Source organism: Malus domestica, chromosome 09 (assembly GCF_042453785.1).
Source record: "Malus domestica chromosome 09, GDT2T_hap1".
NCBI classification, from domain to species: Eukaryota; Viridiplantae; Streptophyta; class Magnoliopsida; order Rosales; family Rosaceae; genus Malus; species Malus domestica.
Window position 1 is genome coordinate 18,606,124 of NC_091669.1, and position 72,089 is coordinate 18,678,212.

Here is a 72,089-nt window from a genome sequence, read left to right on the forward strand (position 1 = left end):
ACACAAAATACTACGATACATACGTGGGATGACTATTATTCGTCTCTCTAAACTTTGCGCAATGACAATTTATTATTGCGTGACGAAACCTAGTTTGTCACTTGAGCTTTGCGAGACAAAGGTTTTCGTCGTGCAAAAATAAATTTTTTTTTAAATTTGGTTTTACATTCTGTTTTTTTTTTTAAATTTTGTAATAAAAATAAATTACATTTTTTTGGTAATAAAATTAAATTGCAATTAAAAAATGTAATGAAGAGAAAAATAATATATTTAAATTAATATAAATGTATGTACTATGTACAAGAAAAATGTTTAAAAAGTAAGGAAGTAAAAAACTAAGAAAATAACGCGGCGTAATCTACGTGGTCGTCTTGCAAAGGCGGCTGTCGACAGGCTCAGACGTCGAAGGGGCAGAGGTGTGGCCATGCTCGGGTTGGAGGGGTTCGAAGGTCCACGAAGGATGAAGATCCAAGAAATGAACGCCAGAGTGACTAAGGGCCTGTGCAATCTATGATATCTCCTATACGAGGCGAGCTCAGTCCTAAGGTCAGCCACCTTTGCTATCAAAGTTGTCACCTAACTATTTGACTGCGATGATGAAGGGGCTCTAGGTTCTCGCCGTCGGGCATTCCCCATACCCTTACAATATGTCCTCGGCCTCTGCCTGAGAGTTTAATCCAAGGTCTCCGTAAGGATCTGAAACCCCGCATCCTCTGGGGGATCAACTGCCTCTTGTCCATCATCATGGCCTGTGTAATATAACATATTAATTATAACATTCATATAATAACCATGAAACTTGAATGCGTAAGATAATAATTAAAATTGAAGAATACTTACATGAAGGGACTCGGCCAACTCATCCCTAGGTCGAACATAAACGTCGCTAAAGACATCAATCTTCGAGAATTTTGAACCCCCTTGAATAGAACAAGAGAAGAAAAATGTTAGTATGAAAAAAAAATTAATATTAATGACATACTAAAAATTGAATATGAAAAAATTTATTATTACCCGCTGTCACGCCTCCATCCTATATGAGAAGGCCCTCGAACCGAAATGGTGGAGAAGAATCTTCTTGTCCCTATTGCTCTTGTTGGCTTTCGACTTCTTCTGTTATACAAAAAATAAACGTATTAGTTCAAATTTAAATGAAATATAAAAAAAATCAATAAACATTAGTAAGAAACGTATAACAATTTTAAACTTAATATAAAAAAATACCACATAGTCAGGCTCCTGAAAATGACTGCAGAGCCATGCCTAATTATCCTCCCAACCCTCAAACTCCTTCATGCAACCCTCCTCAAGAGCGACACGCGGATCATCAAATGTGTCAAAATATTGGTGCATATTGATCTTCCACTGCTTGTACCGTTCAGAGAAGAGCTTGTTGGCGTACGCCAACATATCGTCGTTGATGTCCTCGAAATTGTAGTTCGTCTGAAATGTAACAAATTAATTACATACATTAAGTAATATAAATATATAAAATTTGAAGGAAAAACAATTAAAAGTTAGGATACTTACCGATAACTGTGCGCACACCTTCGTCCTCACCTCATCTAGCATTACCTTCCAAGACTTCCATTGCATAGGGCAATAGGTCCAAACGATGTGACCAATGTCGTGGGCCAATGCGCTATGTCGCTCTGCCGTTAGTGCAACTCGATGCCACTCGTCGAATCCAATAATGATATGTCCGTTGGTCACCCGGGTGATCTTCGCCATCTTTAACTAGCAACAAGGTCCCCAGATGTTTTTCTTGACTGCAAAGAAATATAAAGTTAACATTAACCCAAAACTAATAACAAATCCTACTAAAATTTTGGCATAACCTCCCTTTAATTAAAACATTTCCCAAAAACCTGAAACTAACATAAACAATATATGTATCCAACAGAATGATCACAACTGTTAAATAATAGGTTCAGAATGATGACAACAATAAACAATATATATAATAACTGTTTAATACTTAAATGACATAACTTTACAAACTGAACCTAAAATAACAAAACTAAGTCAACCAAATTCTTATAATATTTCATATTTGGTATTCCTTATAAGGTTTGTACTTTTGACAACATTGTATGCACTATTACAAAATGTAAATACAATCCAACTCCGCGATTTGCATAAGTAAACAACAATTACTTTTAGTTCAAGGAAGCATATGCATTTGAAAAGCACAATGATACGTCCGCTTTACACATTTTCTTTCTACTTACCTAAATAACTAAAGATCGAACTTAGAGCAACTGGGGCTCAAATTTTTGAACAAAATTGAACAAATTTTTTTAGAGACACGTTGTTCTCTACAAAGAAATAATGACCACCCTCCTAGCATCATTAAGCAATCCAATATCATGTTCAACAATCTATATGGAGAAAACACAAAGGCTCTATAGGAAAAAAAACAGTTATCAATGTGCGGGGCATTATTAAACTTTACCTTGTTGTGACCCCAAGGCATCAGTAGTAGATGCCGATGGTGTGTCGGGCGTGTGAGGGTGGCAGTGACCATGCCTGGCGCTAATAGGTAGCACCACTGATGAGGCTGATGACGCTGGCGCCTGGGACACCCCGGGACCAACTGACAAGTGGTCCATTTGTGCAGGAGTAGTGGCAACTGACGGATGAGTCGGGGGAGGCGAACGGGGTGCAGTCGTCACCGCCTTACGACTTCTAATAAGGTTTGACATCTACACAATTAGAAAGAAAGAAAAAATTCAGTAAGTATACATAAATCACATCACATGCCAAATTATGTGGCATATCACTCACACCAACCCCACGCATAACTAAATCAAGCATTTGAACCATATATATACTGTTAAACATAAAACAGACAATTAAATCATAAAAGCATCTAGACCTATATGCATTTCATTAAAGGAGGAACAAAAAACCAATCCACTTACCTATATGCATTTCATTCAAGGAGAAACCAAAAAGCAACCCACTTACCTATATGCATTTCATTAAAGGAGAAACAAAAAACCAATCCACTTACCTATATGTATTTCCCCATTCAATTAAATTGACTCAATGTATAATCACATTCTTATCCTATTTATCGTAGGAACGAAGCAAATGTCAAAGGATACTTTTGTTGGGCTCTATTCGATGACTTTGAATGGGGTATAGGGTTGTCTCAGCAAGTTAGACTCTATTACGTTGATTTTGATGACAACTACAAGCGCCACCCCAATCAATCAGCTAAGTGGTTCCATGATTTCAACCACGACAGTGCTTCAATTAGTAGATCGACTTAGGTACATAATTTCTCATTCCAGTTTTATGTAGCATGTACTTCATATTTTTCTATAATCGAGACTCTCGCATGTGTGACTTTAAACAATTTATGTATGCTATTAAGAACTTTCTGTTTAATTTGTGTTATCCATCTGTTATTTCGTGGTAAGACTACTTGTGTAGGACAATTTCAGTTAGGTTACACTTCATAAAATATATGAGCAACCATACCACATGACCAAATCTAAAAATGAATAAACAATACAAACCCTTGCATACGACAAAGTAAACATTACACAATAGAAAGAAAGATCATGATACAAACATCCAATACATTTCTAAACTCTGTCGCTTCCAACAGACCAAAAATATATAAAATTATGACCAAAGATTTCTGACAGGATACACATAATAGATGCTCACATAATGAATCCATAATATAAACCAAGCCCATGAAGCCTTCTGTAAACAGTCTTTCAAAAAATGGTCCAGTAGTCCATGTAAAGGCCATTGCTTAAATATAACTGTAAAACCTTTATATGGAAATGCATGAATATACGCATATATGTGTACCACTTTTCATCAGGAACCCTCATTGCAAGAACAGACTTTCACCTCGTTAAAGTATAAATCCCACCACCGAAGTTAACTTTTTCTCTCAGTAGAAAATAACCTCAGACCCTCACAACTCCAACCAACACTAGTGCTCAGCAAATCTCATACACTAAAGTTACAATTCATAGAAAAAGGTTTTGAGTGATCAAAACAAACTAACATGTTCATGTGTTATCGCTCTCACAGTGGCTTCACGAAAACTTGAAGTTAGTGAACAAATTATGCTCGTCCCACAAATGTATTACACTCAAATCCTATAGCACAAGCAGTTGGTCTTTTAAAGCCATAGATTCCCTAAATTGTTGGAAAAGTCACTTCTTTATTCTTAAAAAGCTACCTTTTACTTTTTATTCAGCCAAACACCCTAAAAGTGTGATTGTATCGGTTAAATTCGATATTTTTTTCCCATCCATAAAAGAACAAAGTACAATTCAAGCCATTCAATCACTAACCAATGTGAACCCAAGCCTCTTTCATCACACATTTCCTAGTCCTAAACAGTCCCAATTAACCAAACATCCACAATCACAACCAAGGCACCAAATAATAGATTGGGAATAAGACAAAAAGGATTTTAAAATCAGCAAATTCCAACCATTCAGTCCCAACCCACGAACCAAAAGCGTATTAAAACCCTAGTTCTAGAACCCTAGTTCTAGAACTCTAATTCAAAGCAATCATCAAATCAAAGCAATTATTCAAAACATTAGAACCCTAATTGTAGAACCCTAATTTCTAATTTGACTAGAGTTAAGTAAATTGAAATTTACCTAAGAGGGAAAGCATTGTCGGAGAGGAAGAGAGAGGGTTGTCGGTGGAGGAAGAGAGAGGGTTGTTGGGGGAGGAAGAGAAATAGGGGTGCGGGAGGAGGAAGAGAGAGGGTTGCCGGACGAGGAAGAGACAGTGCGAGGGAGAGCTGAGGGAGATGGTCGTCGGAGTGAGAGTTTACAGAGAGGAGAGGTGCAGGGAAAGTAGGAAAGTGTTTGCGATTTCAGTTTAATCCCGAGGTTATTGTGCGACGAACAGAAGATATTCGTCGCGTAATAAATTCAAATTTCACGAAATTATTTTTATGCGCGCCCAATTTTCAGTTCATTGCATGATGAATAGTAATTAATTGTCGCGCAAATGTCATTCGTGCGACGAATAATATTTTGTTCGTCGCGCAATGAGCTGAAAATTTAATTTACCTGGCTAAATTTTTTAAAATTTATATTTATTCAAATAAAACCAATTTATTTATGACATAAGATAATCAAATTACAAAAAAAATCATTTACTATGTTTTACATGGCAAGTCGCAAAGAAATTGCATTATTCATCATCTGAACGATAATAAATTTCGCTATCGTCGCTATCATCACTTTCGATCTCTCAATCCTCTTCCCACATAACTACATCATTGTCATCATTCGGGCCCACTACAACATTGTATCGCAGAAGATCACTGAGGTCAATTGTAATTGATTGAATCAGTATTTCAATTGAAGACAATCCTTGTATCTGAAACGGTTCTTGGATAAGATTTGTATCTTGAAGTGTTTCCACATCATTTTCCATTGAAGATTATAAACATTAGTCAGCGACGTTGTCGACATGTAGTCAGTTGGGTCTTGTTCTATTATAGCATACACGTTCCTCCGATCCATCTTCTGAACAACTTTCCAACCTCTCCCGGCTTTAGGGTCATCTAGATACACAATCTGTTTTTCCATGTTTGCCAAAATGTAAGGGTTGTCATCATACCAAGTTCTGTTAATGTTCACAGATAGTAAGCCATGGTCGATTTTAACACTTCCCTGCCTATTTAGGTTTGTATCAAACCATCGACACTTAAACATGATCACTTGGTATCGGTCTTTGTAAAGCAATTGCATGACAATTGTTAGTTTGCCATAGAAATCATTGTCTGTACTTTCGCCTCTACTTAGGCCATGGACATCGCTATTTTGCGTACACAACTTGTCATCTCGTGCAGTCCCCAAAAACTTGACACTGTTAACATGGCAACTCGAGAATAATTCAGCGCGAATCGGGATGAACGCCAAGTTATATAACTCTTCACTGTAAGTGGGGGAATTCGATGCTTTCAATTTATTCACCTAATATTATACAAAAACACACACATGTTAGTTTGAGAAAATTAAATACTACAATATATATATATATATATATATATATATATCAAATACAAAACACTTATAACTTACATATTCGAGAAACCAATGTGGAAACAATTCTCGGTGTTTTTTGGCATACAAATGTGATGGATGTTCTCGTTTCATCATCTCTTTATGCTCATCTAAGTATGCCATTATCTCATCACAATTGTTCAGTACGAACCAATGTGCTACCTCCATGTCATTTCTGGAAAACGACTCTCTTCATACAGGATCTCCAAGGGGTTATGCGTTTTGGGCAAAAATTGAAAGTTTCTCCTTTCTCACACCCCTATCATTATTGCGCTAAGGATGATTGAAAGCCATCTCCACATATTTTAAATGCATTCCACAGAAAGTAAGCGACTCATATTTAACCCAAGCCTCTATAATTGATCGTTTGGGCTTCGCCCTGTTGAGTACACTTTTTTTCAGCTCCCCGAAAAGCCTGCTAAAATAAAATGATACGATACAAATTAGTAAGCATGGGCTAATGATGCATAAACAAATGATGATGATTATATACCTTTTTATTAGATACATCCAGTGATAGTTGACAGGACCAGCAAGCAATGCCTCTTCGGGTAAGTAAACCATCACGTAGAGCATACTTGTGAAGAAAGCTGGAGGGAATATCATCTCAAACTTGCATAGGACATGGACAATGTCATGGCACAATTGATTAATGTCAGTCTTTTGCCGTCAGTTGGGAAAAAAATCTGGACAACAACGTGATTGGCTTCATTACATCTTTAGGCAATATGTGTCAAATACCCACAGGAAGTAAGCGTTGCATAAACACATGGCAGTCATGGCTCTTTAGTCCAACAAATTTACCCCTATCAACATTCATGCATCGCGCGATATTAGAAGCATACCCACTGGGAAACTTAACAGACGATACAAACTTTAAAAACTTTTTTTTGTCATTCGGTTTCATGGAAAAAAACGCAAGATCCCTTCTGGCTTTATCACTATCTGTATTCATCCATAAACCCCTCTATATACCCATTCTTTCCAAATCAAGACAAGCTTTGATCGTGTCCTTTGTCTTTCCCTCGATATCTAGAATGGTGCACACCAATATGTCAAAGACATTTTTCTCAACATGCATAACGTCGAGGTTGTGTCTTAATTTTAGTTTCGACCAATACGGGAGCTAAAAAAACTTAGGCTTGTGCGTCCAGTTCATATGTTTAGAAGGTCTGGTCCGACTCACTATTTTCTTGAATAGAGCAAAATCCAAACGGTTAAGCTGTTCCAAAATCTGATCAAAGAACCATTCTCTAGGTCTGAGGCAATGCTCTGTGTTCCCATCGAACTCTTTATCTTTTTTCCGCCACTCGTGATCCTATGGCAACTATCTTCGATGGCCAAGATAACAAACTTTTACGGCGTGCCAACCAAATGTTACATCATCCTTACATACAAGGCATGCCATATAACCCTTAATGCTCCACCAATAAACCATTACATATGCGGGAAAATCATTCACAGTCCACATAACTGCTGCCTACAAAGTGAACATCTTCCTAGTCGACTTATCGTACGTGCACAAACCGTTTGTCCATAAATCCTTTAGCTTATCAACCAACGACCTTAAGTAAACATTGATTGACTTGCCAGGATCCTTAGTTATCAAAAGAGTCATCATCATGTATTTTGTTTTCATACATTTCCGAGGCAAATTATATGGTAATATGAAAATAGGTCAAATGTTGTGGTGTTGGTTTAGAACCTAGAATGGATTGAATCCGTCAATGGCAAGTCCCAATCTAACATTCCAAGGATTAGCAACAAACTCAAGGAACGTTAAATCGAACTATTTGCATGCCTCCCCATCTGCAGGATGCCTCATCACATCTTCGTCTACCCGTTTTTCCTTATGTCATCTTATGTTTGTGGCAGTATACGTCAACATATACAATTGCAACAACATAAGTTTCAGAGGCAGATAACGCATGACTTTTTGTGGGATCTTAGTCGTTCTATTCTGAGATGTCATTTTGAACCTCGACTCATTGCATATAGGGGATTTATCCAATGCTTCTCTTAGTAGAATAAAATACAATTGTTTTTGTAAGCGTGAATTTTTTTTCATAACCCAATCTAAGACCATTCAACACCTTTTGCGCATGTCTATGGTCTTTCGACAAACAATTGTCATTCGAAGGCATTCTCTTGAAAACCCCCAAAAAGTAATTGAAACACTGATTCGACATACGATACTTTATTTTTCTGTGCATTAGTTCCACAATGGTCATGAGAACGGAAAAGCTCTCGCACCCCGGGTATAAATCTTGGTTGGCATTTTTTAATAGCTTTTCATATTGTTCGAACTCTGCATTGTCCATTGGTGTAAGCATGTCATCTTCCCCTTCCTAATTGGTGTTTGTTGATGCAAATGGAAAAGCATCGTTTATAATATCCATGACTTGTTCATTAGGATCCACAATAGGTTCAACATTGTCCACTCTTGTGGTGTTTGAAGACGAAGCATTGTCTAATTGTTCCCCATGATGGTTCCAAGTGTTATATATTGTTACACCTCCTACAAGATTTTCAATTTGAAATCGAAACCTTACTAAATGAAATCGAACATTTTTAATTATCTCCCTTAACATGTTGTTACACCTCCTACAATGACACTGGATTCTAGTTGCACCCGGGTTATGTGTATGTGCAAAGTCAATAAAATCCTCGATTTCATCTAAATATTCGTTCGCACATCTATTCAAGTTCTGTATCCACGTTCTGTTCATAATTCCTAAAACCACAATAACAATACAACAATCACAACAACTTCATACAAAATGATAATGTCACCTTATGCCTCCAGTAAAGGCCCTATCCCATTCAATAATGCATAGTCATGTCACGTAATTTACGACTATATCAGATTAGATTTCAACGTGGATGAATTTTAGCAGCATCTCGATACAGTTCTTCAGGTGTACGACGTAGATATAAAATACCTATGTACCACCCGAAGAACCTATAGAGATGACACTGAAATCTCCACAACCAAAACCTAATCCTTCAACCATAAACTGCGTGTTATAATTATGCATTCCCAAACTGTCCAAATAATGGGACAATTCAATAATTAATTGGACCGCAGTCATGCTTTCGCATCCATGCGTGAAATCCAACTGATCCTTAAACGGGAAACTAAGTTTTACTAAAAATAAAAAACCAAGTACCAAGTTAATTTCAATTAAGTCCGTACATCACAACATATATTTGTACGTCACGTACAAATTTAACAACATAATATATATATGATTTCACAACACAATAAATATAACAATGTAACATCCCACATCAACCAACGGAGATAGGGTGATGTGCCTTATATGTACATGCCCACCTCCATTTAGCACAAGGCATTTTGGGAACTCAATGGCTTCGGGTTCCATCGGAACTCCGAAGTTAAGCGAGTTCGGTAGAGAGCGGTCCTAGGATGGGTGACCCACCAGGAAGTTCTCGTATGAGTTCCCAGAAACAAATCCGTAAGGGAATGGTAAGCCCAAAGCGGATAATATAGTGCTACGGCGGATGTGACAACAAACTAAGTTCAACATAATTTAATTAATTTTATATTTAAAAAAAATAAAACGAAGAAAATACATTCTCAATCGTTCTCCACCAATCGCTAACCACTCACAATATCCTTATAGACAACAAAATTAATGGCGTTAGTATGAATTTACATTAATACTTTTACCCTAACGACAAAAAACGCTTACCAGACACACCAGGATAGCTTGATCAACCTAGAGAATAAGATGGAGGGAGTATTAGATGATGAAATTGAGATAAAATGGAAATGACGGATGCTGGATTGAGCAAAATCGAAGGATAAGTGCAGAGGCACAATCTGCAATTTTTTTTTGCAATTGGCCTCTGCACATGGCTAAATCCAGATTAAAAAGTTCACTTTTGGATGAATGATTTTGCATGACGAACAAGGTCTTCACCGCACAAATACCCTTTAAGCAACTAAGATGGTCTTCATTGTGCAAATGACATTTGTGCGACAAAAAAAATAAACATTCATCGCGCAAGTTTACCATTTTTTTATTTTATTTCTTTTACAATTTATTCTTTTCAACAAATTGCACGACGAAAACATGTATCATCGCGCAATGCATATTTTTTAATTTTTTTTTTATGTTTTTCTGTTTTATTGGTATGTATTGTAAATTTTTTATTTTATTATAAATAAAAAAATAAAACCTAATTAAACATTAAATTAATTAACAAAACTAATTTTCTATCCCAAATAGAAATTATAATTAATGTAAATATTAATACTCATCCACATAACATATATTTATTAATTGAATTAAATATAAAGTCCACAAAATATTATTTTAAAATAAATAAATAAATAAATATAAAAAAACAACCCTCATCAACTTCAATTATCCCTCACCCACAACACATCAAACTTCCACTGCCCGAAACTTTGCTTGAAAAGCCCATCCACATAAATCTGTTGCTTCTCATCGGTTTCATCAACATCCCAATGAACCTACTTTGATGCCAATAACAATAAATTAGTAATTTAAAAATATTATGTTTTAACAAAAATAATTGTTCATTATTTACCACAAACTTACCGATAACTCTCCCAGCATGGACTTCTTCAACTCCTCAGGGACCTTTTTCCAAGACTCAAACTCGGCAAAACAATCCCTTTACACCAAATTTCCAATGTCATACCTAAATTCGGCGTATGCCTCAACCATATTTTGCCTTCAAAGTACGGCACTTGCTTCCGTCGATACCTCTCTGATCACACTACAAGTTTCTTTTTGCTAGAACCTTCTCCAAAATTGGCCATTGTCTTTTAAACAAAAATAATTTGAAACTAGGGCTCTGAAACTATGTTTATATAGCACCAAGACACCTTTGTGCGACAAACCCATTCGTCGTGCAAATCTCCATGTTTGTTGCTCAAAACACGTCATAAATGCGCAATAAATGGGAAGGTTTGAACGCAGTCTGACCGTGCCTTGCGTGATAAACATACGATATTCGTAGCACAAAGCTGTCTTAAGCGACGAACATAATGTCACTCAATATATTGCGTGACGAATAAAATAATTGTAATTATAAAGTTTATGTAAACATAGATATCTATGTTTATGTAAACTTTATAATAACAAACAAATATTCAGAAAATATTTAATACCTTAAATATTTATTCTAAAAATATTTAATACCTAAAATATTTATTCTAAAAATAATTAATACATAAAATATTATTCTATAAATAATTAATACCTTAAATATTTATTCTATATATAATTAATGCCTTAATCCGTACAATTATTTTCAGCATAAGTACGATATTCATTGAAGATTGAAAACACATAAACCGAGGATAGGGTGCTTACATTAGGTCTCAATAAAAAAAAACCCAACAAGAATTGAAACCTAATTAAGTCCAAATACATAGCTTATAAAAAAAACCTTAAATTTAAATATTGTCATATAAAACATAAATTTAAAACTACTATTAAGATGGTCCTGGTCCATTCTACAAGACACCGATTGTAACCTCCCTCCAACACATCATCCATCAACTTCATCAACTGTTCGTTCATATAATCATCAAGAGTATACTTACACTGTTACAAATATATGCAAATAATTAATTCCAACATATAACTAAAAATTTCACAAACTTAATTATTGATCCATCAACAATATACTTACTAATAGTTCATCCATCACAGCCTTCTTCACATTCCCAGGCACATCTTCCCCAGAACACCACCCAGCAGTGGGACAATTATTCCCCATGGCTACAGCAATCGCATGTGCAAACTTAAAATGGTCCCTCAAATCATGCGGGTTGGCGTCGCGCACACTCTCATTTTTGTTTTTATCTGCCATCCCAGCACGAAAGGAGAATAGAATTGTGAAGAATAAGGATAGCATAAGCGTATATTTATAGAAAGGTTAGGACATTTGCGCGACAAAGGCTTTGTCACGCAAACATCTGTATTAAATGCGGTATTGATTCCTCTGATTCACCTGCAGTAAATGGTCAAAACAGATAGGAAATTACGTGACGAGCCATTGGTCGTGCAAATGCCCTCTTTTCGTTTTACAAGTTTTTCGTGCCAAATAAATTACCCTGCGTTTCTTGCTGACTTTACGCGACGCCAACAATTATTCGTCACGCTAAGTATTCTTGCGTGACGAAGTTTTTTTTCGTCGCACAAGTAGGTCTTGTGCGACGAAATATTGTTCGTCGCGCAAGCTGTTTTTTCTACTAGTGTCAAAAAGTAACGAAATGATGAAATTTTGGAATGATTCTAATTGGAGCTGATTTCTAATGGAGTGAAGATGTGTACATCAAAAATCTCAGCCCTTAATTATAAACCATTTGATCAAGGAAATTAAATGAAGGCATATGAGTTGTGTTGGAATCATTGGCGTTTTTGGATCGTTTGGATGTTAAAGTCAGTCAATATGACATTTTTGGATAAACTTCCCTTCTACAAATTTGGAGGAGACGTGTGAAATCCCGTTCCTGGATTTCACTGCTATAATCTACGTATTTGTATTATTGAGATTTTATATTATTTTTCGGGAATTTATATTAATTTATTTGAATTTAGGTTTTAATTAAACTAGTTATGAGGGTTGAAGTTTCAAAATTAATTATTTAAATTTTGTAGTCCTTTCGAGGTCATATTTATATTTTCGAAAAGAGCTCGATCTTACAAACACATAGGCAAAAACCGTTCTTTAAATGGAGTTATAACGAATAAATTAGAGATGTTTTAGTTGTTGGGAAATAAATAAATAAATGTTTAGAAGCTACCAAGTGGCAACAAGGGAGAGGGGAGAAAGGAGAGAGTGTGGGAGAGAAAGGGAGATGAGCAACCCAATCAGAAGGGAGAGCAGGCAGAGGAAAGGAGAGAGACCCGAGTTGGGTTATTTTTGACCCGCGAACAATCATTTTTGACTCGGCCATATCTCCTTCATCTGACTTCCGTTTTTGGTGTTCTTGGTGTACATGGAAAGATCTTGACAAATCCTACATCCCTGTATTGTTAGATTTCCATTTTTCTAGGTCGAAGCCACAAAGTACCAAGGGTTTCTGGAGAGTTTTCTCATGTTATGGTGATTCCAACAACAATTACCGTCGATCACCACCACCAATAGACTCCCCTCAACCCCTGGAGCAAGACCCAAGCATTGGATGAGGTGTCGGAGTTCATTTTGGTGATGAATCGAGGAACACCCATTTCTAGGTTTTTCGGCTGGTTCAAGGGAAATTGGAGCTTTTCCCGACCAAATTGGACCAGGCCACAGGTATGAAACTTGCTCCACTCACTGAGATATATTTTTCTGTAAAATTTGGTAATTTTTGGAAATAGTTGAATTTTCTGGCGAGTTGGGGCGGCCGACTGCCACCCGTGGCAGTGCGTGGCTAGTGGGCTGACGATGTCTTTCTAAGTCCAATTAGATGCCCTGAATTTCATAATTGATATCTGTATAAAGTGGTTTGATTGTTTGAACTTAGTTTCATTATGATACATCACTTGATCAAAATTTGAATCGACGATCCGACCGTTGGATTGTCACCAAACTTTCATGCATTATAGAACGTAATATTTGAGGATAGCTGGAACTAACAGATTGGGAATCCAACGTACGGATCTTCCTGAATTGGATTTCTAAGTTAGTAAAATTAATTGTTAACCGCCACCTAATTCTAGCAATTGGCAGAGATCCTACCGTCAAATCACGATGAGATTTGAGTATGTTGTTCTTTGAGCATAATGTGGACCTTAGGAAGTTATGGATCTAGATTATGATGCCTGGATCTTCCGGATTAAATTGCTAGGGTGTGGACCCCACCGTTGATTTTGGTCAACAGGTCATGAACCATTTGAATTACAAAAATTAGTATTACTAGAGACTCAGTGAAGCTTTGTTGACTTGTCTCGATGAGTGACTTTAACATATGTGATATGATGATTACCCGATTCTTTATATTAATATCCTTTGTGATTCTTTTATAATTAGCCATCGATCTATTTTTATTAAATGTGATTTGATTCATGGATTGGTAATATTTTTGGAAAAGTGATTCGAATTGCATATTGAAATGTTTTGTAAATTGAGGGCTAGTAGAGGACTATGACCCTGCTTGGTTAATCCGCATTGGGGGTCGCTAGTGGTCCTGCTTGGTTGTTCCACATTGGGCGACCATACTATATATGGATCGTGCTTGGTTAATATGCGTTGGGCGATCCTTATGGTCATGTATGCTTAGGAGTGATCATGCTTGGTTAATCCACTTTGGGTGATCACTTCCTAACAGTTGTAAGAGTGACTCCGCTTGGTTAATCCACATCGGGGGGTCACTACCTACTTGGTTAATCCGCTTTGGGAGGCCACTTCTTGTTTGGTTACTTATGTAGGCTTCGGCCGAACTGCGTCCATCTAACCCTAGTTTTTAATGTATATATGAACAATAGTTTTTGAGAATCTTGTATTTGAATTAGAAAAACCGCTGGATGTCTGGGTGACTCCTTCAGAGTTTCCAGTGACTTAACCATGATTTCGTAAAAATATGATTTATATTCGAGGTTTATAAACTCTGATTGATGGTCTTTCTTTTATTGAATATCACATACTTGTATTATTGTCACTCAACCGTGCTTCGTAGTTTATCCGAGTTCTGGTTGGCCAGTGCACCATTCCCCTGATGTAGGCATTGATTATACATGTCATAGATTTGGGTAGACTACGAGAAACGCTATATATTTTGGATTCCGTTGATTGTCGAGAATCCTTGCTCTTGTTCATTTCCATAAGGTTAGTCTAGAACCCTAGATTCGAGTGAATGGGAATTACCCACAATAGACCTTGTGAATAAAAATTAGAATTACCATGTTATTATTCATAATCCAAGTAGGGAATTATACAGAGTTCCTTGGTTAAATTCGTGAATTGATATGTTATCGCATTGTTTGATTAACATAATTAAATGCTAAGATCGTGCATCTTTGATTCATGAATTGATTAATTGACGGGATTGTGGAATGACGCTGGATATGAGTGTTGTTATTATGATTATTTTAGTTGATCAGTGCTTCTAGAGAATAATATTGTGCATTGTTAATTCTTTAAGATGTTACACACTATCAATTGGGATTTTATGTGGGAAACATGATGATTTATGTGATGGATGAAGTGGAAATGTTAAACGTCATGTGAGATTGTTATGTTGGATGTCATTGTTATTGTTATGATTAGCCTTGTTGATAAATATGGCTAGAGAATATGATTGTGCTTCGTCGTTTGTTCTTTGAAATATTGCATGATATGCATTGTGGTACATTGTTGGGACATAAATATTCGAGTGTAGTGAAATAATGAACTATGAATGGCTTGATCCCTATTTAGGGTAGATGCAGCCATAAAGTGTACGAAAAATTACTATGTAGTTGGATCGTGAGTTGTGTTTGCACATATCCCGAAGACGGAGTATGTTAGAGATACGGATATTTGGTGACGTCACATGTCGATACTAGACGTATGTCGGGATCGGGGCGTGACAAGACATCCTATGCTTTCCAACAGCACCTTGCATGCTTGATTTTATGCAGATTTGGTCAAGATGCAAATTGGTTTTTGACTACCCAGTTTTCCAAATAAGAATACTCTTTAAATTATATTAGTTTATATTTTAGGTAGGATTTGAATTACTTCTAAAATATATAACCGAGCTGTTTTTTCTACCAGTGTCAAAAAGTAAATGATGAAATTTTGGAGTGATTCTAATTGGAACCGATTTCTAATGGAGTGAAGATGATTACATCAAAATCTCAGCCCTTAATTCTAAACCATTTGATCAAGGCAATTAAATGAAGGCAGATGAGTGTGTTGAAATCATTGACGTTTTTGGATCGTTTTGATGTTAAAGTCAGTCAATATGACATTTTTGGATAAACTTCCCTTCTGCAAATTTGTAGGAGACGTCCTACGCTTTCCAACAGCACCTTGCATGCTTGATTTTATGCAGATTTGGTCAAGATGCAAATTGGTTTTTGACGACCCAGTTTTCCAATTAAGAATAGGACTGTACCCTTTAAATTATATTATTTTATATTTTAGGTAGGATTTGAATTACTTCTAAAATATATAACCGAGCTTTGAAGCTTTAGGGTTCTCACGCAACTTTGGAATTCGGTTTAGTAGCTTTTGGCGATTTGCAATTTGTACTAAGGGTGTTTTCTCTCTTTTTTTTTTCTTAATAATATTTTGATATTCAATTATGATGATGTCTAATTATTTCTATTTTGTTAGGGAGGGTTAGTATAAATATGTAGTTTCTTTTCGATCATTGATTTTAAGCTATCTATGTATCTTAATGCTTTGGTAACATTAGAATGCTTAGACAAGTAATTGGATGCAATTTCTGTTGGAATGTTACCCTGAAATTGGTTGTGGTTGGAAATTGTAAGTTCACTGAAGTTAAATATCACAATCTTAAGGTTTGCATGGTTTTTCAAAAGGTTTTCACAAAACTTAACTTGTCTCACATGTTTATATTTGATCTGAATTTCACAAACAGATTGCATGTTAGATATAAGCTTAAATGTCAAAAGTAGAATATGTATAAGAAAAAACCCTCCAAACCCTTGTGAACTTCATTTGTAAAACTCTCCAAAGCCTCGTGAACTTCATTGTAATAGATGAAAACTTAACACTAATATTTCTCACACTTTATTACTTCAAAATCGACTACTATTGTAGGCCTATTTAACTAAAGAATTATAGAGAGATTGAGAGAGAGGTTGCGGCAAGCATAGAGAGAATTGGGTAATCTTTGAGGTGTGTTTTCTCACCCCCATTGTGCCTTTATTTATAGTAGTAGGGAAGGTTAATTCATTACCCCCAATAGGATTACAACTCTAATAAGATAATATCTAAAGTGTAACATATGATGGAATCCCATAAGGATTTCCTAGGATTTACACAATCACATTCCTAACCTAATTAGGATTGTAACACTCCCCCTTGAGTGTGTAAATACTCAAGTAAAGGACGCATCAGGTCTTCAACGATGAAATAAGTTCAGTTGATGGAGTTGTTAGCACAATGAACGAATGCAAGTCTCAAATTAACGAAAGAATGCATAAAAGGTAAAACTCACAAAACCTCACTATGGTAAAACCTAAAGTGGGATGAAAATTCATAGTCTAAGGAGAAACGTGAGAAATTGCATTAAATCAAAACAATATGTCTTCTTGACGCAAGTAGCAAACTCACAAAGGTATGATCAGCCTAGGATGGGTGTCTCATTAAAACCTATTTGGGTAGTAAAAACCCAGCAGGAAAAATGCTCCTAATCGTAGGAAAAAAAAATACATTAAGATCAAATGAGTATACTTCTGGATGCTTCACTTGAGTTTATCAAAGGACTCAAAAATATCTATACTAGGCTGATGAATTGTGCAGACAACCGTTCTACCACTGTTTAGCGCATTTCTAACCACCCTTATAACAATGGCAGCTGCCTTTACATCAAGACATGATGTTGGCTCATCCATGAAAATGATCGAGGGATCAGCAACGAGACCTCGGATTCGTAGGGTTCAAACTCGAGCTTGTCGGGAGAGCCTCAGTGAATGAGTTCGTCCCTTCCCCGACCCCATTTCTCACATGCAAGACCACTCTCGTGATCCCCAAGTCACTCACAGCCTAAATATGGTGGTTTCAAGGTGGAATTTGGTCGGAGTTGGTGGTGGTTTGGGTGGTTCTTCACGATGGTTTAGAGAGCGTGTAAGAGAGTTGAGAGTTCGAGAAAGGGATAATTACAGGAATGAGAAAGAAGAAAGGAGAGTGGGGTTAAGACCCACTTAAAATTATTCAATTGAAATTACTAGATTGCCCTTCTTCACTAAAAAATTATAACTCAATCTTTGTAGTTCCGAATTCTATTCCGCTTTCGCCCACGAACTCGTGAGTATGAAAACTAATTTAACAAAATTAGAAAGCATGAGAAATTGGAATTAAACTTATGACTGGTTTGGCATTACTGAAATTATTTTAAAAGTAGCTTTTTAAAAAAAAAAGAAATTTGGGGCTAAAATTGTGTTTGGTGGAAAAAAGAAGAAGAAGTTCTTTTTATCAAAATCATGGGTCCAAAACAGCAGAAAGTAGAAGCAGCTCTACCCCTACTTCTGAAAACAACACTTTTTTTCACAGCACAACAACTCCAAACTAACCCTTAAACATCCATAATTATTCAAGACACTCACACCAAGGGCATTTTGATCATTTCACACTTATCAGGAGTACAATACATTATTAATGTATGGGTTATGACATGAATATGTTTTCAAACTTTTCACAATTGTACATTAATTATTATAAATTTTTGTATATTTCGAACTCGTCCTAAAAATGAAGTCCATGAGGGTTTGGAGGGTTTTAAAAACGCAAACGAGATATACCATTGTCAAAGCGTAGAGGTTGCGATTATGAGCGTTTACATTTTTTTTTTCACGTTATTCACACTTTCAAATTAATTATTATAAATTTTTTAATGTGCTTTGGTCTTTTGTAAGAAAAATCAAAATACATTAAAAAAATCATAATAATTAATCTACAAGTGTGAAAAATGGGAAACAAATATGTAAACATTTGTGATTGCATGCTCTACGCTTTGATGATGGATACATCAACAATTGGATTTTTAAAACCATCCAAACCCTAGTGAACGGTGCTTTTAGATGGAGTTGAGAATGTGTGATAATTCAAAATAATTAATTTACAAGTGCAAAAAATGTGAAAAAAATTATGCCAATGCTTGTGATTGCATACTCCACACTTTGACAAAGGTTACATCACCATTTAGTTTTTTAGGATTTAGGGTTTAGATTTAGGATATGTAGATACTAATTTAGGATACCTAGATATTAGATTTTCAGATACCAAAGATCAAGTTTCTAATTTACATTTGTCAAAAAGTATCATTCATTAAGGAAAAAAAAAAATCAGGCAAACACAAAGAACGGTAAAACAACCCAAAACATAATGGGGAAATCCAAATACACATACAGCCAAACCTAATAAGAAAACAGACAAAAAACTAACAAAACCCTCATCTTTATCATCTAAATGCAGTAAACAATTATTGCCACCGGTGCAAATGACTTGTTAGCAGTCACAAGGCAGCCACGCTGAAGAAAACGATCAAGTGGTCAAATGGACCCAAACTTTGCAACCCAAAAACTACAAACCCGCAACCAAAAGTACAACACAACCGGACTATGCCATCAGAAACGTCGAACCAAGAGATAGTTAATGGATCCAAATCACTTTCACCAACCCCTGAAAGGATATACCAATACAGTAACAGATGGAAAATGACGAGGCTAAGGAGTATGTAAAAAACCTTTACCTTGGCAAAACCCTCATAACATTTGGCCTCAAGGAAAATCCGACAATGTCTGTCGGGGGAGGGGCATTGATAAAAAGAAATGAATCTGGCATCCATCTTCGGTTCGTTGCTCATATATATGATCAAGGGTCAGGGTGGGATGTATTATGAAGATGGGAGGTAGAGGGAAGGTATATTGGAGGATGGAAGTTTGAGTTTAAAAAAATGATGACAAAAAGATAGGAAGGGTGAAAAAGTAACGAAATTAAAACAGCAAAAAAGGACTCTCAAAAAGGCAACCAGAGGAGCGACTAAGGGCGGAACAAGGTGGGATTGTTTTTAGAGAGAAAGAGGAGCTTTCTCTTTAGAAAGCTACAAACTCACTAGTAACAGGATTTCAGTTTAACAGTGTTTAACTGTGTTCACTGGCAGATCCATTAAGGGGTAAGAAGGGTCAACTGACCTTCCAAATTACGATGAATCTCCATGGATATGACTTGGGTGCTGCTTTTTTGAAGGTTTGAGTTGTCCTTCATATATGCCCTCTAACTGCTTGGTAAAATGCCAAAGAGGAGTTGTCGTTCTAATTTTGTTTTTAAATATAACTTGACCATTATATTCTTGTTATGCGTTGAAAGAGTAAATTTTCTCAATTGAAAGGAATTGGTAGTCTAGCAAAAAAATAATGGTGGAGATGGCAAGGAACATAGTATATAATCATGGCTTAATTTTTAAAGTTATTATATGTCTAAGAAATGTTTGTGAGCTTTACATGTGACCCCTCCGAATATTTTTTCTTGGATCCGCCGCTAACTGCATTCAACCTACAACGGTGACATCGCAAGTGCTAGCATAGCCCATCATTCCTTTCAAACCATGAATTAAGTAAGAAGAACGTGAAAGCTATTGTGTGAGAGGAGAAATTTTTCATTGTGATCGAAACACAGGTGGTACACCACGTGTTTTTATACAAGTGATGGAAATATTTTTTTTTAGTTATTAATTTTTTAACACACATATCTCACAATTTGTATAGTGACACGGAGTGCATCACTCCTTGTTTCGTCACACTGAAAAATCTCTCATCTAAGAGAGTGAGAACATGAAAATCCAGGGTTAGGTCCCAATTCTGACTTTACCATTATAAATATATATTCTAGCAGCGTGATTCGATTCCAATGTCGCTTGTGTGCAATTGATCTTTTCTTTTTTTTATTAGTTATGTCCTTGTAATAGCTTTTGCCATATTAACTAACTCATCTTTCACCGTGGTAGCTTCAGAAAAATATGCATGAGCCTTTCAGATACAATCTCAACGAGACGTTAACTAAATTCATCATTTACAACAAAAATAACACTAGGGATCACAATTACTCTGTCAAGGGAACAATTCATGTTTAAGGAACGACCTCCTGTATTCTTCTTGGTACATTCTTACATATATTACATATCTCACTTTTGTAACACAACCACATATATAGTTATATAACAGGTATAAGGTATACAAAGAGTTCCTCTACCTCACTTGGAAGTCGAGTGTCCTAACACAGAAAGCAAACATGAAGGCAAAGAAGACTGCGAATCCAACTAGAACTCCAGCCACTGGTCCCATGAAATTTGATTTAAATCCGAAGTGGTCTTCTATGTATCACAGTTGTGCCAGGTGTTATCCCTGGTGCTGTAATGGTCTCCTCAATGTCTCTATACTGTGACACAATCAATCCATACACCGTCCATGCCACGGGACATATCCAGTAGTACCAAACCCACCATTTGGGTATTTTCTGAAAATTCAAAAGATAAATAATTCGTGTTAACATACATATATAACGAGTTTTAATCACTTGATCACCATTGGGGACGAAAATCCGGAGTCACCAACTGTTAAATCAAAATCCAATAGTTGAGATTCAAACACAATTCAGAAAACTTAAACCATTGGATTTTAATCAGTTGGAAAATGGTCGCTGTGATTTTGTTGATCAATGTAGACCAATAAATCCGAGCATCATTTATAATCCAATTTAAATTAAAGTATATGGTTGTGGGAAGAAGAATACTAGTACTTACTGGTCTTGGAATGAAGAAACCGGAGAAGAGATTGAAGACTGAATAGAAAGCTGCGGCAAATATGGCTGCTACTTGGTGGTTCGGTGTGATGGAAACAGTCATCATGCCGGAGTATGTGAAGTAAAGGAAGGAGAAGAAGTTGATAAAGAAGAACCAGAAGAAATTTTCTACTTTCCATTGGAAGCTCACCATAGCATATACTATCAGTGTATGATAAGTGGTCTGAATAAACACATATGGTATTTCAATAATGACCTGCATGTCATACAAATGGTTTATTTGATTCAGATGACAATTTTTTATATAGCAACAAAAATCGGACTTATAAGTGTGGATGCAAATTTCCGCCTTCTTCTTTTTGGACAAAATTGTACCTACAAAACAATTAATACCTTATGTCAAGGCCAAGAGCCTCACACACCCACGATGAATGGGGGGGGCTTTGGCCGAAGAACCTCCGATGCCAAAGTTAGAATTTAGAGAGAAAAGTATTTGGAGAGTTTTTTGGGATTTTTGCCAAAATGTTGGAATGAGTGTTTGGTGAAAATAGGAGCCTATTTATAGGGCTAGGAGTGGCCGGTTTGTGAAGGGATTTTGTGGTTATGGTTTTGGCTTAATTATCCAATTTATTGGCTAATTAAGTATGAAAGAAGTAAATGGGAGGTTACAAAATTATTTATTTGTATAAATGGGGTAATAAAATGGAGAAAGTGAGAAATGTGAGGATGAAAAGGAAGTGGCCGGCCCTTTAACAATTTTTAGGTTAAATTGTATAATTTAATAGGTAATTAATGAATTAATTGGGTTATTAATGTATTAATTTACCAATTAATATTATTTTGGAGGTTACTTTGCAAAAAAGGGAATTTGATGAGATGAATATTGAATTGTTACCTCTTTAGAGCATTTTTGAGCTGTTCGCGTGCAGGAATCCTGGTGTGCCTCAAGGGTAGTTTGGTCCTCTTTTACTAAACAATCCACGTGTCGCCTTGTGATTATTTTTGGCTCCACAAATGCCCCCACACCTGCTGGGCTGCTCGTAGGAAAGGGCAGCAGGTGTAGAAATCTTCTTGCTCTAGGAAACTTAGGACTGCTTCCTATTTTGATGTAGATTCCCTCTTTAATGTGAAATTAGATACTTCTAGGAAAGGGAAATAAATTTCTCTCAAAGCCTATTTAAGTCCACCTTAAGTGGGTTGTTAAATCAACTTTGGAGAGTGATTTATTTTACCCTATAAGAGAGAGAAAGCTTAGAGGGTATTTGTTCCCTCTCCTCTAGCAATCTTCTACATCTTGTTCGTGCAAAGGACCGTCTTTCGTTGCTTTCTTTGCCTTCTCCTCGCCGCACCGATGTAAGGAAAATCTTGGGAGGTGCTGCCACAGGGCAGCCGTCGAGGCGGTGCAGCACGTCGGCTGGAAAGGGCCAGAAGTCGGCTTGGCATGGGCCAATGATGTCGTGTGGTAGGGGCCATTGTTTGTGTTGCTCGGCTTGATTGAAGCCAAGGATTGGCTCGGCATGGGCCAAGGAAGTGGCGTGGCATGGACAACAGTTTGGGCTACCACGTCTGGGCTGCTTGCCAAAAATGAGGAAACTGCTTGAGTTTGATTTCTCAGCTACCGTAAATGGAGCAGTCAAGGATAAAGCTGCCAAGATCGGAGTTGCTGAAGATGAAGTGTCGAAGCAATTAGTTTAACCTCTCACACTGGAAAGCATACCCTTTTGGGTGTCAAGGATTTGGTTTACCTTCTCGCACTGGAGAACAATTAGTTTAACCTCTCGCACTGGAGAGCAGACCCATAAAGGGTTTTGAGCAGTTGTTGTGGACAGCAGTTAAGCTAGACTTATGAATAACTTCTTGAATCTTCATTGAGAATAAAGAAATAAATCAACTATGCTGGAAGGTAGAAAACTGCATAACAAACTGGATATTCTTCGGCTTGTGAAGCCTTGTTCGTCGAGCTGCTTGAGTCTTCGAAGTTATTTGGAAAAAATCCAAACGTGGTTCAGGGGGTGATAGGAACTTCCCCTGCTTGTGTAGGCCATTTTGTTGACCTGTCAAGATACTCGTCGCATCGACCCTCATTTGTCAGCTTCTCAAGGTACTGCTTCCATTTCAGGCAGCTGTTGGTAGTGTGACCTGGTCCTTGATGGAATGCGTAATATTTTGTATGATCTAGCCTAGTAAGATCGCCTTTCATGGGTGGCGGCTATTCGAACCAAGGTTCATTCTTGAGCTTGCGGAGAATTTGGCCGATTGAAACTGTGAACTTGGTGAATGTTTGAAGCACTGAGTCTTCTGGTCGGGGAACATTCCATGTACTTCTTTTCCTACTCGTTTTTGTTAGACTGTTTGGCCTCGTCCCATAATGCATGCTTTTCTGCCAAAGCATACGAAGCTGCTAGGGTTAATTTTTCTCCCATGATCAATTTTTCGAATAAAGGATGTTCGGTGGGAAGCCCATTTCTGAATGATGTCGTTGCTATGTCTTCGTTGCAGCCAACAATCTTGGCCTTCTCCACTTTGAACCTCTTGACATAGTCGCGAATTGTTTCCTGAGGGTCTTTTATGATGCTGAAGAGATGGTCAGATGTCCTTTTGATTAAGCGGTTAGACGAATACTCCTTAGTGAAAACAAAGGAAAGTTCGTTAAAACTCCGGATCGACTGCGGCGGTAAAATGTGAAACCAGTCTTGCGCCTCGCCTTGTAGAGTTGTGGCAAAAATTTTGTACATAAGCGCATCTTTGTTCCTGTAGAGGATCATGGTACTGCGGTAATACTTGAGATGTCGATCTGGATCTTCGTCTCCCTTGTATGGAATGAAGTGAGGCATAGTGAACCCGCGAGGTGGATCTATCCACTCGATCTCATTCGTGAATGGTGACATGCTTATGTTGGTCATGTCTCGTCGAAGCGCATCGTCAGCAGCCTCGTTTTGTTGGAAATTGCACAGTCGTTCAGTTATGAGCCTATAAACTTCTTCTTGAATTTGCCTCTGTTAGGGCAATGGAATTTTCGACTGCCCTCGGTCGTGACCTATGGGTTTGGGCTGCTCTTTCCTATGCTCGACTCCTCTATGCCGCAGCTGCGGTGCATGTGGCATGTATCTGGCAAACGAACGGGCCGTTCGCAGGCTGCCGGTTGAACTTAAGTCGGATTGAGTGACTACTTCTCTCCGTCTGCCGTGCTGCCTACTCCGATGTGAGGTAGAGAATGCTCATTGCGAGCCTAATTGTGAATGAACAATTCGCCTGGAAGGTTGTCCATGTTGATAATCGGAGTGTGACCTCAACCGTGAACGTATGCTCGTCCGTGGGCTTGATTGGGAATGCACACTCCTCCGCGCGCTAAGATGAGAGTACGCTATCCCAAGGACCTAAGTGGGAGCGTAAACTACCAGAACTTTTGGATCGTGGCTGGTTGATAGGCTACTTGCTGGGACGCTGGTGGAGAGGTTCATTTGCCCTTGTCCTACTTAGGGACACCTCGTCTAGGGCAAGTTGGATCTCAGTGCGTTGCAAGAGTTGATTCACCAAGGTTGTCTATTGTGCAAGGGCGCTCGTCAACTTTATGACTTGTCATGACTGGTGCGAGAATTACTTGACACACAAATTAAACCCTCTTTTTGACAATTGTAGTATAGATGTAAGTAGGGTATCGTTCTAGGCCGGGGATTAGGAGGGATTGCTAATCTATTCTAAATTAATTTAAAAATATTAAATAAGACTCAAGGACACAAAACTAGGCTAAAAACTCTAATAACTCGAAACACACTTAGGATAACTCAAAATAATGAAAACAATCAAATTAGACACTAGGAACTGCAATGGATGGAAATTAAATTAAAAGACTAACAATAAAGAAAACTAAATAAATAATATAATTTAATAATGGATGGGTGTTTGGTTTTGATGAAAAGTAAATTAAACTTAATTAAATTACAGAATTGACAAAAACATAAAATTAAGGTAAAATGATAAATGACGGACTAGCTAGAGGGTTCTTCTCCACACATGTTATACTTGCATACAAAATGATTTCCAGTTGTTCATTTAATAAATTTTGAATCTCAATACTCCAGATTAACCGTGAATAGCATTTTTTTAATCTTCAAGTTTTCCTTAAGTTATTGAATTGGACGGAAAAACGCATACAACAATTCAAAACATTCTTCAAAAGTCCCCTACGTGAAAAGCACAATAGCGATACAATCAAAGATCATTAAACTTTGTGAAAACTATAAGCATTGACGAGGCATTCGTAACTATGAAAAGCATGATACTCTTGCCAAGAATTTACTTAACGTGATTGTGACTAGCAACCTTTACTACTTGTGAAAATAAGTTCATAACGATTAGGTGAAATTCACTTATATTCTAGCATCAAATTCATGCATGTAAATTAAGCGTGCACTCTCAACCAACATACACAAATCAGTTTTTATACGAACGGATAAGTAAATTGAAATCACAACTTATGAAATCACAACTGAAGGTAATCAATTCATATTACAAATATATTCATGGTTTCGAATTAACCTCTAGCCAAAATAAATTTAATTACACATTATTAAAACAAAAATAAAATAGAAGTTTGGAAAGAGTTAACCGAGAAAATAGATTGAAGCCTTCTGCTCTCTGTGCTCTGATGCTTCTTCTGCTGTGCTTCTCATCTCCCTCCCGCTGCCTCTCACTCCTCTCTTCTCTGACTTTTCTTCTGCTGCCAAGGCAGCCTCTCCTCGCGGACTCCCCTTGCTTGCGTCTGTCTCCCTTTGCTATTCTTTGCGCCACCTGGACTCCTTCCTTTCCGCCTTCTTTCCAGCTGCCAAAGGCAGCTTTGCTGCTTCTCTCTCTGACCTCTACAAAACAAAACCATCATGATGATGTTTCAAACATCATCATGACTTATCATTATTATATTTTTTTTAATTTAATTTAAAAGCTGATCTACACAGACAGTTTTGACAAATTTATTACATAAAATTTCACTTGTTCTATTTTTATTTTCTTTGCATAACAAATCCTATAAACACAAAAATAACGTAAATAGCTCAAAAATATAAGGAACTAACTAAGAAAAGACGAGTGAATTTGAAGTAAAAATATATATAAATATGATCTGATCAAATACCCCCACACTTAACTTTTGCTAGTCCTCGAGCAAAACAAAGAAAACATGAAAAAGTACTAACATGAAAAACATTAGTTTCCCCCTATGTGACCCTCATAGAATTTCATTCGAGAAAACAAATCATCAAGAACCATAGCTAGCATCAAGGAAATAATCCAAGTTCATCTTCCTTATTCAAATATTAGCAGTAATCTTTAAATCATCCTTGAAGTGTAGTGTGTGAGATAGCCATGCTAATGCAATTTCAAGTTTTTATTTTTAAAATCATCATATGCAAACTAGCGACCTTCTCACGGGATATGCACTTAATCACACATGTGTTTAGTTTTAATGTGTTTCGCTCAAAGAATCAAATGTGAAATTTCTACCATAAGCTTGCATAAAGATCACTTCTCCAGTCATAATTGCAAAACTTAAATCAAGAGGACTTTTATTGGATGTAATGAGGCTTAGAGATAGGGTTATTGAAATGAAAGAATAGGAAAACACAAGTTCCAAGCTACATTGCAAGCAATTCTTTTGTCTAGATTTATAAGAACTCAAGCTCTCCAACGATTCTTCTGAAACCTCCAATCACACCCTTAAACTGAAACTTGAACAACTTTTTATTTTCTTTGTGTACAATTTTTCTTTTTCTTTTTCTTTTCTTCTCTTTTTTCCTTTTTTTTTTTTTATATACAAACATGAAATACCCCCACACTTATTCTTTTGCCAAACACCTTCAAAGTACTTCACAAACGTTTCTCATAAGACAATCTCGCATTGCTCGCTTGGAAAGGGTAATGAAAAATGTTTCAGGTATAAGGGTAGACATATCTGGTGATAAGAAATAAAAGGTTCAACATACATGGCTCAAATTGGCAAACTAATGATATCATTTTTCTTTGGGAAACATGGTTATTTGGGCCATAGTGGTAAACCTAATGCCTCTATCATTTCCAAGTTCATGCAATCAATGACAAACAATTCGAAAGATCGTTACGCAAGTTCTAGAGATGTATCTCACATAAGTTCATCACACATAAAAAAAAATAGGAGTGTATGAAAAATGCACACACTTTCAATAGGCTCAAAAACTCACATAGGATGTATATGGTCACTAAATTCACATATGAAGCTTTAAGTCATACTTTAGTTTCACATTAACAAGGCTATGTGCATTTGGTTTTTCAAAGATGGTCAAACATGTACAAAACTAACAAGAGAATTAGGAATTTCACCAAACACATGTTAACTAAGTTCTTGATGATCATGGTTCAAATTTTTGATCCAATTATATCATTGGGTCGGGAAACTAACAAAAATCTGATTCAGAACAATAAGGGAAACAAGACAATATTTTTGGATTTTTAAATTTTCCGATTTTTTTTTATTTTTTTTTATTTTTTATTTTTATTTTATTTTTTTTTTTAAGAAAACAAAAACTAACAACACAGAAACAAATGAAATTCTAGAGATTTCTACCCCCACACTTAAACTTGACATTGTCCCCAATGTCAGAAAACACTATAACGCAAAATAAAAATAAAATAAAATAAATAAATAATAAGAAACAAAATAAAGCAATTGGACTGAAAACTTCCCTAGTTTGCAGTAAAATCAAGCGATGACCCCCAAGCTAAAATTCTGCAATCAACTTCAAGGGTGGAAATAACCAAAAGTTCCTGCAAAGAAAAGAAATAATTCAGTTAAGTACGCAAGAAAATTAATTAAAAAAAAATTGCAAACGAAAAATTGAAAATTACGATAAAAGATAATGAATAAAACTAATAAGTAATCATTGGTCGTGCTTGTTGACTTTCCACAGCTTTCCTCTTGAACAGGGTGACACTTAGCTTTTCACTTGCAAGTGATGATTTTATGATATTGTACGGCGAAGCTTTGCTCTTTGGGAATGTTGCAGTTCCTTATTTGTTCTCCAAGCAGATGTGGCAGCTTCTCTAGTTCCTCAGTTCGGACTCCTTCCGCTGGGATGATTGTGCAAGCTGCATTCTTCTCTGCTTGTTTCTTCTGCACAACGGGCAGGCACGAGGGAAAGGTGTTGGTCCTTATTTCTTTCTTCAATCTTTCCAAGTGCCCACCTCTTGCTTTCTTTCTCCTTGTCCCTAGCTGAATTGTCTCCACATGCTTCGAGGTATCATTTTCACTTCCCTTACTGTCCCCCAGGCAGATGTGGTAGACGAAGAGAAAGCATAAAATGATGAAGATGAGTACTCGAGAGCAAGGCTAGGTAAGCAATCAGGAAAGGGTTCCAGGCAGTTGGCTCCAGATTGGAAGATTGATACCAAATGCTGGCTGATTGCTCTCTTTCTCCTTGTCGGAAAACAAAGACAAGGAGAAGGACATGGAGAAAGCATGATATGAGATACTCTTGCTTTCAACCTTTATGATATGAAATACTTTTGCTTTGAATGGGTTGTTCGCAGGAGTATCCCAAGGAATGAGGAACACAGAGTGACTCGAGAGGATTCTTTGGGAATGCATTTTCGGAGATGAAGAGGTGTTGAGAGGGTGTGCTGAGAGAGTGTGCTTTTGCTGTGGAAGGCGAAGGTAGAAACTTATAGGACTTGTCTTCACAACCGGAACTGTTCTCTCACTTAGTGTCGGCAGCCGGTGGATGGGTGAAGAATACAAATTACACGCTTTCTGACAAAGCTGCCCGTAATTTCCGCAAAGCTGCCAGTTGCATGTGACAAGTGCTGACTAGGCTGAGAGAGACAGATGGTTGGAATCGGCACTTCGACAGACTGCCCGTGATTTTCGCAGAGCTGAGTTTGCGTGTGACGGGTGACAACACGTCTGGACGAATTGATCTTGCGAAATCCGGGGTTCGGCTCGTGGTTTCTGAGCAAGCCCAACTTTTAAGAAATGAACGCCTCTTTTGAGAAAAGAATCCGGCTTTTGAGAACGGAAACTCCTCTTTTGAGAAAAGAATCCGGCTTTTGAGAAAGGAGCCCCGACTCTTCGATTTGCGAAAGGACGCTTCTCTGAGGAGCGCCTCTTTGATTTCTTCTTTTTATAGAGACGTTAATTTTGTTCCACAACACACTTGAGTACCCTCCTGTAAACACTCCCTTCTTGCACTTGTTTAATCTTGATCATTCCGACTCTCTTCTTTCTTTACCACCTCTGAAAAATGTCTGGCCCTTCTGATCGTCGTTTTGACTTGAACATTGGTGAAGAGGCAGCTCCGCCTTCACCAGACAACATATGGCGGCCATCCTTCATATCCCCTACCGGTCCCCTTACCGTGGGGGATTCGATGATGAAAAATGACATGACCGCTGCGGTGGTGGCCCGAAACCTTGTCACTCCCAGAGATAACAGACTGCTCGCAAGGCGGTCTGATGAATTGGCGGTCAAGGAGTCTCTGGCTCTCAGTGTGCAGTGTGCGGGTTCCGTATCCAACATGGCCCAACGCCTATATGCCCGAACCCGTCACGTTGAATCCTTGGTGGCTGAAATACAGAGTCTCAAGCAAGAGATTAAAGGGCTCAAGCATGAGAATAAGGAATTGCACAAGCTCGCACACAGCTATGCCACCAGCATGAAGAGGAAGATTGACCAGATGCAGGACACCGATGGTCAAATTTTACTTGATCATCGGAGGTTTGTGGGTTTGTTCCAACAACATCTGCCTTCGTCTTCTGGGGCGGCACCGCGTAGTGAAGCTCCAACTGATCAACCTCTGCCGCCTCCTCCTTCTGTGGCCCCGCCGACTGCTGAAGCCCCGCCTACTACTGAAGCACCACCCGACCAATGAATACTATTAGTTTACATCATTGTAAAATATTTGTACTTTTTTTTTTATTTATTATTTTTTTTTTTTTTTATGTATTTTTTTTTTTTTTTTTTTTTTATCACTAATTTTAAATTTTATCTTTTTTTTTTTTTTTTTTTTTTTAATTTAATTTTTTTTTTTTTTTTGTAAATTAATGTAAAGAGACTTTGGTTAACCTTCCCCCACACTTAAACTAAGTAATACAAACTCACAGAAATCAACCAAATAACACAACTAACTAAACAAAACAAAATGAAAGCAGCAAAGATAAGGGTGTAAAAATGCAAATCTGATTGGGTTAGCGATTCCAAAGTCTCCCTTCGTTGAATGCTTGGGTTGCCTCCCAAGAAGCGCTTGATTTAACGTCTTTAGCCGGACGCATCTTTCCTTTAAATTTCCCTCAGCTCCATTTGTGCCTAAAATCAAAGAAAGAAAAATAAATCAAATATCAAAAGTAAAATACACAAACACCAATATAAACATAAACAAAAACAAAAATAAAAGGATTAGCAAAGTTACTAATCCCCGGCAACGGCGCCAAAATTTGGTGCGAGAATTACTTGACACACAAATTAAACCCTCTTTTTGACAATTGTAGTATAGATGTAAGTAGGGTATCGTTCTAGGCCGGGGATTAGGAGGGATTGCTAATCTATTCTAAATTAATTTAAAAATATTAAATAAGACTCAAGGACACAAAACTAGGCTAAAAACTCTAATAACTCGAAACACACTTAGGATAACTCAAAATAATGAAAACAATCAAATTAGACACTAGGAACTGCAATGGATGGAAATTAAATTAAAAGACTAACAATAAAGAAAACTAAATAAATAATATAATTTAATAATGGATGGGTGTTTGGTTTTGATGAAAAGTAAATTAAACTTAATTAAATTACAGAATTGACAAAAACATAAAATTAAGGTAAAATGATAAATGACGGACTAGCTAGAGGGTTCTTCTCCACACATGTTATACTTGCATACAAAATGATTTCCAGTTGTTCATTTAATAAATTTTGAATCTCAATACTCCAGATTAACCGTGAATAGCATTTTTTTAATCTTCAAGTTTTCCTTAAGTTATTGAATTGGACGGAAAAACGCATACAACAATTCAAAACATTCTTCAAAAGTCCCCTACGTGAAAAGCACAATAGCGATACAATCAAAGATCATTAAACTTTGTGAAAACTATAAGCATTGACGAGGCATTCGTAACTATGAAAAGCATGATACTCTTGCCAAGAATTTACTTAACGTGATTGTGACTAGCAACCTTTACTACTTGTGAAAATAAGTTCATAACGATTAGGTGAAATTCACTTATATTCTAGCATCAAATTCATGCATGTAAATTAAGCGTGCACTCTCAACCAACATACACAAATCAGTTTTTATACGAACGGATAAGTAAATTGAAATCACAACTTATGAAATCACAACTGAAGGTAATCAATTCATATTACAAATATATTCATGGTTTCGAATTAACCTCTAGCCAAAATAAATTTAATTACACATTATTAAAACAAAAATAAAATAGAAGTTTGGAAAGAGTTAACCGAGAAAATAGATTGAAGCCTTCTGCTCTCTGTGCTCTGATGCTTCTTCTGCTGTGCTTCTCATCTCCCTCCCGCTGCCTCTCACTCCTCTCTTCTCTGACTTTTCTTCTGCTGCCAAGGCAGCCTCTCCTCGCGGACTCCCCTTGCTTGCGTCTGTCTCCCTTTGCTATTCTTTGCGCCACCTGGACTCCTTCCTTTCCGCCTTCTTTCCAGCTGCCAAAGGCAGCTTTGCTGCTTCTCTCTCTGACCTCTACAAAACAAAACCATCATGATGATGTTTCAAACATCATCATGACTTATCATTATTATATTTTTTTTTAATTTAATTTAAAAGCTGATCTACACAGACAGTTTTGACAAATTTATTACATAAAATTTCACTTGTTCTATTTTTATTTTCTTTGCATAACAAATCCTATAAACACAAAAATAACGTAAATAGCTCAAAAATATAAGGAACTAACTAAGAAAAGACGAGTGAATTTGAAGTAAAAATATATATAAATATGATCTGATCAATGACAAGTGTTGTTCGCCATTTGGAATGGAAGAGCTTGGAAGGAATGTGCCTCATTGAGCAATGGAAGTGTGGTAGACTCCGGGTGCAAGATTTGAATTGGGAAATGTCAAATCCGCGGAGAAATATGGTGAAAATGCCCCCGGCTTAATGGTTGCTCAGGATAGTTGAGATATTCTCGGTTCAACTTGAGCTGCTTAGGAAACCATGGGAGGCAGGGATGCGGGAGCAAGCAGGACTGCAGGAGCAAGCTAGATTACGGGAGCAGGCTGGGTCGCGGGAGCAGGCTGGGTCGCGGAAGCAGGTAGGGCTGCAGAAGCATGTTGGATTATGGAAACAGGCTGGGTCACGGAAGCAGGCTGCTCAATACGTGATGCATGCGAATGCGAGGCTTGGGCTCGAATTGGAAACGCACTGGGCTCACGTTGGGCATAGAGTGACATGGTTTGGGCCGTGGCTTTGGTGGCATGGGCCTTGGATAACACAGCTTGGGCCGTAGTGGTGGAGCCATGGACCTCGCCGCGGGTGCCATGGTGGCCACCTCGGTGGTTGCCATGGTGGAGCCTTGTGGTGGTGGCGCCGCTCCCCCTAAGATCACGTTTAGTCTCGTAGATCACCGCGGTCCCATTTCTTAAATATTGGAATTTTCACTTGTGGAATTTTCTAAATTTCTAGCCATTGTATTTCTCTTTTACGTTTTATCAAAGAATCTTGGCAAATAAAAAATTCTAATAATAAGAATGTACGAAAAATACAAGTGGACTAGAAAATAGAGAAAATAGAGAAAAAACCTTTTTGCTCGAGTCTTCTACGAGTGTGAATCTCAACTCTCAATGAAAGTACCAATTTGTGGATGCAAATTTCCGCCTTCTTCTTCTTGGACAAAATTGCACCTACAAAACAATTAACACCTTTGGTCAAGGCCAAGAGTCTCACGTGCCCACGATGAATGGGGGGGGCTTTGGCCGAAGAACCTCCGATGCCAAAGTTAGAATTTAGAGAAATGTATTTGGAGAGTTTTTTGAGATTTTTGCCAAAATGTTGGAATGAGTGTTTGGTGAAAATAGGAGCCTATTTATAGGGCTAGGAGTGGCCGGTTTTTGAAGGGATTTTGTGGTTATGGTTTTGGCTTAATTAGCCAATTTATTGGCTAATTAAGTATGAAAGAAGTAAATGGGAGGTTACAAAATTATTTATTTGTATAAATGGGGTAATAAAATGGAGAAAAGTAAAGTGAGGATGAAAAGGAAGTGGCCGGCCCTTTAACAATTTTTAGGTTAAATTGTATAATTTAATAGGTAATTAATGGATTAATTGGGTAATTAATATATTAATTTACCAATTAATATTATTTTGGAGGTTACTTTGCAAAAAATGGAATTTGATGAGATGAATATTGAATTGTTACCTCTTTGGAGCATTTTTGAGCTGCTTGTGTGTAGGAATCCCGGTGTGCTTCAAGGGTGGTTTGGTCCTCTTTTACTAAAAAATCCACGTGTCGCCTTGTGATTATTTTTGGCTCCACAATAAGTGTGTTAAGTGAAACTAGAATCAATACTATATACGATCAAAATGTGAGTTAACGTAAGTATTTATTTGCCCCTCACCTGTGCCAGTGCACAAGGTAATGCAGATTACATCCCAGTAGAAAACTGTTCTTTCAATGGCGACAATTGGCTGCACCATTGCGCAGTTATCAACTCCAACAAAAAGAACAGCAGCGTACATAGCCCCGATAATCATGGTCATATCAGAACTGCTTTCCCTGGATAAGGAAAAAATTATAATGAGCAAGTAATTCGTGTTTGGAAAACTCTTGAACAAAAAATTTTAAATAGTTAAAAAAATGAGTACATAGCACATACCTTTTTGAGCCAACATCCCAGAAAATACTTCCTAGGAGAAGGGCAGCTGCCAAGGTAAAAAAGAATCTGACAAGGTTATAGTCAGGACTTCTCCAATATGTCCACCACTGCTTCCAGAGGCAAGACTGGAATTGCTTCCATGACGACTGAGAAAACTGAGTGGGGGAATAGAGGTCGTTTGCTCCAGCTGGTGGTGTGCTCAACTCATTTACTAAGGCTTTGTTTCTCCTGGTCATAAATATTGGAATATAAGTTTTATATTTTCCAAAAAACCAGCCAATCCGGAACCCTGCAACTAAATAGTATTATTTACAAAATTTTTTTCTACTTACTGATACTAGCCAGATGATTTGTAGTTGTTCGTCGCAGGAATCTCCTGGCGGACGAGCACACAGCTCCCCTGGGAGAATGGCGTCGGTTGAGGGTATCTGTCGTACTTCTGCTTTCTTCTCGGACTCGCTCGGGCAAGCCTTTGTCGGGCAGATCTTGGTCGGGCAAGACACACTTCGGGCAAGGCTCGTCGGGCAGTTCTGAAAGAGAAGGACAGAGTTAATTTGAAAGGGTGCCTTTGTGGGGCCTTAGGTGTAGGCCTTAAGTCTCACAATCAAGATTAACTTTGTCGTGCTCAGGCGTGCCACTGCCATCTTTAGTATGGCAGATGTTGAATGGGTGTTAAGCTTTGATTGAATATGTATACGCCCGAGAAACCAAGTTAGATATAACAGGTGCCTTTGTGGGGCCTTAGGTATAGGCCTTGAGGCTTCCTGTCAACCTAAACCAGCGCTTGGATGTATCATATTTGGTCTTTTATGGTTGCCAGAGTCTTATCACTATTATACCTTTGATTATCTGAATCCAAGAGGTAGGACGAACCCAAATGAGTGCCTTTGTAGGGCCTTAGGTATAGGCCTTGAGGCTTCCCATCAGAGTTAATCCTTATACTCGGACCAACTAGACCGCAACATGAAATGAAGCTAAAATAGATGCCTTCGTGGGGCCTTAGGTGTAGGCCTTGAGGCTTTCTATCAGAATTCACTCCATGCTTAAGCTTTTTCTACGAATCAAGATATAATAGCAACAAAACGGAGAAATAGATTGATTACTTGCGCCCCAAGTAACTTCGGACTTCTCGCTTATCAAGGATTGTCGTGGATGGGTTGAGTCCATATAGAGTTATTTTTTATGCCTTGAGGCCAAGGACTTTACTGATCTTTAAATTACATGCCCGCGGGCTTAAGACTTAGATCTGATTTGAACTCTGACGCGATTCAGATCGGATTCAAGTGCTGAAGACTCATTTTCATTATGACTTTGCTAGAAATAACTTGTATATAACTGGGAATATATAACATGTTATTGTGCTTTTAAAAGAAAGAAAAGACAAAGACAGAGCAAAGATAGTCGGGTAAGTTTGAACCTTATCGGCCAAGGCTGAACTTCTTACAAAATCTATCTTTGTGGCTCTGTCAGAGGTCTGAAAGCTTTTAGAGGGGTTGACGGGGGAGAAGAGGATACAAAATGAATCGATACCACCATGAACAAGGTAGCAGAGCTATTACAGGGGTTTGGGAAGGTTTATCCCGAATGGGATGAAGGCTTCTGCTGACTACAGCTTCGTTGAAGGCAAATCTGGCTTGAGCAGAGTTTTGGCTTTTGTTTGTTTGTTTGAGTGTCCTTAATTCTGTCTTCTCTTCCTCCTTTTATAGACGACTTCAGCTTGGGTTCCTGTAGCAATAGCGGTGCCCGAATGCGGTTTGGTGATGACTCACTAGCTTTTTTACATGAATGCCACCAATAAAGTACTTTATTGGGCTATGTAGTGACTGAATAGCCTACCCCCTGTGGTCTTTGAGTAGGTAAGCAGGTGGCCTTTGTAACTTGTGCCCAGCCGAAAGCCTCTTTCCTGCCTCCTAAGTTTTCCTCTGGGCCTTGGGTTTGGGCCGACTTTCTCTCTGGCCCAAAGTTCAGATTTTATCCCAAACAGTGCCCCCTTCAATTGATGTTAAGGTTGGGATCCCAAGCGCCAACATTAAATGAATAACAACATGCGTGCCCTTTGAGCTTCTTGCGACCTTTAAACTGCCTTCTGGTTCTCTATAAATTCTGGCTTTGGAAACCCTTTTCAAGTCATTACCTCTTCTTCATTTTGGTCTTCACCCTTCATCCACCTTGAATCCTTCCGTCTCCCCACTGAGAAATGGGTTCCTCAGGTTTTGAGTGGAGTTTCCTGAAACTCCTCTTTCGTGAGAAAAAAGAAAGTTTTCACCTGATGATTGCTACCTCCAACACCTTTGGTCGATCACCCCTCTACCTCCAACACCCTTGGTCAGGCGGTCTCCTCTTGATGACTGATCTTCCCACAACTTGTGGTGATAAGTCGGGCTTCATCATCATACATGGTGAAGATCTTGTGGGAGGGTCCTCTACCAAGCTCATGTTGGCCGCCCAACCCGATCACCTGATTGGGTTTCAACCAAGAAGATAGCGGGAAACCAGTTGAAGACACCAACACTTTCAGAGAGGATCAAATGTAATACATAAGATTTGGTATCTTGTAATCTCATCAATTTGTCGACATGAAATAAGTATTTTTATCTATTTCTGCATCTCTGCCTTCTTTAAATGTTTGGATGAACAAAATACCGTATGTGAATTTCTAAGGTCCGTCTCACTCTGCTCCCTCTTCGATATAGCAATCCCTAACATCCCATAATGTAGGACAATATTTCTTCAAGAATTTTGCATTAATAGGGTGTTTCTGCTCATTGCCTTCGAGGTCTGCTAGATAATATCCTCCTTTGTTCAAAACCCGACTAATAATAAAAGGACCTTCCCATGTCGGGCTCCATTTCCCGAAGCCACGCAGCTGAGCGCCTAGCGGGAGGACCACTTTCCACGCTAAATCTCCTTCCTTGAAAGACTTTAACTTCACCCTTTTGTTATAAGCTCGGGCAACAGCAATCTTTCCTTCTTGAATCTGGTTCAAGGCTTCAATTCGGGCTGCATCCAGATCTTCAATACCTTGACACATGGCTTCGATATATTCTGCACTATGCAACCCAAATTGGTTTTGAATTCTTACGGAACTGACGTTGATTTCCATAGGAAGCACTGCATCTTGCCCGAAAGTCAAGGCATAAGGAGTCGTGCCTGTCCCCGCTCTTTTAGAAGTCCGGTATGCCCACAACATGTTCCCTAGCATCTCATGCCACCTTTCTGGACTATCAATCACCATTCTTTTAATAATGTTGACCAAGATCTTGTTGCTAACCTCTGCTTGCCCATTTGACTGAGGGTAGTATGGACTGGATTGGATCATCTTTATTTTGTACTTGCTTGCAAACTCTTCAACCTCCTTTGAAATAAACGATGGCCCACGATCCGTTACTATAGTTTCAGGCACCCCATACCTGTGCAGGATCTTGGTCTCAATAAAATTCTTGACCACGGCTGAAGTTATGGATTTTACTGCCGATGCTTCTACCCATTTGGTGAAGTAATCCGTTGCCACAATTATGAAAGTATGTCCCTTACTAGAGGCCGGATAAATCTGCCCGATGAAGTCCATTGCCCATCCTCGGAACGGCCAAGGCTTGACCACTGGATTGAGAGGTACTGATGGTACGTGCTGGAGAGGTCCATGTCTCTGACATTCTTCACATCCGCGGGCATAGGACTTACAATCTTTTTCCATGTCGGGCCAGAAATAACCATACCTTCTGAGTAGCCATCTCATCTTTGTTCCCGCTTGATGTGCTCCACATATTCCCTCATGTACTTCGGCCATTACTCTCATGGATTCCTCTAGGCCTAAGCATTTTAATAGCAACCCATCTGGGGTTTTTCTCAACAGATTTTTTGTCCACAAGACATACTTGGTTGCTTGCTGCCTGTTCTTCTTACTTGTGGGTGAAGAAGGATCTTTCAGATACTGAGTAATAGGTGTCCTCCAATCTTCCACCTCGGTCTCTAGAACCATTACATCCAGACTGAACCTCCGATCTAAGATAGAGGGAAGGTTTCTTGTTTGGATCTCAACATCAACACCATACTTCCTTTCTTGCATTGGCACTCCTGAAGCTAGTTGCGCCATTTCATTGGCTGCCAAGTTAGATCCCCTAGGAATGTGATTGACTGATATCTCAGACTCCCACAAACTCAGCAGTTGTGTTGCTGCCATATAGTACCCTGCCATAGTGATATGTCTGCATTTGAACTCGCCATTTAGTTGATTTATCACTAACTCTGAATCACCAAAGATCTCTACTTCAGTTGCCCCCAAGTCCATCAGGATTTCCAGGCCGATAATCAATGCCTCATACTCCGCCCGATTATTGGTATTTTCTTGATAATCAAGTAGGAAGGAATAGTAATGATAAACCCCTTGAGGGTTTATAATCACAATTTCAGCTCCTGCTGCCTTCTGAGTGTAGGATCCATCGAAATATAGCTTCCAAGGTGTAATCCAAAGACCTGCTACTCTCCTTATCTCTTGCTGGATCCAATCTTCTTTGCCCGAAACATCACTTCTTGGTGGGATCCATACATTAGCAACTTCTAAACTTCCCGGGATATTGATTTCCTCGCTTTGAGACTCCTGATGTTCGGTCAGGAAGTCAGCAATTGCCTGGCCTTTGACTGCCCTCTGGGGTATGTACTGAAAACTGAATTCTGATAATGCTAGAATCCACTTCCCAATCCTCCCTGCTAGCATAGGTCTTGACAACATATACTTTATCACATCTGTTTTGGCGATAATGTGCACATGACAAGGTAGCATGTAATGCCTTAGCTTGCTGGCAGTAAAATATAGAGCCAAACACAGTTTTTCCACCGGAGAATATCTTGTTTCTACCTCGGTCAGAATTCTGCTGAGGTAATACACAGCCTGCTCTTTTCCTCCTTCATTATTCTGGGCTAGTAGACTCCCAATTGATCTTTCCGATGCAGAAATATATAGTTTCAATGGCTTTCCCCTTTGAGGTGGCACCAGCACTGGTGGGGAAGTTAAGTAAGCCTTGATGCTATTAAATGCCTGCTGGTGGGTTGGCCCCCACTCAAAATTCTCCCTATCCTTCAATCTTAGTAGCGGAGTTAGTGGCTGGATTTTGCCCGCCAAATTGGCAATGAATCTCCTTAAGAAGTTGATTTTACCTAGCAATCTCTGAAGCTGTACTTTGTTGGTAGGTGGAAGTGACTCTAATATTGCCCGAGACTTATTTTTGTCCACCTCCACACCTCTCTAATGCACCAAGAATCCCAAAAAATTGCCCGCTCTTACTCCAAAAGCGCATTTCTTTGGATTCATCTTCAACTTGTGGATCCGCATCCTCATCAATGCTTGCTTGAGGTCCACGAGATGCTGCTCTTCTGTCTTAGATTTCACCACAATGTCATCGATATACACCTCCATGCTTTGGCCAATTAAATCATGAAAAATGGCATTCATTGCCCTTTGATACGTGGCGCCTGCATTTTTGAGCCCGAATGGCATGACCAGATATTCATATGCCCCCACATGACCAGGACATCTAAAAGCTGTCTTATGAATATCCTCTGGCGCCATCTTTATTTGATTGTAACCGGCATTTCCATCCATAAACGATAAAACTTTATGCTTTGCTACAGCATCTATGGATAAGTCAGCCATGGGCATGGGATATTCATCCTTTAGTGTGGCGCTATTAATATTCCTATAATCAACACAACACCGTACTGCTTTTGTTATAGCTTTTAAAACGGGTACAATGTTGGCTAGCCATTCTACATATTTGGCTGGTCTAATAAAGCCAGCTTTCACCAGCCTTTCAATTTCTTCTTTGACTTTTTCTTCTATCTCCTTTGACATCCTTCGTGGTGCCTGCTTGACAGGTTTATATCCTTCCTTGATGGGCATTCTATGTTCCACCAAGGCTGGGTCTAATCCTGGCATCTCGGTGTAATGCCAAGCAAAACAATCTTTGAATTCTTGCAAAAGAGAGATAATCTTGGCCCGATCCTCAATCCTTAATAAACCGCTGATTTGAATTGGTCTCGGATCCTCTTCTGTGCCTAGATCAATAACTTCCAATGGATCCTGGACTTCTGGAGGTGGCTTATCAGGCTCTGCACACAAAAATTCAACTAACTCCGGGTTCTCGGGCAGACCGTCTGGCTCGTCTATATCGTAGACGCATTCGGCCATTTGAATGGCCTTATCTAACTCCTCTGTGCAAGATTCTTCCTCATTTTCCTACTGGCTGGTAGAAACTTTCCCCTGCCACTCCTGCTCTTCTTTATCCAAGAGCTTTTCTTCCTGTCTTCTTCCCTTTCCATCACCAACAGTCTTTTAATCAGGGATCTGACTGCCATGACCTGATCTTTCTTCTTTTGTTCGATCATTGATGGTATAGAGAGTTTGGTATAAGACAGGGTCTCTCCCACTCCTCCTTGGTAAGGAGCATCCCTTGTTCTAGAAGCTTTCGGGCCGTCACCTTGGTAGGGCGGCCGTTCTCATCAGCTCCTAAACATTTCAAAATTCCCACGTTGGGATTGTAGAAATTTGCTTCTGCAACATTAGCTGAGGGGAGGAACGGCCGTGATTCGGCCTCTACCAACTCCCAAAAGCTTGATCCTTCAGTACTTGCCTCGTGGTATACAGCCACTTGTTGATGAAGAGTAGAAGGTATGGCTAAACTTTGATGAATCCAATCTCTTCCAAGTAGGGCCCCGTAAGTGGAAGTGCAGTCTACTACAAAGAACGCCAACATTATTTTCTTGGACCCCAGATCTACCTCCAAAGGTAATATCCCATGAGTCCTGGTGATGGCACCTGAAAAGCTCGAGACTGTAAGGTTTGTGGGAATAAGATCTTCAGTGCTTCTCCCCATCCTCTTCATCTGCTTGGCTGGCAATATGTTAACAGCCGCTCCTCCATCAATCAAAATTCTTTTGAAAGGTACACCTTCCAGATGAGCTGAAACGTATATAGGCTTCAGGTGGTTGGCCAACGAAATACTTGGGCGGCTGAACACCATTTTATCTGTGTAAATCCGTAGGGGACCACCTTTAGGTACTTTTGAGGATTCAACCTTGCCTGAGTCTTCCTCTGTAACTACCTCCACATTGACGTGAGCCATCATCGGCTCAGTTGTTACATAATCACCTTCCATGGTAGCGGGCTGGTCAGGCCTGGCGCCAAACATGGTGGATAATACATACGTCATGTTGATGTGGAAGTTGCTGGGTTCGAGCAAGTCCTCCTTCTTGCTCCCAACGAGATCCATGAACTCGTCTAACCAGGCCATTGCATCGGCTGGTAGTAAGGGCTCTGGTATCCCTTCCTGTTGTGGTTGATTCATGTCTCCGTACAGCGCTTGCTTTGGAACTTCACCAAACGGATCCAAAGGCAGAAAGGTTGGTCTCCTCTCAGATGTAACAGTTTCCTCATGGGTGGGCCCTGGCCTCCAACCAGGTGTTGGCATCATAGTCAGATCTTCCTGAGCCCTTCTTAAGATCCTATACTTGCCAGGATGTTGGCTTTGTGGCACATGATTCCCCATACCCTCCGTCTTACCGTTGGCCCTTTCTACTTCCTTCTTACTTCGCCAACGAAGCTGACTACTACTTCCAGATGTTGCCCTCTCTGGCTTTTGATTTTTTGAGGCTTCAGAGGTGATGGGGGTCATCAGGGAATTCATGTAGGCTTTGTGCTGCCTTTGAACCCTTCTGACCATGGATGCTCCCATTGGTCTGGTGGGCTGCCCATCTTTTCCAACTACATACCATTTCCGCCCACGATATGTAGGAGTTGCTTTCTTAAGAGGATTAGCTATCCCATCAGTTCTTCTGACTTCCTTCCCCTTTTGGCCATTTTGAAGCTGCTCTGTACTTCTTTGGAGTTTGGCTTCCATGTCCTCTGCCTCGTCAGAAACTTCATAGTTTCGAAATACTTCTGACAACGCCTTGGGTTGGGAATCACCTTCTAAACGTTGAAAAACGCTTCGGGAAGTATTTTTTCTTGTAGCCTGCTTAAGCCTTTCGCGGGCTTCTCTTTTAATTAACTCGTGATCAATAAGGACTCCAGCTGGGGGAATCTCGAGTTCACATTCACACTGGCATTTACTACACATAACCAGCCCTTTGATTATGGCAGCCTTTGGGTACTCGGATGGTTTGCCTATCCCTTCCGTAGGTCGTTTGGCTAGTTTCCCTTCTTCTTCTTCCCTTATAATTTTCCCTTTTCCTTTCTCTGCCCAGGTCATGTTGAGCATGTTTACCGGGGCTTCAGAAAAGAGCAACACAGGGTTGACTATGACTACCTCATCTGGTTGGGTAGTCCTGTGTCTTTCTCCTTTGGGAGGAGCCAAACCTGTCTCATTTCTAGTGCTTAGGGAGGCTTCATTCAGTCTCTGTAGCATTTGAAACAATGTATTCTGTAAATCTTCTGGCATGTTTAGCTTTATCTTCAGATCAGAGGGTCCCACTGGGCGTGCCAAAACTATGTTCGTCGCAGGAATCTCCTGGCGGACGAGCACACAGCTCCCCTGGGAGAATGGCGTCGGTTGAGGGTATCTGTCGTACTTCTGCTTTCTTCTCGGACTCGCTCGGGCAAGCCTTTGTCGGGCAGATCTTGGTCGGGCAAGACATACTTCGGGCAAGGCTCGTTGGGCAGTTCTGAAAGAGAAGGACAGAGTTAATTTGAAAGGGTGCCTTTGTGGGGCCTTAGGTGTAGGCCTTAAGGCTCACAATCAAGATTAACTTTGTCGTGCTCAGGCGTGCCACTGCCATCTTTAGTATGGCAGATGTTGAATGGGTGTTAAGCTTTGATTGAATATGTATACGCCCGAGAAACCAAGTTAGATATAACAGGTGCCTTTGTGGGGCCTTAGGTATAGGCCTTGAGGCTTCCTGTCAACCTAAACCAGCGCTTGGATGTATCATATTTGGTCTTTTATGGTTGCCAGAGTCTTATCACTATTATACCTTTGATTATCTAAATCCAAGAGGTAGGACGAACCCAAATGAGTGCCTTTGTAGGGCCTTAGGTATAGGCCTTGAGGCTTCCCATCAGAGTTAATCCTTATACTCGGACCAACTAGACCGCAACATGAAATGAAGCTAAAATAGATGCCTTCGTGGGGCCTTAGGTGTAGGCCTTGAGGCTTTCTATCAGAATTCACTCCATGCTTAAGCCTTTTCTACGAATCAAGATATAATAGCAACAAAACGGAGAAATAGATTGATTACTTGCGCCCCAAGTAACTTCGGACTTCTCGCTTATCAAGGATTGTCGTGGATGGGTTGAGTCCATATAGAGTTCTTTTTTATGCCTTGAGGCCAAGGACTTTACTGATCTTTAAATTACATGCCCGCGGGCTTAAGACTTAGATCTGATTTGAACTCTGACGCGATTCAGATCGGATTCAAGTGCTGAAGACTCATTTTCATTATGACTTTGCTAGAAATAACTTGTATATAACTGGGAATATATAACATGTTATTGTGCTTTTAAAAGAAAGAAAAGACAAAGACAGAGCAAAGATAGTCGGGTAAGTTTGAACCTTATCGGCCAAGGCTGAACTTCTTACAAAATCTATCTTTGTGGCTCTGTCAGAGGTCTGAAAGCTTTTAGAGGGGTTGACGGGGGAGAAGAGGATACAAAATGAATCGATACCACCATGAACAAGGTAGCAGAGCTATTACAGGGGTTTGGGAAGGTTTATCCCGAATGGGATGAAGGCTTCTGCTGACTACAGCTTCGTTGAAGGCAAATCTGGCTTGAGCAGAGTTTTGGCTTTTGTTTGTTTGTTTGAGTGTCCTTAATTCTGTCTTCTCTTCCTCCTTTTATAGACGACTTCAGCTTGGGTTCCTGTAGCAATAGCGGTGCCCGAATGCGGTTTGGTGATGACTCACTAGCTTTTTTACATGAATGCCACCAATAAAGTACTTTATTGGGCTATGTAGTGACTGAATAGCCTACCCCCTGTGGTCTTTGAGTAGGTAAGCAGGTGGCCTTTGTAACTTGTGCCCAGCCGAAAGCCTCTTTCCTGCCTCCTAAGTTTTCCTCTGGGCCTTGGGTTTGGGCCGACTTTCTCTCTGGCCCAAAGTTCAGATTTTATCCCAAACAGTAGTATTGAGCAAAGTCCATTCCAAGCCGGACCTCAATTGACGTTGAGCTCGCCTCAAGCATCCATGTAGCTGGATTATACTTCTCTTTGATTTTTGGCACACCAGGAACCGCCTGGAATTAAGTCGGTAAGTATAGACTTAGATGACAATCCTTTGATTTCTTTTTACAAAATTAAGATATGAAAAAAGTTGCACGCAGATAAAATACCACAAAATATTCAACAATCTTGTGATAATTGCGGCCCAGTGGTCCTAAGTAGATAACTTGTCCTCCTAAGTAGATAACTTGTCCTTCTCTCTTCATCAGTAGCAGCTCATCAAATGCCTCAAATATATCTATGCTAGGCTGATGAATTGTGCAAACAACTGTTCTCCCAGTGTCCACTGTATTTCTAACAGTCCTCATAACAATGGCAGCTGCCCTTCCATCAAGACCTGATGTTGGTTCATCCATGAAAATGATTGAGGGATTGGCATCAAGCTCAACAGCAATCGTTAACCTCTTTCTTTTTTCTGTTAACAACCCTGAAACTCCGGGAAGCGCTACTAAAGCATCTTTGAGATTGTCTAGCTCAACCAGTTGCATCACTTGACCTACAAAAATCTGCAAATATATATAGTATATGCAGTTCAGCATTTAAATAATTGTGCTACGCGTTGTTCAGAGAAGCAGTGCAAATCATGGTTTTACCATCTTTTCCTTGTTGACTTCTTTAGGGAGTCTAAGGAAAGCTGAGTAAATCAACGATTCTTTTATAGTAACTTGGGGTGAGTGGATATCAGCTTGTTCACAGTAACCAGAAATTCTTGCTAAGGTTTCTTGCTTCTTAGGGTACCCGGAAATTCTAATGTCACCTTCAATGTAACCTCCAGTCTTTCTTCCTGCTAAGACATCCATCAAAGTTGTTTTCCCAGCCCCACTGACGCCCATTAGAGCAGTCAAGATCCCAGGCCTAAATGCACCAGTTACTTCACGAAGTAGTTGCAGCCTGTCCTCTGTTACTCCTTCCTCCTTCATTTCCTGTTATAGTGAACTAAGTTAGCTAATTAAATAGTGAAGTTGGACTACAATAAAATGTTTCAGATAAACAAAGAGTGAAATATAGAAAAAAAGAAAGATTACAGAGGGCATGTCCACAAAATAATTAACACTGTCGAAGGACATTGCAAGAGGAGTGAAAGGTAGAACCATTCCTCTCTTGGGGGCAACGCCACTGGAGACTTCGAGAGACGAATCAGCATTTCTATCCAGTCCACTAGAGCTAGATCGACTGCTCATTTGTCTGACTTTCATTTCTCCTACGAAAAGTTTAATCCAATAAGAAACTCGGATAACAATGTGTTCCTTTACAATTGACAATATTTTGCTGTTTCCTACTTGTATTGTTTCCATCAGTAGATGATAATGATTGAGGCAATGAAACTTTCTTGGATGGGGGTCTTCTCAGTCTTGGCTCTTCCTTTGATTCTTCTTGGTCTAGCTCCATTTTGTTTGCTGCTTCTTCAGATATGATGGCTTGTGGCTTTCCAGGAGCTAATTTATTGAAACAAAACCATGAAAAACTGTCACTTTAAAAGTTTAAATGAAAGAAGAAATTCCATGTTAGACATAAAAAGGAATATTGACTCTTACCATTTAGGTACATAAGAGAGAGCGTATAAAGGGAGTTGAATAGAACAATAAACCCCAGAAGAGCGCCAGAACCAATCCAAAACCAGTTTTGTTGTGGTAAACATCAAAGTTATTAAGCACTGCCTCACCCACGCTGGTAACATTATCTAAAGCCTGCAGCACAAGGAAGTTCAATGCAGAAGTTTAGCCTTTTTGTTACGTTAAACAAATGTATCTCATAAACGACATGTGCAAGGAAGAGCTTAAGTTTAGCGTACCCGTTTGTTCATCCACCTCGGAGCATACATTTCATTTACTGAGATAGGATTGAAGCCATATGACAAAGGTGCAATCCAGTATGCCCACGTCCACCAATCTGGAATTTGACCTGTCACAGATGAAGCAACTCATTGAATATTCAGTGAAATACTAATTTGGTCCGTTTTTGTTAGTTTTTGACTAATTTTTGAAAACTACATTTGCAATAAAGATGTAAAGTACTTGGATTTAATGGAAGACGTGGCACAGAACCGAGCACAATGACATTCTGGGATTCATACAGCTGACCCCACTTAGTGAGAAAAGGCTTTGTTGTTGTTGTTGTAAATTTGCAACTCAAACTAACCTTTTGGAATTATGAAACCTCCAAGCATGAAACTAGAAGAGTGAGAGTCCCGCCAGTGTTTGATATGATCATGGTCCTGCTAACTTCAGCAATAAGCCTAAATAGCGATGATGCCATTTGTTGGATCAGAAATACCAATAATAATTGCTTGAAAAACCTGCAAATATTTTGATATCTGCAATTAGTATCTCAACGACAAGAAACTTTTCAACCCACATATGCTGGTATGATACAGAAGTAAGCGAAAAAGAGTAAATTGCAATTTTATTGACTTACATACACGTGTGTATAATATTGTACCTAATCAAAGTAACAAGAATTTTGTGCCTACGTATCTATACAAAATAACATGAAATAGTTTACCTACCGACGAAAGGACCAACATAAAAATTCAATCAAACATTTGGTTGGTGAACAAACTATCTTATTCAATGATGGAAATCTAATTTACGAACAAAATATATAGAAATGAAATTAAACAGAGACAAATGTGGTACCTGCTAGCTTCCGGTGCAAATCCAATGACGTATTATGTAAAGGCCGTCCAAACAGTAGATTCGATGATGGATATAGGAATCCCAAGCAGGACAGATGGAAGAGTGAAAGTCCAAGCAGGGTGGAAAAGAAGATCTCTATGCTTGTAAAACACAGGAAGTCTTGCAATGGTCAATGAAAGCTCAGCAAACCCATTAAACATGTTTACGATTAGGACAAAGATAAGTGCACCAACATAGAGTGCTCCATCATCTTCATTTCTAGTGTTCAGTTCAGCCTCAACGCTATGAATGCCCCTATTATAATTTGGACAGTCTTGAAAATGTAAATAAATGAGTTCCTTTGCATGAGCAGCCATTCTTTATCAAAACATGCCTTGAGAAGCTGCATTTTGGGTATTGAATATGTTTTGAATACAAAGGCTGCCTTGTGGCTTTGAGCCTTGTCGAATGGGACTGAGAGCTCATTCGCTATCCTCATGCCGACATGGAAACGCTTGAACCGGTTTGCAAATTCCTTGACCGATACATATCTGTATGGAGTCCTGTCTGCCCAATACTGCTCTTGGTCTTTTCTTGAGGTAACCTGAAAAGGTTGGACAGAGTTATGGGATGTAAAGGCATATAACAATAGTTTTTATATAAGTGATATTAGGGTAGGGCTGGAAGTCGAACTCGAGACTTCCGGTGGAATGACAAATGCTTTTAAACAATTGGGCTACAACTCCTTGTTTTGGACTAGAAGTTGGGAGAAAGCATTATGAGGTACAACCAAACAAGTTATATACAATTATATGTTCATCTCTTTTATCATGACTAGTCACGTGATAAAAGATAAACAGAAACATATAGGTAAATGTGTGCAACTGGTGGTAGGGAAGCTTTTCTGGGAAGAGGGTCTTAAGCAATATGTCACTTGCTCCTAATTTATAATAAGATGTGTCACAACATATTTATATTAAAGTGAGATTTTATCATGATTATACCTCTTGTAAAAAATCGGCAATTCCCTTTCTCTCAAGGCATCGAAATCCACATGTCTCAAAGAACTCTAATATGTTCTCACGCGGTCCCTGATAGACGATCTGGCCTTCTGATAATAAAATGATATATCAAAAAGATCAAATGTCTTAGGAGCAGATTGAAGTAGAGATACCAAGATCGTAGCCTCAGTGATATGTACAATTTGTCGTAGGCACTTCACGATTTGGAATGTCATGGAGCTATCAAGGTTTGTTGAGATCTCATCCATGAACAATGTTTTAGTAGGTCCAACAATCATATCAACTGTATTTAATCGTATTAATTACTTTCTCAAAATATTGTACATGTACGGCAATGTATAAAATTTAACATTTGCACTTTTGACGTTCATATATAATACAACCTTTTTTTAAATACAAGAATATAGCAATTAACTTGCGATTTAGAATGACGTGTGTAAAATTATTTAAACGGTATTTACCATACTATTATTCAGTTAAATTTAGTCATTGCTTATCAAACAATATTAAAAAATCCTTTTGAATATTGCAAAGACATTTGTTTTTCAAAGTGCATCAAAATTCCAGTTCTTACTGTGCGTAAGACGACTTTGCAAAGAAAATTCAAAGTGTGACACCATCCACAAGTATCTTTTTTTTGTTTTTGGTGAACCATCCACAAGTATCTTTGGTCTACAACATGAGATCATATGATCAACGACCCTATTGATCACCAATTTGAAGTGACAATGATGCTAACTATTTTATTTATCATTGTTGAATAAGTTTAAATTTCAAGATACATATGATGGATAAACACAAATCTCAAAATTTAAACTTACCAAATAATAATAATTAAGGAAATGACTCTTACCATCACTTGAGAGCATAGTCTGAAATATTGATAATATCGACAAAATATCGAGGATATTTCGGTTTTTTCGATCACGGATATTTCGGAACATATCTATGTATATATCGTACAAATATCGACAATATCGACGATAATATCGGAAAATATCGATGTCAATAATTTCGCTCACACTTCAGCAATATTTTGTCAAAATATCGGTGTAATATCGCTAAAATATCGAAAATATCAATGTAAAGGAAGGAAAAAAAAAAAGAAAAAAAAGAAAAAAAATATTGAAGAAATATCAAGGATATTTCGATTTTTTCAAATCACGGATATTTCGGAACATATCCATGTACATATCGTACAAATATCAACAATATCGACGATAATATCGGAAAATATCGATGTCGATAATTTCGCTCACACTTCAGCAATATTTTGTCAAAATATCGGTGTAATATCGCTAAAATATCGAAAATATCGATGTAAAGGAAGGAAAAAAAAAAGAAACAAAAGAAAAAAAAGGGCAAAAAGGGAGGAAAAAAAAACACAAAGGGGATTTGAACCCCTCTCATTTTACTCCTCCAACACTGTAACAACCATATATCACTTATGTTTTAGTGATAATATGCTAAAATATTTATATTTATATGAGTGGCATGTTAACAATTACATGCAAAACTATTTTGGGAATTTATCATTTGATGAATACTCTTCACAATAAACTTACTCTACACATAGAGATGATGAAGATAGTGAAAATTTTGAACCTCATAGGAACTTTACATGTATCTTACCATGCAATGTATAAAGTGTAAAATATTGTAGTAAATCATTATATATAAATGATTATGGTGTGTTTAATCTTTTTTTCATTAATTACTACATATTTTCTACACTCACAGTGTTTGCCTGCTCGCTATATAATCAACTTAAATCAATTAAATCCATCATGTAATGCATTTCCTTCTAATTTTTTTTTATAAACTAATAGATAATTGACTAAATAAACATTTTCCAAAGTTTCGATAAAAATTTCCAAGTTTTTCTTACAATTTCCGTGGTTTTTATTCAATTTTTTTCGATATCGATAATATCCCAATATTTCTATCGAAATTTCCATGTTTTTTTACTACCGATATTTCTGATATCATCGATATTTTATACCATGCTTGAGAGTGATGATAAAAATATATTCCTTTTTATTCTAAAATTCTAAAAACAGTCTGAAAGGCAAAAGGTGGGAATTGACCTGTGGTTACTCGGTTTTTCTAGCCACTCTCTGCATGTCATCTCCAACAATTGTGTCCTTACATATATCAAGCCCCAAAATCTGTTCCATTCAATAAAAAATCATGTTACTTAGCAATTACAAGAAGATGAGCTCATGCTTCATCACCATTTCATTAAAAAAATTTACAATAAAAAGAATAATTCTGAAGGGTGTTTTAGTAAATTGCTTGCAAAAGCATGGTTGTCAACAACCATAGTGTAAGCATGGGCTTCCCTATCCAGCAATGTGTTTAGAACAAAGCAGTCATCAAAGTAGGCTGGGAAGGATAATTTGACTATTAAGTAACGTTAAGTAGCGGCTACTTCTCTAGCTCACAAAGCAGTCATCAAAGTAGGTTGGGAAGGATAATAGTGTGATATCTCCACACCTTGTTTTACTTCTCACATACCCTTTTAATTTTTGGTTGTCAGATCAAATGAATTAGAGAAGATCAAAGGACATAAATTAACAATAGGTGTGTGAGAAGTAAAAAGATGTGTGTGGATATCATACCCCAAAAATAATTTGACTATTAAGTAACGTTAAGTAACGCCTACATAACGGAGTTTTTAACGGAATGATCAAAATAATGGATGGTGGCCAATCTCAGGAATCATTTCTATTGATTTTCAATCTCAGAGACCAAAGTGATGTGTTATGCAAATTTTTAGGACCATTTTGGCTAAAAAGCCAAATCTGCCATCTAAATAATTAAGAATACTAAGACGTGCATGTTTATGAGACTGACAGACTAACCAATGCCTGCCTTCTTCTCGATCGAGCTGTTATATACTAGTCTAAGCCCGCAAATTTTGTAAGTGAAGCAATTTTTTTTTTCTTCTATTTTTGGAGAGAAATGTGAAAGAGAGAACGTGGGATCTAACAGAAATTTAAATTGAAAGTTTTTAAAATTTAAAATAAGAGATATGATATAGTTATATGCTGGTGATGGAAAAACCAAATTGTCTTTATACCCTTTTTAATTCACAAAGAGAGTTTGCTAATAGATAGTTTAGATGAATAACATACTTGAACCATAACTAATTGACAATTAATTTGCAAATTAAGATAAGATGGACCATTTTAGTTTAGGGTAAAGCTTTTTTTTCAAATTACTTACTTTGAGAGTATAATCAGTAATGAGACTGCTCTCAAGTCCTCCCATTGAAGTAGCCTGAAAAAGAAAAAACAACCCTGAAATTTAGATATAACTAAATGTATATACGAGGGGTTTGTGTGTGAAATATATATATATATATATATATATATAATATTACCTTCATGAAAAGGTCTACTTCTGGCTCTGGATATATCCCAGCTTCCTTTTCTCTTCTAGCAAGCTCAGAAAGAAATTCTACATATAAATCATTGAATAATTAAAATGGAGATTGAAGATAAATATAAAAGAGCGAATTTTGACAAGATGGATTAATAAAAGGGAGTTTTAATGAAATGGTTTCGACCAATTTTTTCTTAACCAAAAACCATGTACAACTTTTATTTAATAAAAAAGGTTTGAGATTTAATAAAAAGGACAAAAATAACATACAAAAGACCACAAAAAAAAAAGTCCCACGGGCTGAAGCAAAGCCCAGCATGCAACATCAAAATTTTTTTCCAACTTTGCCCCTTAACAAAAATTAATCAAAATCTGTTAACACAACTTTCTATTATTTATGAAATTGCCATCGAGCCTAAAAAGTCAAATAAAACCAAAACTGTTGTAAATAGTGGGTTGCCCACATGTGTATAATAATGTATATAATAAAGTATCACATGTGAATAGTAAGTTTTCGTTGAGGTGGCTTTATAAATAGAGCATTTCGGTTGTTCAATGAAAAAGAACATCAAGAAGAGAAAATGAAGAAATATAATACTCTCTGTATCTCTCATTTTCTAATATCTGCAATACTTTTGTCAGTGTGATATTTTGCACCACTTCGTCCTCGCTCTTAGCAAAGATTATTTCTCTACTTTTGTCTATTTATAACACGTTATCAGCACGACTCTCTAATCATTTCTCATTTCCCTTCACCGAAAGAAGAAAAGAAAAAAAGAATGCTTCCTCTAAGGTTTTTACTATTCTTCTTCTTCCTCTGCCTCAATTGCTAGATATACCCTTGCGAAGAACTGTTTCGACCATGTTTACTTCTAGTTCTCAACCTAACAGTTACTTATATCTTTGATTTTTTGTTTGGTGTAACTCTTGAATACTAACCCAGTGTTTATTTATGCAATCCAAGATGGTACGATATCATCGCCTATCTTGGACTGCAGATCTAGTTTTACTGCAAATTTTAAGTGGAGCGGTATAATCGCCTACCCTATCTTGCATATTTAAATTTACCTGCTTTACATATTTAAATTTTATTGCAATTTTAGGTGGTGTGGAATAATCACCCACTCTGCTCTGCAAATTTAAATTTTATCGCAATTTTAGGTGATGCGGTATAATCGTCCACCCTGCTTTACATATTTAATTTTATTGCAATTTTAGGTGGTGCAGTATAATCGTCCACCTTACTCTACAAATTTAAATTTTCTGTTGTTTAAAGTGATGCGGAATAATCGTCCATCCTATACTTGTTTCGATGAGAATAGTGTGGTACAATTGCCCTTCTCATTAATCATGTAAATCTCGAGCCTGAAGTTTCGAGTACTTAACATTTTGGCCTGAAGATCAAAAATTTGTAAGAACCAGAAGTTCTAACAATATATTCCTCCAAAACACATATTATTGCAAGTTCTTACACACCTCATTTTTCTTTCAGAAAAGAAAATGGCAAACTTGGTAAAGCTTGATTTTGCTGCCCTGGACATTATTGGAAAGAATTACCTTACCTGGGTACTGGATACCAAGATCCATCTGGAAGCAGCGAATCTTAAAGATACCACCAGGGAAGAGAGCAGCTCATCCTCTCAAGATCGGGCGAAGGCCATGATTTTTATTCGTTGCCATCTTGATGAGGCACTAAAGAGCGAGTACTTAACGGTTGAAGATTCTTTAGCCCTCTGGAAGGCCTTGAGAAACAAATACAATTACCAGACAACGGTGATTCTTCCAAGAGCTCGTTATGACTAGACTCACCTAAGGATCCATTTCAAGTCAGTGGCTGAGTACAATTCGACGTTGTTCAGAATTACCTCTCAGATGAAGCTCTGTGGGGATACTATTACTGAGAAGATGTTATTGGAAAAGACTTTCAGCACATTCCATGCCTCTAACATGTTCCTGCAGCAGCAGTATAAAGCGCGAGGCTTCACTGAATATAACCAGCTGATATCTGTTCTTCTGGTAACTGAACAGAACAATGAGTTCCTGATGAAAAACCATAATTCCCGACCTACTGGATCAACACCGTTTCCAGAAGTGAATGATGCTTCCTTTGAAAGGAATACCATATCCTCCCGTGACAATAATTACAAACGAGGACGTGGCCACAAACAAGGCCGGCGGAAAGGGAAAGGCAAAAACCATGGTGTCCAGTTTCACAACCAGGTTCCAAGGCATAATTCAGGCCCAAGCTTTAAAAATGCAAATTGCCATAAAGGAAAAGCTCATATGAACACTCCTAGAAATCCTGAAGGAGTTTGCCATAGGTGTGGTGGCAACGGACAATGGGCGCGCACTTGTCGCACCCCAAAGCATCTGTGGATCTGTATCAAGCATCCTTCAAGAAGAAGGGTGTCGAGATCAATTTCTTCGACCAGGCTTAACCAATGGAAACACTTGATCCAGTGACCAATTTATCAGGACAGTTAAACACAAACTCACCTGGATGCTACAAACTTTATTAATGAAAGAGGGAATGAAGTTTATGGGTCCGATTGAATTATTTATGTTTAAGTACTCCTGTTATTTGTACTTGTGGTTTAATGCTCGCATTTTCAATTCAATAAAAGTAGTATTCCAGTATGAATAAACTGCTTTTTCTTTACTCAGATAACATGGATAAAAATTATGGTTATTCTCAAAACAAGAGTAATGGTGGAGCCTTTTGTCTTGCAAACAGCGCAACCACGCATTCAATACTTCAAGATCGAAAGTTTCTCGAATTTGGTACTTGCAAAAGTAAAGGTAACAACAATATCAGGGCAATCAGATGTAATTGAAGGCTCAGGAAAAACCTAGATTATGTTACCAAATAGAACAATGTTGTCCATACAGAATGCATTATATGCTACTCAATCCATTCGAAATTTGTTGAGTTTTAAAGACATACGTCTAAATGGATACCACATTGAAACGAAAGGTGTAAAAAATGTGGAATATTTATGCATTACCTCCAATGATACCCAAAAGCGTATATTGGAGAAGTTGCATGGTTTATCGAGTGGATTATATTATACATACATAAAGACAGTTGAGACACATGCTGTCATGAACCAGAAGTTCATGGATTCAAAGGTTTACATGCTTTGGCATAACCGTCTAGGTCATCCAGGATCTACCATGATGCGTATAATCATTACCAACTCTAATGGACATCCATTATTGAGCAGACACATTGATGTCTCAAATGATAACCTTTGCAAGGCTTGTTCCCAAGGGAAGTTGGTAATTAGACCATCACAACTAAAGGTTGATGATGAATCCCCATCATTTTTGCAAAGAATTCAAGGGCATATTTGTGGACCTATTCAACCACCTTGTGGACCATTTCGATATTTTATGATTTTGGTTGATGCATATACCCTATGGTCATATGTTTGCCTATTGTTTACTCGAAATGTAGCTTTTGCAAGACTTCTTGCTCAGATAATTAAGCTGCGAGTACAGTTCCTAGATCATCCCATTAAGTCCATTCGACTTGATAACGCTGGTGAATTTATGTCTCAAACCTTTGATGATTACTACATGGCACTGGGCATTGATGTTGAACATCATGTTGCTCATGTCCATACCCAAAATGGTTTAGTAGAGACATTTACCAAGCGGCTTTAACTAATAGCCCGCACTCTGCTCATGAGAAAGAAATTGCCAGTCTCTGCGTGGGGAACATACAACGTCATTGGTTCGACTAAGACCCATAGCCAACCACCAATACTCATCAATACAACTCGTGTTTGGACATCAGCCAAACATTTCACATTTACGAGTTTTTGGTTGTGCTGTTTATGTGCCTATTGCACCGCCACAACGAACTAAAATGGGACCTCAGCGCTGACTAGGAATTTATGTGGGTTTTGATTCACCATGTATCATTAGATATTTAGAACCTTTGACTGGTGATATGTTTACAGCTCGTTTTGCTGATTGTCATTTTGATGAGATAATTTTCCCGTCGTTAGGGGGAGAAAAGACCGTTCCAGAAGAACGGCAAGAGCTGACATGGGTTGTTCCCACCTTATCTCATTTTGATCCACAAAGCACTCAATGTGAAAATGAAGTGAAAATGATCATTCATCTTCAAGGTATTGCTAATCAAATGCTAGATGCATTTAATGATGCTTCGAAAGTGACAAAGTCACATATACCAGCTGCAAACGCACCTGCAAGAATTGATGTCCCTGTTGGACAAAATAAAGTGGCAGCGAATGATTCATCCAGTGCACGCTTGAAGCGTGGTAGACCCCCAAGTTCAAAAGATTCAGCCCCTCGAAAGAGAAAGATGAGGGCACAGTTGAACCCAAATGAAATCATGCATGAAAAGAAAATGAATGATAAATCCACAATTCACGATTCTGTACTTCTAGAAAAAAGAAAATGTCCTTGATGAGACACTTGTCCTTGAAGAGACAGAAGTACATGAAAGCAAAGAAATATCCATAAATTATGCATGTACTAATGAATTGTGGGATCGAAATGAAATAATCATCGACGACATGTTTACATTTGCAATAGCTACTGAAATTATATTAAGTGATGATATTGAGCCCTGCTCTGTTGATGAATGCAGACAGAGACAAGATTGGCCTAAGTGGAAAGATGCAATCCAGGTAGAATTAAATTTCTTGGAAAGACGAAGTGTTTTTGGACCAGTAGTCCAAACCCCACCTGATGTGAACCCCGTAGGTTATAAATGGGTATTCACAAGGAAACGCAACGAGAAAAACAAGATTGCAAGATATAAAGCACGACTCGTTGCACAAGGTTTTTCCCAAAGACCTGGAATTGATTATGAAGAGACATACTCTCCTGTAATGGACACAATTATGTTCCGTTACTTAATAAGTTTGGTGATTTCAGAAAAACTTGACATGTGACTTATGGATGTCATCACCGCATATTTATATGGAGAATTAGATACATACATATATATGAAAGTCCTATAATGACTTAAGTTGCCTGAAGCAACTAACAAACCATGAGGTATGTTCTCAATCAAATTAAGGCGATCACTATATGGGCTGAAACAATCTGGGTGAATGTGGTATAATCGTCTCAATGAGTATTTGATTAAAGAAGGATATGCAAACAATGTCATCTGCCCTTGTGTGTTCATTAAGAAATCAAATACTGGATTTGCTGTAATGGCAGTATACGTCGATGATATGAACCTAGTTGGAACCCGTGAAGAACTCAACAAAACTGCTAACTATCTGAAAAACTAATTTGAAATGAAAGACCTTGGAAAAACCAAATATTGTCTCGGCCTGCAGATCGAGCATTGTGTTAATAGAATTTTGGTCCATCAATCAGCTTACAATGAAAAAATACTAAAGCGATTTGGCATGGACAAGACTTATCCACTTAGCACCCCAATGGTAGTTCATTCTTTGGACATTAAGAAAGATCCATTTCGTCCAAAAGAAGATGATGAACTAGTCTTGGTCCATAAGTACCATATTTAAGCGCAATTGGTGCTTTATTGTATTTAGCACAATGTACTAAACCAGATATAACTTTTTCAGTTAACTTGTTAACCAGGTATAGCTCTGCTCCAACAATTCGTCATTGGAAGGGAGTCAAAGATTTTCTACAATACCTTCCTGGGATAACAGATATGGGTCTTTTCTACTCAGACAAGCCCACAAATGAACAGATCCTTGTTAGATACGCAGATGCTTGTTTTCTCTCCGATCCGCATAAAGCCCGCTCATAAAATGGATATGTGTTCACTTATGGAGATACTGCAATTTCATGGCGATCAATGAAACAAACGCTAGTTGCTACATCTTCCAATCACTCGTAAATAATTGCTTTACATGAAGCAAGTCGTGAATGTTCTTGGTTAAGATCAATGATCTATCACATCCGGAATTCATGTGGTCTACCTTCAAAGACAGACACTCCAATTGTCATTCATGAAGATAATGCAGCCTGTGTCTCCCAGATGAAGGAATGATTCATCAAAGGTGATAGGATTTTTAACGTTTATGCAAATAGGGTCAAAATCACATGAAATACTTGCAAGAATACAAGGATGTTGTAGTATAGATGCTCATGCAAGGTCGTTTTCTTTAAGGACTATTTGGATAATTTATGTGGAAACAATTCCTAATTAAATACTTAGAATTAAAACTTGATAAAAGAGAGTTTGAGAGTGGGTGATATTAAAAACGAATTTTAAACAAAAACTAAAATAATCGAAGAAAAGAGTTTTAAATACCAATTTATTAAGGCACTAGGGTTCCACCATCACCTAGCAATTCTATGTATTTTTACCAATTACTTATGATTTACACATGCCACTTCAAAGGTTAGGTTTTCCTAATATATATTCTCCTCATGATATTCAAGCAAGAACGTATTTCTAACATGCAATCCGTCTGTGATATTCAGATCAAATATAAACATGCAAGACTCATTAAGTTTTATGAAAACCTTTTGAAGAACCATGCAACTCCTAAGAACGTGATGTTCGCCTTAGATGAAATTACAATTATCAATCATAAGAAGTAATACTCAATCCTCCTGTGATATTCCGACCAAATTGCATCCAATTACTTGTCTAAACATCATAATGGTGGCCAATCATCAAGATAATTAGATAGTTTAAAACAATGATCAATAATTCAAAGTGTGCATGCAATCAATCATAAGCAATTAAATAAAAATTACATATTCGTGCTAAGGCTCAAGGTTTCGCCCTAGTAAGAACGAATTAGTTATGCATATTCATAATTGAAATCATAGAAAATATTATTAAAAATAAAAGGAATGAAAGCACCTTAAAGTAGAAAATCTCCAAGAACCCTAACCAAGTTCTTTGTCTCTGAAGTTGAATAATAATAAGCGTAGGAAAAAATGTAGACGGCCAAAGCAATATATTTGCTTAGCCCTTACAAACCCTAAGACATAGGTTTCTTATTCCAACTAGGAAACTAAGAAAAATAATAAAAATATCTTAGAAAATAAAACCCTAATTAACTAGGAGAATCTGACAAGTACTTGTCCAACCACGTTTTAGTCTCAGATCTCCTCCAAATCAGGCCCAAGATAGGTTGTTTTAAAGATCAGGACGTTCCGAACATATCTCCAGAAGGCCATGAAACCATCTGATGTCATCTTAGGCTGCAAAAAACATAATTTAAGCCTAGAAACGTCATTTTCCATCACCGCACATCGCTCCTTTATTTTATCGCTAGAAAATAACCGCTTGGTGGAAAAATCCCAAATTTTGATACGATCAAGCTGATTGACTCATGAACGTCTTCCAACTAGGATTACTAAAAAATTCTTCCATTTGATCACGTTTTGCTCCAGAGGAAGTTGAAAGTCCTATATTGAAAATACAATTCAAAGTATCAAAATTCTTCCAAAATATTAACCAAAATATACTAAAAATAGGGTTAAATATATAATATATAAATCACTTATCAAATTACCCCCAAACTTAGCATTTTGCTTGTCCTCAACCAAAATAAAACTAGAAAACAAAAATAAAAACTAACAAACTAGACACTTAACTAAAACTCAACTAAAACAAAATTCTCACTTTCAAGTTGCAATCCATAGAAAATGTTAAGAATCATAACACCTTTACAAAAGTTCCAACCAATCCCACCACATAGTCTAAGCCATTTAGAATCAATTAGAAAAGAATTCACAAACTTCTTTTGGTGTAAAGTGAATCAACATAGTTAAAGAGACTCGACCAAAACTCTTACCTCTTAAGGAAGACACACATCCAAACAACCCATTTATTCCTTTCGTCCCCAGCATCTCCGCACGTCTTGTGTGCCATGGACCATGGTTGCCATTGCTCTCATCATCACCATTCCCTTTCAAACTCAAACACTAGCACGAACACAAACAATAATCCAGCAATAATTTACCCATTTGAAAACCCAATTTTTTTTTTTTTTCAAATCTGGACAAACAACCAAATTTCACTGCGACCCGCCACCAATCCTTATCTCCTCCGGCAACCCACCACCAATCCTACTCTACTCCGGCGACCCACCTCCACTCACTCTCTTCTACAGGAACGAATCGTCGTCCTTCTCTTGAGTGACGGCGATTGCTGAAGACGGTCTCCCTGATAAAACCCAAGCCAATACCTAGCTACAACCTTGACTGTGTGGTAATGGTGGGTACTGAGGAGAGGAATTGCACAGCAAGAAAAGGAAATTTCTAATTGTTTTTCATATATGCTTTTCAATCCACTAGCTGAGGCTTTTAACCCACAAGCCAGCCCTTACATTCGCGAGAGTGCCATCTGGCATAACAACAACTCAATTAAAACTAAAACCCACAATTAACAAGACTATTACAATCTAATCCTTACTCTAATACAATCTGACCCCCATTATTTAACTACTACTTCATAGTGATCCAAGGATTCACTAATAGGCCAATTGCAAGATCATAACATTTACTCCCGCCTTCGAAAAAACCTTGTCCACAAGGTTAAAGAGAGAAAGCAGGGAATCGAGCTTGGAAGTCTTCAAAGTCCTCCCATGTTGCAGAACTGGCATCTTGATCCTGCCACTGAACAAGCAATTGAACGCTGGCAGAATTACCCTTCTTATACATGCGCCTGGAAAGAATGGAGGCAGGAACCAACTGTTGAAGACCATCTTCTGTAACTTGGGGCAACAGGTTGTTGGCTACCACATTCGGCCCTAAGTGCTTCTTAAGACTGCTGACATGAAAAACAGGGTGGACTTTAGACATGGCAGGAAGTTCAAGTTTGTAAGCCACATCACCTACTCGGCTGAGAACCTTATAGGGACCATAGAACCTGGGTAACAGTTTATGATAACTGTGTGCAGCCAAGGATTGAAGTTGATAAGGAATAAGTTTTATATAAACCATATCGCCAACTGCAAAACTCCGTTCCAATCTCTTTTGATCAGCTTGTGACTTCATCCTTATCTGAGCTAATTCAAGGTTCCTTTTCAGAATCTCCAAAACCTTGTCCCTCTCAACCAAACATTGCTCCACAGAAGCGAACTTTGTAGAACCAGGTTCATACGGTGTGATATGAGGTGGGGAATAACCATACACTAATTCGAAGGGTGTGAACTTAGAAGAAGTGTGGTATGAGGTATTGAAACACCATTCAGCCCACGATAACCATTGTACCCATTTTTTAGGTTGACCTCCAACAAAACAGCGCAGGTAGGTTTCCAAGCAGCGGTTCATAACCTCAGTTTGACCGTCAGTTTGAGGATGGTAGCCCGAACTCATACACAACTTGGCATTGTGCAGTTTGAATAACTCTTTCCAGAAGGCGCTTATGAAGATCGGATCACGGTCACTGACTATAAAGTTGGGCATGCCATGGAGTTTGAAAATATGCTCAAGAAAAAGCTGTGCTACACTAGCCGCTGTATATGGATGTGCCATAGGAACAAAATGACTATATTTGGACAGCCGATCAACCACCACCATGATAACAGTCTTACCCTTGCAATTAGGAAGTTCGACGATAAAGTCCATGCTTATATCAGCCCAAATTCGTTCAGGAGTTGGAAGAGGCATCAGTTTTCCAGGAGGTGCCACTGTTTCATACTTATGTTGTTGGCAGATGTGACACTCCGAAACGAAGAGTTTGACATCATTCTTCATACTCGGCCAATAAAAGTCTTTCTTAAGCTTGTGGTAGGTTTTAATCACACCTTGATGACCTGCAGCAGGTATGGAATGATAAGCTTCGACAAGCTTGGTGCGCCAAGGAGAGGAAGGGCTTAACAATATCCGTGCCTTGTACCGTAAAAACCCATTCTGGAAAGAGTAATTAGAAGATGTAGGGGTGGTAGCATTAGTCTCCTGTGCTTGGAAATACTCCTTAGCTTTACTCTGAATCCAAGAATCATGTTCATTATATTGTCGAAGTTCATCAAACCAACCAAAATGAGGATATGATATTGCTGCACATTCAGGAAGTAGAGGAGAGCCATGTACGCGAGAGAGAGCATCAGCTACATGGTTGTCACTGCCACTACGAAACTGGATCTCATAGTCATAGCCGAGAAGCTTAGAGACCCATTTTTGTTGGAAATGAGTATTGGCTTTCTGACTCAAGAAGTATTTGAGGCTACAATGATCGGTTTTAATGGTGAAGTGCCTGCCTTGTAAGTAGGAGTGCCATTTCTTCACAGCATAAACGATGGCAATAAGCTCCCGTTCATAGGTTGAGAGAGATTGATTTTTTGGACCAAGTGCTTGACTGGTAAAGGCAATAGGTCTTCCCCCTTGTTGCAACACGGCTCCAATGCCATTACCTGAGGCATCACACTCCAGTTCAAAGGGTTTGGAGAAGTCAGGTAACGCTAAAACTGGTGGGGATGTCATAATATCTTTGAGCTGATTGAAAGTTACTGTAGCTTCTTGAGTCCAATAGAATTTGTCCTTCTTGGTCAATTGATATAAGGGTTGGCAAATCTGACCATATCCAGCGATGAACTTACGATAATATCCCGTGAGACCCAAGAAACCCCGCAATTCTTTAAGAGTCTTAGGAATAGGCCAATCTCGGATGGCTTGTAATTTGGAAGGATCTGCAGCTACCCCTTCGCGGGACACGATATGGCCTAAGTACTCAACACACTGTTGACCAAAAGAGCACTTGGATTTCTTAAGGAACAAGCGATGTTGCTGTAAGATTTGGAAAACAGCCAACAAGTGGGACATGTGATCCGCCCAAGAGTGACTGTAGATGAGGATATCGTCAAAAAATACAAGCACACACTTCCTTAATAAAGGCCGAAAAATGTCGTTCATGAGTTGTTGAAATGTTGCCGAGGCATTAGTAAGCCCAAAAGGCATTACCAAGAACTCATAATGGCCTGCATGAGTTTTGAATGCTGTTTTTTCAACATCAGCAGGTTGCATCAAGATTTGGTGATAACCGGAACGAAGATCTAACTTGGAAAAATAGGTGGCACCACAAAGTTCATCCAAGAGATCATCAATAAGAGGAATTGGATATTTGTTTTTGATTGTGAGAGCGTTAAGTTCCCTATAATCAATACACATACGCCAAGTGCCCTCTTTCTTCCTGACAAGAAGTACAGGGAAGGAAAAGGGACTATGACTGGGTCAGATAAAACCGGCATCCAATAAGTCCTTGACAGCTCGTTCAATCTCATCCTTTGCAAGAGGCCTATAGTGATAGGGCCGTATATTAGGTGGTTTGGCACCGGGCAACAATGGAATGTGGTGATCATGTGAGCGGGAGGGTGAAAGTTGAGATGGCAGCACAAAGAGGGACTCAAAGTCGGCCAATAACGCATGCAGTTGTGTAAATTGAGCTGAGGACAACTCACAGTCACGAACAAGCACCGGTTGTGTCTCCATAAAATACAACAAAAGGCCCAAGTTGGAATTAGCAACTTCATTCTCAAGATGTTGTAAGGAGACTTCTTGAATAAGAGAAGGTGGAGCCGCAGAATGAAACAATTGGTAGTGCTGATTGTCCTTCGTGAATGCCATAATCAAGTGATGGAAATCCCATAAGACAGGGCTAATGGAAGAGAGCCACTGAACCCCCAAGACTAAATCACAACCCCCGAGAGGCAATGAATACAAATCAACACTGCAAGTATAACCTCCTAAGGACAGTGCACCGGACCGCCAACAGCCTGAACTTTGGACTTTACCACCATCGGCAATCATGACCTCAAATGACTTAGTAGGATGAACTGGTTGGCCCCATTGTTTTAACAACCGAGTGTCGACAAAGTTGTGCGTGCTGCCGGAGTCTAACAAAATCCGCACAGAATGACCCTGGAGAGTGCCCTGCACTTTCATAGTTTGAGCTTTCGGGATGGCGGTTGTCCCATAGAACGCACACTCACTGAGTTCCATGTGATGAACTTCAGGAGGTGAGTCCGGGGGGAACGCATCAAGCTCCGCTTGGTCAGCAACATCGAGCATAAGCAATTGCTTCAACCCACATTTATGACCCGGAACCCATTTGTCAGTGCAAAACCAACATTCGCCCTTATCCCGTTTTAATTGGATGTCAGCTGGAGAAAGCTTCTTAACAGGATAATTTTGGACCCGAGGAACATATGGATTGATGGCAGTAGTAGTGTTTGGGTGGTGTTTAGGGACTGTGGGTGATGGTTTAGGGATACCGCCTTTGAGCTCTTGAAACTTAGTATCTAACTGAACCGCAATGGCAATAGCATCATGAACAGAATGAGGCTTCAACAATTTGACATCATACTTTAATTCTCGTTTAAGGCCACCAAGGAAACAACTCTTTAACAAGAGAGGACCAACATCACAAGTACGATTAGCCAGTTTTCTAAATTCAGCAATATAATCACGCAGGGTACCTGTTTGGCGAAGTTTGAAGAGTGCCTCAGTACTATCGTCAAACTCGGAAGGACCAAACTCCTTACACAGTGCCTGAGTGAAGTCCTCCCAACAGGGAGTAGTATTGGAACAATCCATCCATCGATACCACTGAAGTATCTCCCCCTCGAGGTGGAATGAAGCTGTGACCACGCGCTGAGAAGCGGGAATGCCATAATAAACAAAAAATTGTTCAGCCTTATAGATCCAGGCTAACAAATCGTCACTATCGCCAAATCGGGGAAAGTCGATGCGCGGAGACCACGGTGGCTTGACCGTAGCACTGCCAGGGGTGACCGGACTGTGCGGCGCGTGGATGCGGTCCATGTCACGATGTGGAGGAAGATCCGTGAAAGGAGGAGCAGAAGAACCCTCGCCGCCGCCGCGAGCAGCTTGCTCACGACGAAATTGCTCGAAATAGACAGGCAATCGTGTTTCAAAAGCATGATCAATGGCTTCAGCGAACTGATTGGGAAGGTTGGCTAAGATGGTTTCAATAGCAGCAACACGAGATTCCATGGCAGAGAGGCGGGCCGTGGTGGTGGAACGGGGCATATACAGAAGGGATACCAGAATCGGAGGGTGATACCAATGATAAAACCCAAGCCAATACCTAGCTACAACCTTGACTGTGTGGTAATGGTGGGTACTGAGGAGAGGAATTGCACAGCAAGAAAAGGAAATTTCTAATTGTTTTTCATATATGCTTTTCAATCCACTAGCTGAGGCTTTTAACCCACAAGCCAGCCCTTACATTCGCGAGAGTGCCATCTGGCATAACAACAACTCAATTAAAACTAAAACCCACAATTAACAAGACTATTACAATCTAATCCTTACTCTAATACAATCTGACCCCCATTATTTAACTACTACTTCATAGTGATCCAAGGATTCACTAATAGGCCAATTGCAATATCATAACACTCCCGCGATGGATGCCGTCGTTCTAGAGAGTCTCGTCCACGATGTCTGAAGCTTATGGAGGCGACGAGTTCGGACATGCTATGGTTGTGGGCTTGTGGAGGACGGCAGATGGAGCGAAGGGAGAAGATCTTTGTTTGGTAACATGGAGTTTACAGGTGTCTTAAAATGATTGGTCCACATAGTTTGATGCGTAAAATGGGTGAATAGTCAGGACCCAAGTATTGTCGTAAAATATATGTACAATATCGACCTAACACCAACAATCCACTTACTTTCTCAAAGGAATTATTCGTTCTTAAATTGCCTCCTCCATTTGTTGGGTACAATATTTCTTACAAACATTACCGGGGATGTATTCAATTGAGATTTTGAGAGATTTTAATTATTTTAATGAATCTAGGAGTATTCAATCATGATTTTAAGTGATTCTCTGAAATTCAAGATGTATTCAATTAGAATTTTAAGATAGTTTATTAAAATCCTTAGAAATCTGGGTGTATTTAATTAGGATTTTAAAGAAGTTTATAACATTCCAGGTGTATTCAATTAGAAATTGATTTTAAAGAATTTGAGAAAGTTGAGGAATTAGAGGGAATTTGAGAGATTTTGTAGTGTATTTTAAGTATCCACAAATCTCACCTCTCCACATGAGATTTCAAGAGAATTGAATCAAAATTTTACATAGAATCTCTACAAATCAATTAAATTCCATAAAAATCCATGAATTTATAAATCCATTAAAATCTCAAATTCTCAATTGAGTACACATTTCTCACTTGCTGTAACACATATGTATATAGGACACATGGGGTATACCAAGAATTCCTCTATCTAATTTGGAAATTGAGTATCTTTATACAACAGGCAAACATGAAGGCAAAGAAGAGCGCGAAGCCAACAAGAACTCCCGCAACTGGTCCCATGAAATGATTATATCCAAAATAGTTTTCTACATACCATTTCACAGTTGGGTCAGGTGTTAACCCAGGTGCTTTAATGGTGTCCTCAACATCACCATATTGTGACACAATCAATCCATACACCGTCCACGCTACCGGGCATATCCAGTAATACCAAATCCACCACTTGGGTATTTTCTGCAAATTCAAAAGTTCAAGCCGTCGTGTTAACCAAGGTTTATAGTGAGTTATGATCACTTGGTCGACAACTAACCATGGTAATCAACTGTCGGATCAAGATTCAGTACTTGATATTCACAATTTAGTTCTCGAGAATGTATTTTAATTGCCTTTTGGAATTAATTTATGTGATCCAAATCCAAATCAGTTGCTGATCCTGGATATCACAGTGAATGGTGACTAAGGGATCATAACATATCATTTATAGCTAAATTTGAAATAGCTTCTTGTAGGAAGAAGAATACCCTTACCGGCCTTGGTATGAAGAAACCCGAGAAGAGGTTGAAGAATGAATAAAACGTTGATGCCAATATGGCTGCTACTTGATGGTTTGGTGAGATGGCGACAGTCATCATTCCGTAATATGTGAAATAAAGGAATGAGATGAAGTTGACAAAGAAGAACCAGAAGAATTTTTCCGCCGTCCATTGAAAGCTCACCATAGCATACACAATCAGCACATAATATACAGTTTGAACAAACACATACGGTATTTCAACAACAACCTGCATGCCATAGGGATGATTTTTAAATCAATGACATCGGATATCTAAATGTGACCGGATGCAAGGATATCTACTTATATACACTATAACCCCTCAATGTACCTGTGCTAGTGCATAAGGTATGGCAGAGTACATCCCAGCAGCTCGTTCTCGATAAAATACTACTCTTTCAGTGGCGACCACCGGCTGCACTGTTGAGCAGTTATTAATTCCAATGGAAAGTACAGCATTATACATGGCTCCAATAATCATGGTCAGGTCAGCTGAGCTTTCTCTGAAAGTTAAAAGACAATTCTAGTTGATTGAGGGTCTAGATAAACTCTTGAATTTGTAAAGTCACGACTCACAAGAAGCAAGTCGATCACAAACCTTTTGGCGCCAACCTTCCAGAAAATAGATCCAACCAGGAGGGCAGAGGCAAAGGTAAAAAAGAACCTAACAAGGATATAATCAGGACTTCTCCAGTAAGTCCACCAGTGCTTCCAAAGGCAACATTTGAACTGCTCCCACATTGATTGAGAATACTGAGATGGAAAATAAAGATCATTTGCTCCTGGTGGTGGTATGCTTAACTCTGTCACTAAAGCTTTGTTTCTCCTGGTCATATGCCCAAAGTCAGCCAAATCCTAAAATCTACACATTTTCTTTTTCTCTAGGGTTTCTTTTTGACTTACTGGTACAAGGAAGATGACTTGTAGTGTTGAGCAAAGTCGATTTCAAGCCGGAGCTCAGTTGCGGTCGAACTCACCTCAAGCATCCATGTTGCTGGATTATACTTTTCTTTAATTTTTGGAACACCAGGAACTGCCTGCAATAGGTCAATGAATGTGTCCTTACGTAGTAATTCATTCTTTGTTTTTGTACAACATTAAGATGAAGCAAAAAATATTTGGGCAGGTAAATACCTCAAAATATTCCACGACCTTGTGAGAATTGCGGCCCAATGGTCCGGAGTATATCAACTGTCCTCCTCTCTTCATGAGCAGCAGCTCATCAAAGGCCTCAAAGATATCTATGCTAGGCTGATGAATTGTGCAGACAACTGTTCTACCAGTGTCCACGGTATTTCTAACCACCCTCATAACAATGGCAGCTGCCCTTGCATCAAGACCTGATGTTGGCTCATCCATGAAAATGATCGAGGGATTAGCAACGAGCTCTACTGCAATTGTCAACCTCTTTCTCTGTTCTGTTGATAACCCTGTAACTCCTGGAAGCCCCACTAAAGCATCTTTGAGACCACCTAGCTCAACCAGTTCCATTACTTCATCTACAAAGGTCTGAAAACATAACAAAACAAAGGGAATGCAGTTTTGGCAATCAAATAATCGTGCTATACATTGTTCAGAAAAGTATTCCAAGTCATAAGTTTTACCATCTTTTCCTCTTTGGTGACTTCTTTAGGGAGCCGAAGGAAAGCTGAATAAATCAATGAATCCTTGACAGTGACTTGGGGTGAGTGGATATCATTTTGTTCACAATAACCAGAAATTCTGGCAAAGGTTTCTTGTTTCTTAGGGTACCCGGAAATTCTAATATCACCTTCAATGTAGCCACCTGTTTTTCTTCCTGCTAAGACATCCATCAAAGTTGTCTTCCCCGCCCCGCTGACTCCCATTAGAGCTGTCAAGACCCCAGGCCTAAAGGCACCAGTTACTTCACAAAGTAGCTGAAGCCTGTCCTCTTTTACTTCTTCTTCCTTCATTTTCTGTCAATCAAATGATAATTACACCAATAATGTATAGAATCACAACTAATCATTTGAGATGAATAAAGAGGGCCATTGGGGAAAGAAATATTACGGGGGGCATGTCCACATAGTAATTAACACTGTCGAAGGACATTGCAAGAGGAGTATAGGGAAGAACCATTCCTCTCTTTAGGGTAACAACATTTCCTGCTTCAAGAGACGAATTAGCATTTCTACCAAGTCTATTCGCATTTGATCGACTGCCCAATCTCCATATTTGCATTTCTCCTAAAAGATTATTAGGCCCAGTGCCATGGATAATAGTGCGTTCACATTGCATAACTAGAATTGTGAGCATTGTTTTGTTTCTTACCTGAATTGTTTCCATCAGAAGAAGAAAATGATCGAAAAATTGAATCTGTCTTTAATTTGGGTCTTCTGAAATTCTGGTCATCCTTCGATTCTTCTTCATCTGCTCTTATTTCAGCCGCTACTTCTTCAGATATCATAGGCTGTGGCTTTCCAAGAGCTAACTTATTGAAATAATTAAGAGCATAAGAAAATGTCACCTCAAAACTACAATTAAAGCAGAAAGTCAATGTTACACCATTACACCATTACATAAAAAAAAGTAATGTGCTCTCTTACGATTCAGGTACATAAGTACGAGTGTGAAAAGGATGTTGAAGAAAACTGCATATCCGACAAGAGCTGCAGATCCAATCCAAACCCAGTTTCTGTCAGGGAAAATACCAAAGTTCTCAAGCACTGCCACACCCAATCTGGTGGCATTATCTGAAGCCTGCAGCATATTAAAGTTCATTTCAGGAGCTACCTTTTATAAAACCAATCCTGCTTATTATAGATGTATGGCAGGGAGCAATTAAGTGTTACCAGTTTGTTCATCCACCTCGGTGCAAACATTTCGTTTACAGTAAGAGCATTGAAGCCATATGCCATAGGTGAAATCCAGTAGCTCCACATCCACCACTTTGGAATTTCACCTGTCACACATAAAACAACTCTTTGACCATTCTACGAGGTACTAAAATTTTCATTTCACCTGTTAGATGCCACAACTCATATTGAATCTGCTACCTATATGTACTTAAAGCTTTTTTTTAAATATGAAATAAACCAAGAATTCTGATTAAACAAAATAGAGATAAGCGTGTGCGCGCGCGCACACACATGTGTGACCACAGTAACAAAAATGTATAATCATAGTGTCTTCTAAGGTTCATAGTATTCAATTTGGTACTGACCTCGAGGAATTAAGAAACCTCCAAGTATAAAAACAATCATCAGACTGATACTCCCGCCTGTGTTGGAAATGATCATGGTCCTGCAGACTCCAGCGATAAGCCTAAACATCCCAGCAGCCATTTGTTGGATCAGAAAAAACAGCAATAGTTGGTTGAAAAATCTGCAAAAAAGTGACAGCTGCGATCAGAATCTCGAAAAGTAACAAGTCAGAGATGAAATTAAGGGAAAAAATGTAGTACCTGCTAGCTTCAGGTGCAAACCCAATTGTGTAATATGTAATGCCAACCCAAATAGTGGATTCTAAAAGGGATATAGGAATCCGGAGTAGGACACATGGGAGAGTGAAAGTCCAAGCAGGGTGGAAAAGAAGGTCTCTGTGCTTGTAAAATACAGGGAGTCTTGCAATGGTCAGTGAGAGCTCAGAGAAACCATTAAACAAGTTAGTGACCAGGGAAAATATAATTGCACTGATAAACAATGCACCATCATTTTCATTTTGGGTGTGCATTTGGGTCCTTAAGAATACGGTAGTTGCTACAACTGCCACTATACTAATTTGAACCATCTTGAAAATGTAAACAAAAGAGTTTCTTTTTATCAGCAGCCATTCCTTGGCAAAACAGGCCTTGAGAAGTTCCAATTTGGGTATTGAATATCTTGTGAAAACAAGGGCTGCTTTATGCCCTCGGGACTTATTGTAAGGGATTGAGAGCTCATTATGGATACTCATTCCCACATGGAAGCGCTTGAACTGGTTTGCGAATTCAGTGACTGATATGTATTGGTATGGCTTGCCTCTGTCGGCCCAATATTGCTCTTGGTCTTTCCTTGAGGTTACCTGAAAATGTTGATCAAAAAAATTTAATCAGTCTAACATTTTCTCAAGTCGAACTCAGCCAAATTTAACTGTCTTAAATGTCAGGCCTTCTCTCCTCGTTACTTCTAATAAGATGTATCACAACCTACGTACCATTTTAAAGTGAGACCTATCAAGAAATTACCTCTTGTAAGAACTCAGCAGTTCCCTTTCGTTCAGGGCATCGAAATCCACAACTATCAAAGAACTCCAATATAAGCTCGCGTGGCCCCTGGTAGACAATATGGCCCTTTGACAAAAGGATGATATCATCAAAGAGATCAAATGTCTCAGGACCAGGTTGGAGTAGGGACATCAAAATTGTGGCCTCGGTAATGTGTACGATTTGCTGCAAGCACTTCACTATTTGATATGTCGTAGAGCTATCTAGACCCATTGATATCTCATCCATGAACAATGTTTTTGTAGGCCCAACAATCATCTCACCTGTATTGACTCATATATATCTAACTTGGGATTTTATTGTATTAAAAAACATTGTTTTCCATCAGCGACACTATTAGTTCATATCTAATCTGTATTATATATTGAACCTATATTTATTAACAAGTTCATCGCAATCAGAATTTTCTTTAGTGGCCATAACACAAGGAAAGGGTGGGAATGGACCTGTGGTTACTCGTTTTTTCTGCCCACCAGATATCCCTCTCTGCATCTCATCTCCAACAATTGTATCCTTGCATATATCGAGCCCCAAAATCTGTACAATATTAAATCGAGAATGGTTGGATACCAAACAAAGAATTAAAACGATTAATTATCTCATTTTGAAGTTTGGTATTTACTTACTCTGAGAGTATAGTCAGTAATGAGACTACTCTCAACTCCTCCCATTGATGTAGCCTGAAATAAACCAGAAATCCAGAAATATAAGCTAAATAAATCATGCTTTTAAGCAGAGTTTAGGGATGTGGCATGAATATATGTTACCTTCATGAAAAGGTCAACATCTACCTCAGGAAATATACCAGCGTCCTTTTCTCTTCTAGCAAGCTCACAAAGAAGTTCTATGACCCAAAGTTTTTTTTTTATTAGAATGTTAATTCATTTCCAAAATTACATGAAAATAAAGGGCTCGTTAGGTATACATGATTGGATTGAAATGGATAACCCATTACAGTAAAGGTATGTTGAAGGGAGAAATTATAAAATTATGACCACCAAGAGGATAGGATGGATTACTCATGACGAAAACATATCCATTCCAATGCCTCTCGAAATAAAAAATACTACCACCTTCAATATGCGTTGAAATTAGAGAAATAAACATTCCATGTCAACCATGTGTACCAAACGAACTCAAAAAGAGAAAACTAATTTTGACAATATAATGGAAGATATGGTTTCGGTTTGGTTCAGCTGTGGTTACCATATCTAGTCCCAACCCCTTGGCACCTAGCGGAAAAATCTAGAGTTTCTTTGACTGTCATTTCTCCTATATGAACATCATTTTGGCTAATATACGCAGATGTCTTCTGTGGCACAAAATCATGTAGCTTGTACCCATTGTAAGTGATATCTCCTTTGACCTATTCCAGATCCATAAAAGCACATTGAGTTGTGATCAAAAGTTCAGCTAATCGATCAAAAACATACGATTAAGATGACCCCTGACCTTCAAGCTTGGCTCCAATTTCCCAGCTAGT

At 38.5% G+C, this 72,089-nt stretch overlaps 1 protein-coding gene and 1 pseudogene across 1 annotated transcript in view; both read right to left on the minus strand.

The window, feature by feature from the left end:
• Positions 1 to 20,974: 20,974 nt before the first annotated feature.
• On the minus strand, positions 20,975 to 52,485 carry LOC103449845 (ABC transporter G family member 36-like; annotated as a pseudogene).
• A 13,186-nt stretch (positions 52,486 to 65,671) lies between these two features.
• LOC103443775 (ABC transporter G family member 29-like) overlaps positions 65,672 to 72,089 on the minus strand; it is a 9,093-nt gene continuing 2,675 nt past the window's right edge. Inside the window, exons 3-21 of the mRNA XM_070804984.1 lie at positions 72,059 to 72,089; positions 71,813 to 71,972; positions 71,374 to 71,450; positions 71,233 to 71,286; positions 71,053 to 71,143; positions 70,568 to 70,869; positions 69,806 to 70,404; positions 69,566 to 69,726; positions 69,195 to 69,304; positions 68,949 to 69,102; positions 68,674 to 68,829; positions 68,413 to 68,588; positions 67,986 to 68,318; positions 67,516 to 67,890; positions 67,285 to 67,418; positions 66,980 to 67,207; positions 66,713 to 66,884; positions 66,356 to 66,610; positions 65,672 to 66,062 (exon numbers count right to left, since the gene is read on the minus strand). The exon at positions 72,059 to 72,089 is cut by the window's right edge and continues 54 nt beyond it. Of these exons, the coding sequence (XP_070661085.1) occupies positions 65,793 to 66,062; positions 66,356 to 66,610; positions 66,713 to 66,884; positions 66,980 to 67,207; positions 67,285 to 67,418; positions 67,516 to 67,890; positions 67,986 to 68,318; positions 68,413 to 68,588; positions 68,674 to 68,829; positions 68,949 to 69,102; positions 69,195 to 69,304; positions 69,566 to 69,726; positions 69,806 to 70,404; positions 70,568 to 70,869; positions 71,053 to 71,143; positions 71,233 to 71,286; positions 71,374 to 71,450; positions 71,813 to 71,972; positions 72,059 to 72,089 (3,838 nt within the window). The 3' untranslated portion in view covers positions 65,672 to 65,792. The remainder of the gene's footprint in view (positions 66,063 to 66,355; positions 66,611 to 66,712; positions 66,885 to 66,979; positions 67,208 to 67,284; positions 67,419 to 67,515; positions 67,891 to 67,985; positions 68,319 to 68,412; positions 68,589 to 68,673; positions 68,830 to 68,948; positions 69,103 to 69,194; positions 69,305 to 69,565; positions 69,727 to 69,805; positions 70,405 to 70,567; positions 70,870 to 71,052; positions 71,144 to 71,232; positions 71,287 to 71,373; positions 71,451 to 71,812; positions 71,973 to 72,058) is intronic.